The sequence below is a fragment of the Pan paniscus genome, chromosome 7 (genome assembly GCF_029289425.2).
Source record: "Pan paniscus chromosome 7, NHGRI_mPanPan1-v2.0_pri, whole genome shotgun sequence".
Classification (NCBI taxonomy): domain Eukaryota; kingdom Metazoa; phylum Chordata; class Mammalia; order Primates; family Hominidae; genus Pan; species Pan paniscus.
The window spans coordinates 136,349,425-136,421,513 of NC_073256.2; the positions used below are offsets into that span (position 1 = coordinate 136,349,425).

The 72,089-nt window shown below is 37.6% G+C and overlaps 1 protein-coding gene, 1 non-coding gene and 1 pseudogene across 2 annotated transcripts; 1 reads left to right on the forward strand and 2 right to left on the reverse strand.

Annotated features, from left to right (window-relative positions):
* Positions 1-524: 524 nt before the first annotated feature.
* On the reverse strand, positions 525-30,659 carry TNFRSF11B (TNF receptor superfamily member 11b). The gene is made up of 5 exons (XM_003823325.6): positions 28,840-30,659; positions 9,904-10,273; positions 5,718-5,909; positions 3,462-3,686; positions 525-1,729 (listed from the first exon to the last, which is right to left on the reverse strand). The coding sequence occupies exons 1-5, from the start codon at positions 28,948-28,950 to the stop codon at positions 1,341-1,343; spliced, it is 1,287 nt and encodes a 428-aa protein (XP_003823373.1). The 5' UTR covers positions 28,951-30,659; the 3' UTR covers positions 525-1,340.
* Positions 30,660-53,515: 22,856 nt separating this feature from the next.
* On the forward strand, positions 53,516-53,622 carry LOC112440815 (U6 spliceosomal RNA). The gene has a single exon (XR_003028813.1). It is a non-coding gene; the product is annotated as a U6 spliceosomal RNA (small nuclear RNA).
* Positions 53,623-59,538: 5,916 nt separating this feature from the next.
* Positions 59,539-68,309, reverse strand: LOC106635070 (gamma-aminobutyric acid receptor-associated protein-like 2; annotated as a pseudogene).
* Positions 68,310-72,089: the final 3,780 nt, after the last annotated feature.

Sequence of the window (72,089 nt, forward strand, 5' to 3'; positions counted from 1 at the left end):
TCCTAATGCTATCCCTCCACTAGCACCCCCAGCCCCCAACAGGCCCCAGTGAGCAATGTTTCCCTCCCTGTGTACAATGACACTTTTTCTAAATAAGGAAATGTTCACAGCTTCTGCGAATTATGAAAATATCTTTTGGGCGACCACCATTCAACTCAATCAATACACTACTCTTCCAATTATTATTTTTCTTAAACTTAATAGTGCTAGTTTCTCTTATTTGCTACCAAAATAGCTTACGTAGCTTGGTGTCTCAGGGTTAGTGGCAGCAGTTATAAGTGGCTTGCACTATCTGTAATCTAAGGCTGACTTCAGAAGTTCTCCAATCTTAGTGTAATACGAATTACTTTGGAACTTGTTAAAAATGCAAGTTTCTGCTCTCATTGGCAGAATTTTTCAACAAATTGGTCCAGGAATCTGCATTTTTAGCATTTCCCAGATGTCCTGGTGATAACAGGGAAATTATGAAAGCTCAGACCCTTTAATGCCCCATTCAAATAAAAGCAACAGAAAAAGCAATAAAAAATAATTTGAAAACTTTAATAATGTCATTTATATAGTTATAAAACCACAAAATCTTTTAAATAAGGTACATTCAATTTCTCAGAGCATCTAATATTCAGATAATTTATATTTCATACGTTTTCCAACATTAAACAATTGACTAAATAATGCATTTTCTATAAAATGATATTACAGCTTATACAGATAAAATTATAAAAATACTCCACACAGAAAAAAATGGCAGTACCTATTAGAAAAATGCTACAAACTTTCCATTAAAAATATATATTTTCTCTTTCATTTGTCATAATAAACAGAATATAATTTTCTTTCCAAAATTAAGTCATACTGTTTCTTTATAGGATGATAATATGTACAAATCTTATATCTGAATGAATATAAATAGCAATACTGTAATAGTGTTACAGATATATTAGTAACTTTTACAGAAAAAAAATATGGCTTTCTAACAAAAGCCTCTAGCATAGCTGAAATCTCAAAGCTATTTAAGTTAGACATTCCCATATTTAGTAAGGCACAATGGAGTCTAGTTTTTTTTTTTTTTTAATTTCCAGTTGAATTACTGCAAGCAGTAATAAGGGAAAATATAGTCAGTAGATAACGATCCAGATCTGACAGTTGGATTAACCATTTGGGGTTTATTGGAGGAGATGTTAGTTCTTTCTCCACATCATAGTTTCTTTTAGTACCCTGTGGCAAAATTAGTCACTGGTAATGAGAAAGATATCACTGAAAGCCTCAAGTGCCTGAGAAACAGTTTACTCATCCATGGGATCTCGCCAATTGTGAGGAAACAGCTCAATGGCCATTTCCAGTTATAAGCAGCTTATTTTTACTGATTGGACCTGGTTACCTATCATTTCTAAAAATAACTTCTGATACAATTTGTACATTGTGAAGCTGTGAAGGAACCTGATGGTCTTCTTTAGACTCTGAGTGACAGTTTTGGGAAAGTGGTACGTCTTCGAGTGCTTTAGTGCGTGCATTAGGCCCTTCAAGGTGTCTTGGTCGCCATTTTTTATTCGCCACAAACTGAGCAGCTTCAGGATCTGGTCACTGGGTTTGCATGCCTTTATTGTTTTTTCAATGTCTTCTGCTCCCACTTTCTTTCCCGGTAAGCTTTCCATCAAGCTACGAAGCTGCTCGAAGGTGAGGTTAGCATGTCCAATGTGCCGCTGCACGCTGTTTTCACAGAGGTCAATATCTGCATAAAGCAAAAGCCCAGATAAGTGTTCACATCATTTATATTCATCCAATGCCATCATAAAACAAGCGTGAGGCAAAAGGTTCTCGCAGAATTTCATAATTATATTTCAATGATAACCTTTTCTTTTGAGAGGGAGTTAAGTGACACCATTTATTTCTAAGAACTGAGATAAATATTTTTTGTTATAATAAGATAATATGCTATATATTTTTGGCATCCAACGAAACTTTGGAAGAAGCTCCTAATTTTGAAAATTAACAGTAGAAAATAAGACACATCACTCTCAGTTTTCTAAGAAAAAGTTTGAGAAATTAAAACCATAACATTTCAGAAAAAAAGGAAAGTGTTCAAGTTAGCTACTTTGTAATACAAAGTTTCATTAGTAGGCGCTAGTTGATAAGTTCATTGCTGTAACTAGCCTTTAAAGAATACACATAGCACCAGAGGGACTACCTCCATGAGGAGGATATCTGAAAACCCAAAGACATGAGGTTGAGGAACTAAAGGAGACACACAGCCTAGAGAATATTTCAGTAATAAGCTGGGGTACAAACCTAAGGGGGAGGAACTAATATTTCTATTAATGACATGAGTCACTTAGTATCTGTGAGCCCTAAGGCAAATCGGTTCATCTTTATGGGTTAAAATGTCCTCATTTATAAAATAGGGAATTTGGTTGCTTCCAATTCTAACGGTCTCTGATTTTCTCTTTTCTTTTGGCTTCAGGGCTAATTATACGTTCAAAGAATACTTTTTGTTTGCCCAAAACATAAAAGTTTACTCTTTGCATAAACAAAAGCATTCAGCTCTCAAAGACGTTGGTCTCCTAAAATCTGTTGCCCCGGTTTCAGATACTTGAAGTTTTTTAGGGTAGTGCAAGACTATACAGTCATTTAACTACTGGTGAGGACCTGAATGAATTTCTCACTGACCCTGTCTGCATTATGGAAACCCTTCTTCCTTTTTCTTCTAGCATGTCCTCCCAATGCTTATTGAAGTCAGAACTCTTTCCATCATGTGTCGTAAAGCTTACAGTCCACACTGGATGAAACTCCTTTTCTTCAGATTCTTTCCCACTTCTCTCCCTATCTCTCTTTGTTTCCCTCTCACACCATTTCTAAAGGAGAATCTTTATATAAACTTATAAGATGTGAGAACATTTTGCTGTAACTAGCTTTTTCCTACAAGAGGCTCAAACACTTTTCAGACTTTATCTCATTAATTCTCATAACATATGCCATTAAAATAATTTTAATGCAGGCCATATCATGAGGATTAATAAGAACATATTTGTAAGCTACGAAAAGCCTACCTGGAGAGAATTACCAAGTAAATACAACAGAGCTTCTTGGTAGAGGTGCAATGTAAGATACAAAGTGGTTATAGAGCTTCTCCTTGGTGGTCTAGAGGGGCTGCTTACAGAAGCGTTAAGGGATCTGGAAGCGACTCCCTGAGATACAGTCCTGCCTTCAAATGCATTTCTCTTCTCTTAGAGTGTTCAACATACTTTACAAGGAAACTGGGGAGCAGGGGTGAGAACAAAACCTTGTATAACTGTTTTTGGAATCACATCTACATTATCAGTTGGTGGAAACTTTTTCAGTCCAACAATAATTCCAACAGGGAAACAAGATCCACACAACTAAACAGACATGCAGTCTTGTTCCTGGTTTATGATAAATAGGTGTCTTTGATTTCTGATTGATCTTTTTATTTTAGATTATCATACCTTGGATGATCTTCTTGACTATATCTTGGTCTTTGTTTTGATGTTTCCATAACTTCAGCAGCTGGAAAGTCTGTTCTTGTGAGCTGTGTCGCCGTTTTATCCTCTCTACACTCTCTGCGTTTACTTTGGTGCCAGGCAAATTGTCTACCAAGACACTAAGCCAGTTAGGCGTAAACTTTGTAGGAACAGCAAACCTGAAGAATGCCTCCTCACACAGGGTAACATCTAAAGAAAGGTTAGAAAACCCAGAAGATTTACTCAACAATTGGATTTCTGAGAGTCTATTCAATACAAACAAAAACAAAAAACCAACACAATTGAATTTTCCAAGATAAAATATGCTAAAATGCAAAGTTTAAATAAAATCAAGCTTCTGTTGGCTGGTCTTAGTGGCAGAGACCAACTGAGCTTATGTGTCTTCTAATGTTCTTTTTTGGGCATTGTTTTCAAGAGAAAGTTTAGTAAATGTCTAATTAGAGTGAAATATTGCTGTAAATAAGTAACAGCCAAAAATTCTTATAATGAATACAAATATTAACATTCTATTAAAGGTTTACCTACTACCCACAGGGAACTTCATGATTAATGTCAAAACAAATAATTATCACTGACTTAAAGGAATTTGAACAGTAATTTGGAATAGTATGTTATTTTTTGCCCACATTTAGACACATAGTTTACCTTTGGAAACAAAGCAAGAGATAGATACAGATATATAAGTAGACATTACATAGGAAAATAACCAAACATAAAACTATGTTATTTACATAGGCATTACAAAGCCCAGAGCATCTGGGTAGAGTAAGTATGTCCCAGAAAATGGGAGTAATGGGGGTTTGGTTTTGGATTCATCAGACCTGGCTTTGAATACTAGTTCTGCCGTTCTACTACCTATATTCATCTGAAGCAACTTTCACAGTGTTTTTGTAAATGTTAAAGCCTCTATAGCACAGTACCACATAGTAAGTGCACAATAAATGAAAAAAAGTAAAATTAACAATGAATTAATTAAAGAGAATGTTAAAATTTGATCACTCCTTTTAATACCCCTTCCTTCATTTTTTTTTTTTTTTAGATAAGAAAGCAAAGGCTAAATGGCTTGTCTATGATTTTGATTACACAATGAAACAATGCTGGAACTGGGTTAGAATCTCATATATATATCAATTCACATTTCTCTGCTTCATAAACTTCTTTGTAGTACGAAAAACTGTTTGGGGAGAGTCAAGCTGGTTTATACCATTGCTTGATTAAACACAAAAAAGCAAATCATCTTTAGTGTAATGTGTCTTTGAGTGAAGGTCTGAGATTAGTCTAGTGGTGGGAGTGACAAGGTGAACACACACACTAGCCTGATGAATTGTCATCACTACCGTGGAATGCATTCGAATAACCTGAACTTAATACTAGTGACCTGTACCCAATGAAGAGCTTAACACAACCAGAGTAGCTTGGAAGTTCCATGCAATAGATGCACTAATACCATAGGTAACAAAGCCAAGTACACATTTCTAATGTGTGTGTGTGTGTGTGTGTGTGTGTGTGTGAGTGTGTGTGTGAGTGTGATGAAATCTTGCTCTGTTGCCCAGACTGGAGTGCAGTGGTACAATCTCAGCTCACTGCAACCTCCATCTCCTGGGTTCAAGCGATTCTCCTGCCTCAGCCCCGAGTAGCTGGTACTACAAGTGCCTGCTACCATGCCCAGCTAATTTTTGTATTTTTAGTAGAGACAGGGTTTCACCATGTTGGTCAGGCTGGTCTTGAAATCCTGACCTCAAGTGATCTGCCCACCTTGGCCCCCCAAAATGTTGGGATTATAGGAGTAAGCCACCATGCCTGGCCTAATTTGTCATCATGTTTATATCACTTTGCTTCTTAGTTGCCAATTTATACTTTAGTTAATAATACAGACATTCTTGAAAGTAATAACACATAACTTGAATTCTACAGTTTGGACTCTCCTAATTTCATCTCAGTGGCAAACTTGACACTGCCCTTTGCCTATGGGTAAGATTTGATTTCAGTGTGAAAGGAGAGAAAATCAAGCTTTGAGGTGTTATCTGTGAGAAGATGAGTTTTTGAGAGATTCTGAGTGGTAGCTTTAGCAGTGATGCATCGAGAGTAGCCTTAGCTGGTTAAGATTCAAGAAAGGGAAAATGTGAGTTTGACCAAGAATGTGGCTGGAGGCCTTGTGTTCAACTCAGAGAGAGATGATACTACAAAATCGTACAAAGACGTATTTTGGAATGTAATTACCTATTCCACATTTTTGAGTTGATTCACTGTTTCCGGAACATATATTGTCGTGTGTTGCATTTCCTTTCTGAGTTAGCAGGAGACCAAAGACACTGCAATTTGTGTGTTTTCTACAGGGTGCTTTAGATGACGTCTCATTTGAGAAGAACCCATCTGGACATCTTTTGCAAACTGTATTTCGCTCTGGGGTTCCTACGGAAAATACCAAGCAATTTAGTACCTTCTCCTCAAATCCTTTCCCAGCAGATGCCCTCTTAACACAGTTTTGGAAAGACTTTTCACTTGGTTTTTACTGCTACTATTACGTTGCACAAAACTCTAGCATTTTCATTTTTCACTTCATTAGACAGAACAAAACTTCCACCATCATCCCCTTTGGCAGTTTCTTCTCCTTGTAATGCAAATGCAAGTCAATTTTCTCGTTACCTACAAAACGCTCATGAAATGTGAGAGGAAAGGAAAGAAGGGTAGGGTGTTCATTAGTCCAGCCTCCGCTGAGTGGCAGTAAGGCCGTGTTGTCAGCCATATTCTTCATACAATTATTCCTAGAAAATCAAGGTAACTGCTGTGTGTCTGCTGTAATATCATTCTTTGAAATTAGTGCCCATTGAATGCTGCATCATTAAATTCCAATCAGTTCCTACTTAAGTTCTTTCTTTCCTGAATCCTAATTGTGAAGCAACTCATAAGTATGCTAACCTTGAGAAGTAAAAATTTACAACATTATAATAAACTTCTGAAGGTGGCAATAAAGTTGGCCGCTGACTCAAAAGCGTAAGCCTGCAGTTAAGCTACATAGTAAACGGAAGATGATATACCATTTGCTTAAACTGTTTAAAACAGCAGAGTCGTTAAAACTTCAGGAAGGGTGACTGCAAGGGCATTTTACTTCATGATGGAAAAATATTTGATAAATTTGAAGAAATCATTGGCAGAAAAACTTGAACCAGTCCACAACTAAAGACGCTATTAAAAATAAATACCTTCAAACACTTGACTCTATTACACATGGCTAGATCATACATTCCAGTGTATCTGAATATGAAAATATCTCCATCTAGTGTAAGCTAGTTGAACAGATTTAGACTTCAATATCCAAATGTAGATTTTACAGGCCAATTCTGGCTTATGCAAGATAACAAATATGAAAGAGAAAAATCAAAGCTACAGAAAGTTATTAAACTTCATTTATAAATCTCAACCTCCTACCTCATTGTATCTTTTACCAAAACCAGAAAATAAATAAAGGGGCAAAATGGACTGGTTCTAGTTTCATCTCCTGTCTCTTTCTACATGATTCATTGACCTGCAAAAATGACAAAGGGCTGGCAGGAAAAAAGAACAGGAGGGAAAACACAGCCTAAAACCTTCACATATTAAATATTACTTCCAGCATTGCACTGACATTATCTTAGGAACCACCTTACAAAGCAAAGACGGTTTTCTGTTTGTGTGTTTGTTTTTAGTACTTTCCTACTACATCCTACTCCTTAAATGGGATACAACTCTATATCAAATTCTACAATATCATAAGCAGAGGTATTTGGGCAGGGATTCCATGGCATTCTTTCATTGCTAATTTACTGGAAATAAGTGACTTGGACACCTGGACCCAGGTCTCCCTTTGTTGACTGCCGTATGTTCTGCATGAAGAAGAATCTTTTTTGGGGGGAAGGCGGGGGCGGTGGCAGGAACGGAGTCTCGTCTCTGTCACCCAGGCTGGAGTGCAGTAGAGGGATCTCAGCTCACCACAACCCCTGCCTCCAGGGTTCAAGCGATTCTCCTGTCTCAGCCTCCTGAGTAGCTAGGGTTACAGGCATGCACCACCATGCCCTGCTAATTTTTGTATTTTTAGTAGAGGCAGGGTTTCATCATGTTGGCCAGGCTGGTCTTGAACTCCTGGCCTCAGGTGATCTGCCCGCCTTGACCTCTCAAACTCTTGAGATTACAGATGTGAGCCACCGTGCCAGGCCTAAGAATCTTGTTCATTCTTCAGATACATATCTGTGGCTTGGGTCTTCTCATGCATCCTAATGAGAAGTTCATATGTGTCAGATATTTCTTTTAGGTAAGTTAGCTTTTAAAGTTATTTAACAAAAAGAATCTAAGAATGACAGAACTAATGTTTCATAATATATTCAGAAGCTTTATCTAATGACCTTCCTGAACATGACTTCCCTCTTTATAACTGATGGTACTTTTTATGAAAAAGATCTATCCATCTAAGTAATGATTTTACCTTATTACTATCAGTGGAAATATAAAAATTATAACCTGCCAGGCAAAATGTGAAATTATAATGATGGAGAAATTTGCCTTTACAGTTGAGAATTCACCATGCTTGCTCTAAGTAATTCCACAGGAATTAACAGAATGAAGTAAATAAAATATGGAGAGGAGACAATCTGATTTCAAAACAGCAACAGCAACAACAAAACGGTTATTAAATACTTTTTAGAGTAACACCACATAGTCTTTCCTTCTCTTTGGGCTGGAAACCTCTTATTTCCCAAGAGGAACCGCTGTGTGGGTTTTTAGGGAGGGAGAGGTAAATAAATCCCACTGTGCTGCCAGTGTACACAGAGTAAAATGTGTACTTTTGTTCTGAGTCTTCTGGCTGCCTGCTTGCTTCATTCTACAAACAGATTTTCTTACTTATTTAAGAAAGATCCTTGTGATTTCCATTATTTTTCAAAATTTTCTAGTTTCCAAGCTGCATAGCCCACGTTTCATTTTTCTACATATACAACTTACTGAATGAATTACATGGATTTGCTTTTATCTGATGGGATTCCACACCCCGCACCCTGACACACACACAACTTAGCTTAGCTTTTGAGTCTCAAAGTACCATCCAATAGAAAGTAGGAAATATCACCAATTCCTCCCTCAAATACTCATATGAAGAGGAATTTTAAGGGACTCTGATGCAATTTGCATCTTCTGTGATTAATTTTATAAGATTCACTATTTGAGAAACAGAATCGATTTTGATTTTTGAATGTTTCATTTGTATGCCTTTAAACCTAAAGTATTGGTCATCTAATAATTTAGACTTTGTATATCACAAGTTTTGAGAGTTAAAATAGTTACAGATACTTAGCATTGATGACCCTGTTCTCAACCAGGAGCGATTTTGCCACCTGACGACATTTGACAATGTCTGAAGACATTTTTGGTTGTCACATGGGGGAAGGACTGCTATTGGTATCTAGTGGCTAGAGTCCAGGGATGCTGCTAAAATTCTACAATGCACAGGACAGCTGCCCACAAAAAGGAGTCCAGCCTAGGAATCCAGATATTTCTTAAAGTATCAGTAGGGCTTAAGTTGAGAAACACTGCTTCAAACTGAGTCATCAGAATCTATACTGATTACTTCTTCCATCTAAGTAAGTGGATACTCTTAATTTTCTCAAGCTATGAAAAGTTATAGACTGCACTGAAGCTTCGCAACTGTGGCAGAAAAAAATGTGGGTTACTGGTTTAAAAGATTCAATACACATGAGCCCTAACCAATGCTGTTCAAAATGCAAAAGAGAAAGCACTTTGTTTATAGGCAAGTGCTTGCTCTTGGCTTGACAATCTGTTTTGTCTAAGATAAAGAATAAGCTCATTGAAGAGATTCTGCTATAGTCCTTACCCTCCCAGACACTCAGCTCCCATGCTAAAGGAAGAACTAGCCTTGTTTTTAATAATGAAATGCAATTCCCCTCACCATTCTCATTTTTTACATAATTAATTATAACTGCTTATTGTTAGCACTCCAGAGTCTCATTAATATCAGCATAATTACTCTCTTGGTATAAATTAACATTTCTGATGTTTGTCAAAAAGCGTTGCAGTTTGAAGGTGTCCATGCTGAAGTCAAATATAGAGGTATAGATCAACTATCAATAGTGCAACTTGAGTTTGTTTCTTAAAAAAAAAAAAAACCATCATGCATCTCATGAGAGAAGAATTTGCTGCATTTGAGATTTGTCACTAAATTGCCCTGTAGTGGCAAAGTATTCCTCTGAGCAATGGTCCTTTGGAAGCACTCCAGACACATAGTACCTACCTGGCAGGTTTCATTACCTTCGCAATTTGCTATCCTATAATGTCATCAGAACAAAAGTGTTCTCCTAAACTGTCACAATTATCTGACTTTGCATGATCCTAATTAATTTTGCTGCACGTTGACACGTACCAGCTTGCACCACTCCAAATCCAGGAGGGCAGCTCCTATGTTTCAAGCAGAACTCTATCTCAAGGTAGCGCCCTTCCTTGCATTCACACACGCGGTTGTGGGTGCGATTGCACTCCTGCTTGACGTACTGCAGCTCCTTGCACACGGGGCTGCAGTATAGACACTCGTCACTGGTGTGCCAGCTGTCTGTGTAGTAGTGGTCAGGGCAAGGGGCGCACACGGTCTTCCACTTTGCTGTACAGTGTTGTTTTAGGTAGGTACCAGGAGGACATTTGTCACACAACAGCTGATGAGAGGTTTCTTCATCATAATGAAGGTACTTTGGAGGAAATGTTTCCTGGGTGGTCCACTTAATGGAGATGTCCAGAAACTAGAAGGAGAAAGGAACACAGTGGCATCATCTTAGCATGAAAATAGGGTTGTTCTTATGTGCAACAGTATCATTTGACTCAAAGTCCTGTATTACCTTAAGCCTAATGAGATTTGCCACAAAGTAAGCTTAGAAGCCATAATTTTTGCCTCCGGGAGCTTAATCTCAAAGACCAGGAATGCAGATAGCAGTGAACATATTAACTAAAATCCAGGCTCAGAGACGACTGGAGTAGAAAGCCCATCAAAATAGAACTATAACACTTAGATGCACTGCTGAATTACCATGTGACTTGAAAGACACTTTGTCGTCTTGGGTTGCAGGATTATCTCTAGGTGAGTGAGTTGGATTAACTGGTAATTGTCAGAACAGCTACACAAATCACCTGTTAAAAATGTAGATTCCTGGGATTCATATCCTTAAGTATTCTCATTCCACCGATGTGCGGATGTGGGATTGGGCCTGGGGATTTAAAACACCTGCAGTGTTTCTGACGCCTGGGATGCATACTAAATAATTATCTCTTCATTTATTCATTTGACAAATAATTAACTGAGCCCTTAATATGTGCCAGACTTTGTTCTGGGCACTTGGGATACAACTCTGAATAAAATAGGCAAGAAATTCTGCCCTTATGGAGTTAATCCAATTAGAGGAGTAAAAATAATACATTATAATAAACTACGCAAGTATTGTTTTAAAAAAGGAGAGAGAGCAGGTAAAGAAGCCCGGAAACATGGAGGGGAAAATAGGGAGATTAACATTTCTAAGCACGGTGCTCATATTGGGGAATAAAGGATACCTCTTTCAGTTTTTCGTATTCTAAGACTTTTGGATTCCAAGAAAACACTGAAGAGTTGGTGATATGCGAAGGTATATGATTACAACAATCATTCCTATCACTCATTCATGCAACAGATATAGATTGAATGCCTACTAGGTGTCAAGCACCAGGAATATGCTGGTGAGTCAGACATGTCCCCTGTTGCCATAAGCTTGCAGTTCACCGAAAAGATTCCTCGAATGTAAGGTTCATATTTACTCTAAACATCATATTGACCAGCAGTCTTGACTCTCATAGGTGAATGACATCTAAAAACAATATTAAGTAAATTAAACGACCACATCTCTTCAGGTGTACTGGGATAAATTTCAGGGAGCAGGCAGGGATCAGAAGTTTCCATACATAATGGCAGGAAGAGGCCTGTGCAGTAGGGGAAAGAGGATTTCATGGGCAAGGGTGCCACTTGGAAGGAGAGTTTCAACTGGGTATTCTATCTTGTATTTTAGATCCCCAAAGGTCTTCCAGGGAGCACTGAAGTAGTTCTTCACACTAATTACAGGAATCACACACTCAGAAGAAACTGTGTTTTTTGTGTGTAGGGGGTGGTTTGTTTGTTTTTGGTACAGGGATCAACACTGACTATTTTCAGGCCTTGGGGAGGTGGTAAACCAAACAATAATTTTTTCCAAAGTCTCTTTGCAGAATTCAGGAAATCTCACAGGAACCCCCTGACCTGGAAAAGGCATGCCAAGCTAGGGAAACAGCACACCCTTTTGAATTAGGGGTGGCAAAGATAAAGAATGGCCTTTTTCATAAGCATTTGAACATTTTAACTGAAGTAACTTCATTCACTTCTTATGGGAACATAGCAAGTGTTTGGGCTGATTTGACCTAATATGAGCTGATAAACCAGAAGAGAAGAATGAAACATCTCATCCGGTCATTGACCTCTTCACAGAGACAATTTTCAAAGACAGTGAGTGCTGTAATGCAAGGAACTCCCAACCAACAATAAGCAAAATTCACTGCAAGCTCAGAGCTGCTTCAGTGGTCTTTTCAGGACATTCCCTTGACCTGAGAGTTTGTAGTGAAAGCATCTTCTTGAATTTTCCTGGGGCTTTTAATTGTCTCAGGTGGAGTGGGTTGACACTAGATTACAGAAATGGACCAGTAGTGAGTGGCAGCTCTGGTTTGTTCTGAATCTTTCAGAAATAGATGGAACCTATTTCTTCATTCAACACACACTCCTTGAGCATCCACTATGTACCAGGCATCATGGAGGGAACTTAGTATGTGGCATACATAAAACGCAAATGGTCCTTGCCTTCAAGTTCATACTTGAGTGAGCACGCAGACAATAATAAGTGAAGAAATAATTACAGCAAATAATTACAAATAATGATCAAAGTAATGCAAGAAAGCAAGATGACATGTCTGACTTTGTTGCTAGTTTGTCATTTGAATATATAATGGGACAACTTTCAGGGCTCCTATAATATAATTAATTATCCTATAATATATATAGGAGAATTATATATGATACATAATTCAGGGCTCCTATAGTGTAATCAATTCTCAATATTATAAAATGAGGATTTCCTGATTCAACTTGCAAATACATGTGAAAGTAATGAGAAATACTATTTTCTCTTGCTGTTCACATTCACTTTCCTGGAAAGCCACTTTTGAGAGTTGTGTTTGCTTCCAAGAGGCCTGGCTTAGTAAGATCCAGAGGGATTCCTTTATCTTGAGTGCCACTGCTAAGTGAGTCACATCCTGGTAGGTAGGAGTCCTGAAGTTTTCCCCAGCAGAACTTCCCACTGGTCTCCCTTTCCCATTTCAACATGGTTCAGGTGTGCCCATTTGTTCATCAACACGGACTCTTCTCCCTTGCCAAAAAATGATGAGAATAGGATGGGAAAACTCCACAGATGGTGCCTGTGATGAAGAAGCCGCATAAATACAGATATGACCAAGAACACTGATGCAATTTATATTTTTCTAGGTATTTGGACATGATATTGTTGGTTTCCCAAAACCATGCTTCAGAAATTTGTTGCTCTTTCTTAAAGATACAGGGAGGTTGAGGTGAAAGGAACCCACAGAGAAAATGAAGAAATAAGGTCAACTTGAGAATTAGAGAGTATGTTAATGAAGGTAATTTCTCCAAGGCTATCACGTGGAATAATCAGATATATTTTTAAAACTGAGAAAGCCTTGAGAAATTACAAACTTGTTTTCAGCAAGTTCAATTGGGCCTCTGTTTTAGTCGAAGATTTTTCCACTTTGGTAAAAAGACAGGCTCTGTGTGGCCAAAATTGGATGTTTAGGTCTCAATCTTTGGTTAGCCCCAATTCCCACACAGAATTTCTGGACTCAGTTACTGGACAGAGGATGGGCAAGATTAATAGAGCTCTTCATCTCAGTCCTTTCTCTCGGTTTCTTCTGCTTATTTCCTGGAAAAGCGATGAAAAATATGCCACAGGACAGATCACCTTAACATTGGATACAGCTCCTTTGCCACTTGATAATATTTGAAACCTAATAAAACCTTAAAAATTCGTTTCTGTGTAAAATGCAGACCCTTGATGAGCATCTGCCCAAGCTGGGACACATGCATCGGTGTGTCTGAGGAAGCATGAGGTACTGTCTGTAGAAGAAGGTACTCCGAGATCGCGCCACTGCACTCCAGCCTGGCGACAGAGCGAGACTCTGTCTCAAAACAAAAACAAAACAAAACAAAAGCCTACTCTATTTTTTGTTTTATGCTTGACTTTTAAAAAAAGAATTAAATGATTTTCTTTCTGTGTTCTTTCTTTCGTTGTCCTTCCATTCCCCGGCTACCTATCATTTTGTATAGACCACTTATGCTTTAAGAGAATCTGAAAGTCTTCTAATCTAGTGCTTCTCATCAGTCCAGAATTTCTTCCTGAAGCCTCCATTCCTTTTTTTGAAAGGAAAGTTAAGGTTTCATCTCAGCTAGCTTTATCCCTCTCCTTGCCTTCCATTTTTAATATTGAGCAATGTTAAAGAATTTTCCATTTTAAGCATAAGCATCTTTTCTCACATATCAAATGCTAGCAGATGATGGTAGAAGGTGAAGATGGTGGGTGAGTTGAATTAACTGTTCTCTAATGCCTTTTCTAGCTCTATCATTGTCTTATCCTTTGGTTTCATAGTTTAATTACCCAGTGAACTTGGAAAAAAAGTCTTGCTCTAATCCCCTTCATACTTCTTGTTCCACCTTGTTTTATTTGTGAAACCCCTCTTTATAGCAGAACTCTTTACCAACCTCCCCTCTTCAGATTCACCCATGCCTTCCATTCCCTCTGTAAAATCACCTGATGTCCCAGCTTGTCAGTTATGCTTTTCCTCTAGCAAGCCAGCTCATGTTTGATCCTACCAGTGGAGTTGCATGCTTAACAAAAGTCAGTTCTGAATCTGTTTATGCTACTTGTAACTATAATTAGGAAATTCAATTATTATGTAAACCAACAAACATGAGTGTGAAAAAAATTATTTTTCTATGAAAAGTAAATGGAATGCTTTGGAATGACTTGAAAAAAATGAAGCCTTTCCCTTACCCTCAAAATAAAACACAGAAAAAACAACCTACTGCAGAATTTGGAATAGGTGAGATAACTGTTAAAACAGGGAAAACATCTAGAAGGATCAATTAGTTTCAATCAATTAGTTTCATAAATATCTTTAAGTTCCAAAGCTGAATGGATGGGTAATACTTACAGAAAAGAGTTTTGTAAGAAAGGCAGCATGAGACTTAGCAAACACTGTCTCTAAGAAGGGGTTTAGTTGTATTTCAAAATACAGAGGAATGAATGTTTACTTAAATGTTTTAAGTCAAAATAAAATATTTAAGATATAAGTATATAATTTTTATTAAATGTGCTAACTGATTTTGCAATTAATCATTCAGCTGTTGGTCACAAATATACAAATTTCTAATAATTCCCCATATTTAAGAAGTAGGAAAGTATCATAATGGTATATGCAAGAAGAAAAAAAGGAGTATTTTGAACATGGAATTTTATTTTGTCTATTTCAATTTTATTTTTATTGAGATGGGGTCTCGCTATGTTGCCCAGGCTGGTCTTGAACTCTGGGCTCAAGTGATCTGCCTGCTTCAGCCTTCCAAAGTGCTGGGATTACAGGTGTGAGCCACCACACCTGACCTGTTTTGTCTATTTCATTCAAGCATACATGTATTAAAGCAACTCTGTGCCAGACAGTGGAAGAATAAACAATATATATAATATTTTGGTTTATACCTACTTAGAATGTTTAATCATTGTTATCATTACGTCTCCACCAACTATAAAAATGAGTCAGGGTAATTAACTTGTTTCACATCATAGTAATTAGTGCAGGCAGAATTCAAACTTAGAGCATGCGTCATATAAAACGAATTTTTTGGTCAAATCCTTTAACATTTACCAAATGCTTTCCCTTACGCTATTCCCTTCATGCATAGTCCAAAAGTAAGCCCTAAAGTGCTTAATTTTCATTCAGTCTCAAGGGCATAGAGTTAGAAGATCACCAGTGTTAGGAGATCAATCACAGCCTTCCTGAAGTCCAGATAAACTGACCTTGACTTTTCTTTGTGCTAAGACTAGCTTTTGTCCAAAGCTACTGAGTTGAAAATTTATCAGATCACAACTGATTTGACTAGAGAATTCTACTGGTGTATGCATCTTCCTAAAAAACAAAAGAATACACTTGGTCTAGCAAGTTTATTTTTGCATTATGCAATGCAGTCAATCCCATACTACTGGGCCTGCTTTCTGTATGCAGAACCATGAGTGACACAGTGGGTTTCCATTTATGGAAATTCATTAAAAGAAGCCCACACAAAGTCTGAAATAACCACTTGGTTTGGGAGTTCCTTTTGTGATCCCTCGTCATGATCTTTGCCACAAAGAACTATTTGAGGACTACCCAGAGTTAGCTAAATTCTGGTCAGTTTTAAAACCATGTCAGTTTACAGTTCGTCTTAGCCAAGAAAGGAAACATCCAGGATATATGCTATGGTGAATTTACTAAAGATCTCTCGTAGTATGAGTTATGAAAGTTATCAAAAACTGTCTTCCTGTGAAGGTCAGTTTATTTGATTTTTTATTTATATTATACCTCCTCTCCCCTTTTCCTCCATTCCTCAAATAATTCATTTATTCATTCAACAAGCACTTATTGAAACAATTGCTATGTTCTGAGAATATGACTAAGTGGAGTTGAATAAGTTACTGTAAGCATGCATCCAAAAACCCATTCTGATTTAAAATACTCACAAATCACTGCAAAACAATTGGAGGCATAAAAGGGGAGAAAGAGCAAGAAAAGACTCAACAGAGAAACAGGTTGGAAATTGTGAGGGGCACTGGTAATGGAGAATGAGAGGAAAGAATAGGTATGACATGTTGGCTGGTTGCATTGGGAGGGGGTGGTGCTAAGAAGCAATCGAAGAGCACATCCATGAACTCTAGCCAGTAGGTATGTGGTGTTGCCATTAATTACTGACAGCAGGAAGAGCCAATAATTATGAAGAAAGAGAAGGAATTTGGTTTGGAACATCTATCTGCCTTCTATATGAGACTCAAGTGATGATGTCTGGTAGACAATTAAAAGTATGTATTGGGAACTCAGGACAGAAAAGCAGCTGAAGACACAGCTTTCGTGGTTATGAGCACATAAATTGCTCTAGAAGCAGAGAGACTGGAGTGACATTACCCAAAGAAATTGTGTACAAGCCAAAAAGGACAAAAGTGTTAACCCTTGAGACTTATAAATATTTGGTGAGGTAGGATGAAAAAGCAAAGGATTAAATAAAAGAGATAGCACAGATAATTTTAAAAAGGGTGCTAAGTGCATATACACTATGGAATACTATGCAGCCATAAAAAAGGATAAGCTCATGTCCTTTGCAGGGACATGGATGAAGCTGGAAACCATCATTCTCAGCAAACTATCACAAGGACAGAAAACCAAACACCCCATGTTCTCACTCATAGGTGGGAATTGAACAATGAGATTACTTGGACACAGGGCAGGGAACATCACACACCGGGGCCTGTCGTGGGGTGGGGGGAGTGGGGAGGGATAGCATTAGGAGAAATACCTAATGTAAATGATGAGTTGATGGGTGCAGCAAACCAACATGGCACATGTATACCTATGTATCAAACCTGCACGTTGTGCACATGCACCCTAGAACTTAAAGTATTTAAAAAAGAAAAGGGTGTTAAATGGGTAAGATCTGAAAAGTGCACAGCTTGGCAATTTGGTCAATAAATTAACAAAAGCACTTTCAGCTTGGAAGCCTGCATTTAGAATATGCATACCACAATTCCAAATTGAGCTCCACCACAACTTAGTAACCATGATCCCACCCCTACAATAAGAATAAGCCTTATTTTTACCTACCTCACTGCAATTGTTATATTTCAAATCAATGAAGGGACACAAACATGGTAAGAAATAAGGGTCAGACTATCATGAGACATTATTACACAAACTAATTATACAGGAGGTAGGAAGTGGAAGACATTTCAAATCAGACTCATTTTTGGAGACATTTTAAAGGTTCTTGTTCTGTACGAAGTAAGACACCTAAATTGTGCCCTAAGTTCATTATCTACTCTGTTCTTGTCTCCAGAAAAAAAGCACCTTGGACTTGTTGATAAAATTAGTTTCAGTATCTTCCCAATTGGCATCATTTTCTTGGTGTAGAACAAATGATTCAAGGCAGTTCCATGACTTTGTTTAGAAAGCTCAGCCAGAAAATAATTTGTCTCCATATTTCTTAAATGCTTAGCATGGTGTCTTACACATGGCAAGTATTCAATATATCTTTTTTCAAATCATTAGACATATTGATTATCTACTGTGTATCATTAGGATCATTGGAATTATACAGATGCAAATAAATATTCACCATGTAAAGGATACATTTGCAAGGACAAGCACAAAGCCTGCAGTTTTCTCATCTGTAAAATGATAGTGATGACAGAATTTGCCTAAAGAAAGAGATTTTTTAAAGCATCTTTCATCTCACATGGTGTTTTGTATGTACTGTTCCATTTGTTCTTAACTTCCATTTTAAAGGTGAATGTGTGAAAAGAGCAGACAATTCATGGGAGAAGTTTATCTACTGCTGCCAGTTCCCCACCTGAGAGTCTACCACTGCTTAATAGTTTTCACAATAGCCAGTTGTTTGGCCTAGGATTGTGTCTCTAGGTAAGGCAGGAAGGGCAAATGAATTAAATCTGTTCATCTATACAGACCTGATTTGCTTCTAGCCTTTTTCCTAGGCGAACAGGGGAAAAGAAGCACAAACAATTATGATTTATTAGATGAGTCACTGGGCCAAATTCCACACAATTTTGCTTTCCTTGAGGCTGAAGAATTGTCTTCAGGTAAAATTTAACTTTCAGTGTAATTTTTGTTCCCTTCAGAAGTTTCCTTTAGTTGTCTGAAGGCTTTTAAATTAATTAGCAATACCTTGTTTGTGTTTGGAATCAATCATAAATGTTAGGTTGAATTTGCTTATGATGTTTTTTGCTTCTTCCGGGGAATTTTATAGACAATTAATATTTGACAGATTAACAAATGAAGGCAAAAAAACAAAAAACAAAAACAAAACAAGAAAATCTCTGAGAAAAGAGAACTTGTAATGCAGGCATATGCTTAAAATTTTCTGAAGAAGATATACGGAAATTGCACATATTTTGGCTCACAGATCTTAATATTTCTTCCTTTGGGCTTCTGTTAGTCATCAGATTTGAGAATTAGCATCAGGTTTGAAAGCCAATTCAACAGCAGGGATGGCCGAATTTTTCACTATAATTATCTCATTCAGGCCCACCTGACAAGCACAAGGGTAGCACCACTACCTCAGGGTCTTCCAGCTACAATCCCTGGCATTCTGGCCCAGAACTGGAAAGATGTTTTTGTATGTTGATATTTTTGAACATCAATTTTTGAATTATACTTTAAGTTCTAGGGTACATGTGCACAACATGCAGGTTTGTTGCATATGTGCACAACGTGCAGGTTTGTTACATATGTATACATGTGCCATGTTGGTGTGCTGCACCCGTTAACTTGTCATTTACGTTAGGTATATCTCCTAATGCTATCCCTTCCCCCTCCCCCCACCCCATGACAGGCCCCTGTGTGTGATATTCCTCACCCTGTGTCCAAGTTTGAACATCAATATTTAAATTCCATTTTATTTCTACAGTTGCTTTTCTTTGAAGATAATGCATTGCTCACATTACCTTATGAATCCTTTTGGTTATTAATGACCTGTATTGAAGCCCAATCAATATATGACAATGGACAGCTAGTGAAAAATAGATACAAAAAGCCATGTGGTGATGAAATGGAATAGAAACTAGAAGAAATGGACTAAAACAGAATTCAAGCTAAACCTGTAGATATTGACTGCATGTCTATGATGTGCGAAACATCATATTGGAATCCCTGAGTGATATGGCAAAAAATAATAGCTTAGTATACTATATTATTATATATGGGGCTATATACTCAGCCCTTTCTTCACATGCTATTATCATTCCATCCCCTGCAACCATCTCTAATGAGATATGATTATCCCCATTTTACATATAAAGAAACCGAATCTCAAAGAAGTTGAGTGACTTTTCAAAGGTGTCAGAGCTAGCACACATTCAAGCTGGGATTTAAATCCTATCCCATCTGAACCTAAGCCTTTAACAACTGACTTTTCCCTCTCGGAGCTTGCAGTTATGAAGAAGATTGACATATAAATGGTCAACTACAACACAAAACTCAATATGATTTACTATCTATCTATCCATCTACCTACCTACCTACCTACCTATTTGACCATCTGTCTGTCCACCTACCCACCTATTCATCCATCCATCCATCCACCTATCTACTCATACTGGTGAATAAATGCTTCTCCCTTCCTCTCTCGTCCTAAAATACTGTACTTTACACAACCTCTCTGGTAGTTATTCCTATGAGATTGAGTAATCAGTTGTAATTTATACTAAGCAGTAGCTTCTCAGTAATTTGCTCCCTTGAATTTGTTCTCCTTCCTTTTCTATGTTACTCATCATACACTTATTCCTGCATCCCCAGGATTATACTTTCTAAAAGGTACTAAAACAGAAAGTTTTTTGTTTTATGTTCTGTTACCTAGGGAATCTGGGCTCATGTCCACTAAGGCAAGAGCATTTAATTGCTAAAGAAAAGAATTATGGTAAACACCTGAAGCTGAAGGAGGAGCTGAAAAATGGATGAGAAGTATACTAAAATCACTTCACCCAAGGATTTGACCCTCATGAGCCCCATCCTGGGCATTCTTAACCCCTGTGGAAGACTCTGGGTTCAGGGTATCCACAGAGGCTTTCCTCTGATTAATGGGTATTTTTTACTGGACTCAGCTAATAGATATATACTAGTATAGAGCAGAAAAATTTCTCAGCTGGGTAACATTAGGGAAAGTTACCTAACTTCTCTGAACCTCAATTTCCTTATCTCTGAGATAGAGATACTAATCTCTGCATCATAGGCTTTTTGTGAAAATTAAGTGAAATATGGCATGTAAGGTCCAAATACAGTGCCTATTCTAAAAATGATTAGCATCTTTCTATTTTATGGCTTCCTCCTTTTGGCTTGGCTTAAATGGGTAAAAGTTGTAGATGAAGATAACTGAACTTCTACAAAGGAAGGGTCAACTGGAAGCAATGAAAAGCATGATCCCTGTTTGGTTACTGTCACATAATAGGGTGTTTGATTTGGAGTATACTGGTGCCTGTTGACCTTCCCACTCTGCAGCCCAGCTAACCCTTTATGTAATCTAAATTTTGAATTTTCGAAGTTTCAGCAGCAGAAGACAGAAGAGATCCTTCTTCATGAATCCTTCTAACAATAGCTTTGATGAAGAAGGAGTTGAAGAATCTAAAATCACAGATTTAGTCTTTTGGGGGTTGTAAATGTTCTTTGCAGTTGCTTACCTTCAATGATCAGATATAACTGGGATTTGGCTACTGAATAAGTCAAGGCTGGTTGGGTCTTATGTCATGCCAATAAACAACTTCAACCATCTCACTGGCTTAAAAACAGCACAGGTTTATTTCTCAGACATAGTCAAGTCCCTAGTTGGTCTGCTGAAGACTCTTACCATTGTCCTCTGTCCAGGACCTAGGATGATATAGCAACCAATACCTGAAATATTGCTGATTTGCTGTCAAGGAGGAAAAGGGAAAAAACAAACAACTTTGGGAGGGCTGTATACATCAACTATTAAGTGCTCTAATTTGTAAGTGACTTACATCATTTTAACTCATGAGTTACTGGCCAGAACTATTCACATTCTCCCCGACCCCATCCTCACCAGGAGGCTAGGATACACAATCCCACCAAGCTTCTGGAAGGCAGAAGAACTGGGAACAACTGGCAAAGAGCACAAACAAGTACATCACCCTCATAAACATTGCTCATGCTTTCTATTGGCATTTATTTTAGCACAATCTAGTTTTTTTTTCTTTTTTTTACATTTTTTACTGGATATTAAAAGAAGAGACAGGAAACAGAGCGTGGGTGCAGAGGTCTCTGTCTATCAGCCTGGTGTATTATTCAAGTGTAGTTGCTAATGGTCATGCCAACCTACCCATTATCATGCTTATTCTGCCTGAAGGTTTGACATGTATTCCAAATAATGGTGTGCAGTTGTCAAGTACTTCCTTGTGAATACAAATTCAAAGAAAATTCCACTCAATGCATCTAAGGAGACTGCAAGTGACCATAATTATATCTCTTCAGTAAGTCCTGAGGGGATGTCTTGAACCTGGCTTTTAACTAAATGGGATATGAAAAATATGCACATTCATAACTTCTATGCATATTGGCTAAAGACAAGAAGAATGTGTCTCAGAATGAGAAAATCTTTTTTGGCTTAAAAAAATAATTTTTGACTCCAAAATATATAAGTCATACTACCTACTATCTAAAGGTAGGTAACATTTCAAAAGCTGCTTCATCTTGTGGTCTCACTGATTTAAATAGAATTTCTTATACATGAACCAATGGGGCAGAATAAACTTTGACAAAGGCAACAAAATAGAATATTTTAAAACATTCCTATAATGTTTTTTATAGACAAGTCTGTTTGATATTTGCATGTTTTGAGCAGGAAATAATGCACAATTGTGTGTGTGTGTGTGTGTGTGTGTGTGTGTTTAATTCAGATGGCAAAATCTTTAAACTGCATCAGACCTTCCACATATGACCTATTCTAACCTCTATTTTAGAGATGCTGGAAGTAAGACCCATAGAAGTGGTGTCACCCATTGGAGCTCAGAGACTAAATACAACTGAGAACTTTGGAACCTGGCTTTTAACTAAGTGAAATATGAAAAATACACACATTCATAACTTCTATGCATGTTGGCTAAAGACAAGAAGAATGTGTCTCAGAATGAGAAACTCTTGCCTCTCACCACTGCCATTGCAAAAGTATTGTCACCATGACCCACAACTGAATTGTTAAATTACATTTTTTAGTGATGGTGGTGGTGGTGAAATTGATGCAAATTGATGGTCAGGAGAAGTTTTTAAGGAATAGAGTGCTGATATTCATATTTCTAAGAATAAAAGAAATCATTTTTTTGGAACAAGAAAGTAGTATTACATGGCAAGAGAACTGAGGTTTCTGGATCAAAGACCAGAGAAGAAAATCGGATTTACTAAAGGCAGCCACAAAGCTTAGATGAGTCACTGTCTTGTCTTGAATCTAAATCCATCTTGACACCTATTTTCCTATTTTATTCGTGATTATTGAAGAGGCTATTATAGAAAAGGTCCAGTCTGAATTGGAGTAGAAATCTTAAAGCTATTCATTTTATTTTTAAAGAAGGTGGCTTCAAGGAAATTAAATATTTTAATAGGTATTAAGACTATAAATCTAGAGAGGTGAATTTTTTAAAAAATCACAACAATAAAGAGGTAAATCAAAGCCATTATCAGCACATTACTTTTTTTGGAAGGGCTTTAGGAATTACATTTCATTTCCTCTTGCATCCTCTATCCATTTATGGTGTGGCTGATTCAGGTGCTTCTGAGAAATTGGGGTGAAAAAAAAACTACTCAAGTACCTCGGAAATTATGCCAACTTGTAGCTGGAAAGAACAATTTTAGTGTGTCTGTAGACTGTTCTAGCCTCATAACATTCATTTAGAGAGGCCAGGTAAATGTGAGAGAGAATGGGTACCACTCAGTTTCTTAGCTAATGTGTTGTAACACTATTCTTATCCCTTACAACTGTCTAAAAGGATTCTTTTTTTAGACTTTCTCTGCTAGTTACCCCAAAATATTCTGTGGTAGTGAGTTCCAAAAACTAATTACATGTCACATAAAAACACCGTCCTTGTATCTATTTCAAGTTGGCCATACCTCACTCTTTCTTCTCGCATAGATAGTTTACGGATGTTCCTAGGATTTCCGATTCACTAGTTCCTGCTATTGTGGGTTGCTAAGTTTTATTTTGATTTTTGTTTTCTTTTCTAAACATGGCTGCTACTGCTGTTCATATTTGCATTTTGTTTACCAGACTATCGATATCAGAATTGTGCTCTGGGGGCGGCTTCACACTCTTCTTTCTTGGCTTGTGAAGTCATCCATCTCTATGGCTCCAAAAATCTTCTCTAGGCTGTTGAGACACATTTTAAAAAAAAATCTCCAGCCCAGGCTTCTCCTGCACTCTAAAATATTTTATATCTAAATGCCTACTTGACATCTCTACTGAGACATGTTACAAACACATAAAATTTATCAAACCAAAAATGAACACTTGATGTCCAAACCCACCATCATTTGTTCTCCACTCAGTAGCTGTGTATACCGGTATTCTCAACTCAGTAGATAGCACACAGTCCCAACTGGATGGGAAGGCCAGAAAACTGGTACAGCCAGGCTTAGATTGCACTCCAAATATCAATATATGAATCTGGTACATTTTTGTTACTTGCTTAAGAATGGGCTTTTGTGAAGGTATTGATATGAACCTTTATAGTAGGAATATATAAATGTATTTAAAATATTGGTCAGGTGGGTAGGGTGTTATGTGTATCTTTTCAAAGAGATCAAAGTCAACATTAGAAGTGAACTATCTGGCAGCAAGCTAAATTCTGTTGGAACATCCATGGAAATTGCCAGTGGCAGTAAGCTAAATTCTGTTGGAACATCCATGGAAATTGCCAGTAGACTATCCAACACCCTAGCAAATCTCTTTATAGCTCCTTTAACTCAGGAAACACACCTTATTGTCATGCATTATGGAGACCTTGGGGCTACAAATGAACAAGATGAAAATCTGTGCTTGCAAAGAGCCCATACTTTGCCACAGAGGTGGTGCTATCCCTTAGGAGAAGTTCTAGGAATCTGTGGGGGCATTTCTCCGGTCACAATGACTGTATGCTGCTGGACATCCTGAACAATAAAGAATAATCCCACGTCCCACACACATTCATGTCCTATTGACCACTGATATAAGAAATCTAAGTAAAAAAATCTATTATCTGAGTCTAGATCAGAACTCCATTTTATATACACACACAAAGTGCTTTTTGCATAATTGTTATACATACTTAATTTTTCAGGAATTTAACAAGATAAATTTGATAGAAGATTATTAAAATTTGTTCTGTTTAAAACTCTAGCAACATTTGTTCACCATTTCAGAAAATCATAGCACCAAAGCCAATGCTAACCATGTTTTTGAGTCACCAATATTACACGTGTTCCCCAGTCTTTATTCCTAGTGGTGTGTTTATGGCAATTTTACAAAAAGATGTCAGCATATCACTACTTCTTTAAGTCTTCAAGTGAAGCCTATTTTATTATAAATTACTTTCTTTTTATTACTTCTTTATAATATAGTTATGACAGTATATTGATTTTTTAAAATTATATGTGTAGGTAAAATATATGCACTCTGAATTTCATTTCAGGAGAGCAAGGAGGTTGTTTCAAAGGATTAATTGTAAAAGTGCATGAAAGAAATCTGTTATAATTGAGAACTACTGCCCTACAGGGTAAACCATACAAATATCCTGATAATTTTGGCATCTCTGCTCCATTGTAGCAACATAAGGAGCAGCTAGACATCATCAGTCAAGGCTTTAATGCAAACAAATTTTTGTAAGATCACTGTTTCCCTTCAATATATTCCCCAGCCTTTTTTTTTTTTTTTTCTTTTTCTTTTTTGGCTGCAAAGGAGAAACTCAAACTAAAGGAAATGCTATCGGTTAATGAGATGCTAGAGAAAATAATGCTTTTTACAAAAAGCTTTCACACAAATGGAACATGCCAGCAGTGGGGGGCTGAGGGTTGCCAAGAGCAAAACCCAGCAGGCAAGTTAGTGGCTAGGAGAGCAAAAATACCTGAGTGTGTGTTTAGTTCCTTTTGATCAGCACTGCCATAGCTCTCCTTCTAGAACTAACCGGATAAACCATCTGGTGCAGAACGCTTACTTCCTCAATCAATGGAATTTCACAGCTGTAGTTTCAGCTTAAGAAGTAAAATTTGAAACTAGATCGAAATTAGAAATTGTGCTGGAGGTTGCTAGGTGACCCGGGCCAGGAACATTGCTACGGACAGGGATCAGGACTGTTTTGGATCGAGGGTATGTCAGATTTTCCTAGAAACTTCAGAGTATTCATTCTCTTAAAACAAAACAAACAAAAAAACAAACAAACAAACAAAAAAAACTTAACCACTAGGGGGAGGGAGAGGAAACCAAAATAACAATAAAACAACAAAAAGCCCCCAAAGGCATTATTCTACAGGAAAACAGACAGACCAGACATTTTTCCTGAGAAAAAAATAAATCTACCCCTCCCTGCCCACTTTTCCACCCCAACTCCTAGTATCATAACATTAATTCAGAACTTAGCTTTGAGAATTTCAATGGATGGTTCCGATACTACATGATGGGAAGTTTCAGCCATCAGTTAAAACCTAAGCCTGAGTGAAGCAGAGCAGGCCTCTGCTTAACTGCATTAAGGAACATTCCAGGAAAGCCCATGTCTATGACATTAGTACTAATGACAACATCCCATCCCTACCTCCTTCCCTGCTTGCCTACCAGCATACCCTTTGCACTCACAAAAAGAATCTAGAATTCTATTTTGCTACACAATCTTGCCTTGTCTCACTTCTTTGGTCCAAGATGCCTGATTTTAAATTTCCAACAATGAAACATCATACCCCTCCTCCAGGATGATGGTAGATGGCCATCTCTCCCTCCTCTGAGTATCATCAGCACTTCGTTTACATAATTCACTTGGCTCTAGATTGTCCTAAAGTTAGTTATCTGTGAGCATCGTGCTAGGAGCTAGTGTTGATATGAAGCAGAAACTTTATGTGGGCATCTTGGATATATGCATATCATTATTATCATTTTATAGAAGACAAAACTAAAACTCAAGAAGTAACTTGGCCACAGTCATTTCTCAGGTAAGTGGTGGTACTGGTATTTGATTTTTGGTCCACATGGTAACACTGCACTAGCAGCTTCCATTATAAGGTGCTATATGGCAGAATCTTTTATATTCCCAAGTCACCCAGTAGTTTCTTTTTTGCAACTCTATATACACAATTACTTGCCCAATATCTGCTTTCTCCATTAGACTATGGGTCCATGGTGAAAGGAATAGTGTCTATCTTGCTTTTCACACTGTCCTGATGCCTAGTGCCAGTGGAATGCCCATTATAAAGAAATAAATATCTGTGGTGCTTCTAGTTCCTACAGTGGCACCTTGGTTTTACAAAAGGGCATCTGGACTCTATGTGTAAATACAAAGTGTCCATTTGCAATCATTTTCAAAATAAAGTAAGTCTCAGAAGCTAAAGAAAGGGGAAGCAAAATTCTTCCTATATAAAGTATTTACTGTGTTCAAGACATATACGAAGTCTTCTCTTCTGATAATGCTGTATCATCTAAAATTAGTATTATCTACATGTTTGTCTATCTTCCTGTACAGACCACATATAAAAATATTTTACTATTTAAATTTATGGATACTTCTAAATAGAAACTTATATTATTTAGTGGAAACCCTGAAATTTAACTCATTGCTAGTATGTTTATTATTAATTAAATCTTTGACAAAATAAAAAGGGCTAGGAAGAATAAAAATGTCCCCATATTAACAGCAGCGTTATTTATACTAGCCCAAAACTAGGATGATTAAATCAATTGTGGTGTGTCCATACAATGGAATACCATACAGCAATGACAATGGACAAATTTTTCTATATCCTACAGTAGAGATGAATCTCACAACAGAACTTTCAGTGAAAGAAGTCAAATGCAAAAAATTGAATAAGTTCCATTTATAGGAAGTTCAAATACAAGCAAAATTCATCTATGTTGTTCAAATCAGAATACTGATTGTTCTGGCCATAGACACAGTAGTGATGGAAGCTCTCGAGGTGCCGATAATATAAATCTTGATCTGTGTGCTAGCTCACAAGTGCTCACTTAGAAAAACTGCATTAGGCACTTACCACTTGCACAATTCTCTATGTGTTATATTTTAATAAAGGTTTACCTTTTTAAAAGCACTCCATAGTATCTCTAGCGATGAAGTTATACACACACACACATACATACATATATATTTTAACATACTTATGGGTAGATTCCTATCCAACTTACCTGTTCTTTAGTGTCTTTACTATTTATTTACTTATTTATGTTTCTGTATCCTAGGAACTAAGTAGAAGACTACCTAGCCTTCTATTCATTATTTGTGGGTTGGAGGTTGAAATTCAAACATTTACTCAAACACATCCAAAACACATATGTGGCTTAAATATGGCTTTTCCTAGCCTTGCATAAATGTCTGATTCATATCTTGATGTACTCTACACTCTAGTGTCATAGAGAAAATAAGTCATTGGTCATAGAAAAACCTACATGCAAATCTTATTAACTTGATCAAAACCTAAGCTTAAAAAAAAAGCTAAGTCACAGAGATTCCTTTCTTTTCCAAATAACATTTTAAACACAATTTTTAGCCCTATTTAGTGAACTTCAATTCTTTAGATATGTTTTAGAACATAACATACTGCCAATATTCTCCACAGTATATTGAAGTTGAGAAGTGAAATAATTTTAACAATAAAATTTTATTAAAACATTACACAGTTAAGAAGTGTGTGTGAGAGATCTTTTCTCCTAATTATTCAAAATTTCCCATAATATTTGCATTAGAAAAATCTATCATGTCATATTCTAATTATAATGGTTTTAAGAAGACTAACGTCTTCTTCCAACTTACTCTGAATCTAAGGGACCACTTCTTTGCCACTAATAATAAAAGTTCAAGTTCATTAAGCAAAGATAATATGGACTACATGAGGGCGTTAATATTCTGAGATGAAGACAGAAGGTTAATGACTAAAACTTTCAAACAAGTTTCTCTCTCTCTCTCTCTCTCTCTCTCTCTCTCTCTCTCTCTCTCCCTCTCTCTCGCTGTCTGTCTCTCTCTTGCTGTCTTCCATAAAGTCAGCAAGAACTTTGCAGCGTAAAAGGACACCCTAGGGGAAGCATGGCATAACTTGAAAGCGGTTTCCTGCTCCAGCCTAACCCCAAGCCTCTCCTGGGAGGGAGCGAGTGGAGACTTCTCCCCGCCGGTCCGCTGGGAGGTTGGGAGACCAGGTGGCAGCAGCCTCCCCAGGCGCCGGGCACCCGTCGGCTGGCCCAGGGACTTACCACGAGCGCGCAGCACAGCAACTTGTTCATTGTGGTCCCCGGAAACCTCAGGGGCTTGGAGGCGGCGGCTGGGCGAGCGCTCCGGTGCGTCTCCGCAGCCCGTGCGCTCATCACGTTATATATAGCGTCCCGGCAACAGGAAGTATCGCCTGCCTTTGATCAGTCATTTTTCTATCCTGGACCAAACTTTGCACCTTTCTTTTTTAGGAAGCTTGGGCGGGAGCGGTCGGGGGGTGTGCAGAAAGCTCCAGGGTTAACGCTTTCAGGGCTGGGGCGGAAAGGATCCCCCAGGGAGGTGGGGCGTGAGGGGTGGGGCGGTGGTGTCTGGCCCCTGGGAGAGCAGGGGAAAAAAAAGCCACCGGGCTGAGGAACAAGGCGGCTGCTGTCTCCGCGGGGCTCTGAGGTTTCCCGGCCCCTTCCCGCCAGCGGCCAGCCTCCTGGCAGCCGGGACCAGCGGTGGGAGGGCTGGGCACACGCTGGGCAGCTGCTGTGCTTGTGTCTCCTCCACCCTGAGAGTCCGATTCAGCCAAGATCCGGACGCAGTTGGAGTGTGTCCCAGACCTTTGTCCTCTCGCTGGGCGAAAGCTGTGAGTTTCCGCCGTACCCGGCTGCCTGACCCCTTCACTTCGGGTTCTGAAACCTCAAATTACAGGGCCCCTCTTTATGCATGGCATTGTCTGAGCCCTTTTCGGGGAGTTCGCAATCATTCATCTTCAAGTTTACATAAACCATGTAGTAGGAATTTTTCTAACTAATGTCTGATTGGCCCTAAAGCCCGTGCTATTCTGCATTCACTCCTTGTTATCTGGGGTAGTTAGAGCCAGAGAGAATCTGCAGAGTGAAAATTGGACTGCCTGGGGCAGGGATAACCTTGCGGAGCACTGTTTCCTTCACCAACCCCACTATCATCAAAGGGCTATTGGTATCGGAGCTTCCTACGCGCTGAACTTCTGGAGTCGCCTCCTCGAGGTCTTTCCACTAGCCTCAAGCTATTGACAGAAGTTTGGCACTTTGCTCTAGGGTTCACTGTCTCCCCCATCAATTCCCTGGTCTGGAAGTTAGACTTGATGACTTGTAAAGTGTAGTCCCATTCATGGATTACAGTTCGCGGGTTGCCACTGAAATTGTTTACAGATGGCTGAAAAAGTCCCTGCAGAGCTGCTTCCCCATCAGGGCCAAGTGTTCAAGTTATATGTCTCCAGAGAAGGGCAAATACTGCCTTTCATCAGATTCAAGGGAAGGAAGGTGAAGAATCAGGAGAGGGGACCCCTGGGGAGCAAGGATGGCTTACCAGGATCAGAGCATCTGCCCCTTCCAAGGGACATCCTTCCACCACGAGTTCAAAGTGGATCCATAGACTGTTCCATGCTGCAAATTACAGAAGACGGGGTGTCATTCAGCTTTGTCCCTCAAGGGCCAGAATGTAACAGCATGCTGGTTTCTTAAGTGAACTAGTGAATAAATGTAGCTCAGTGAGTGTGGACAAAATTGTATGACTCCAAATCACTCCTTGTATTTTGAATCGTAGTTTTGACATCTGCAACCTGAGATATCAACACTTAGACTTGCCATGGGACTCAAGTCAATCCAAGTGTTAGTAGTGAAACACAATATAAATAGCAGTATTATTGTTTTTGTTAGAGTAATGTTTGTCTAGGATATTATTTGAAGGTGTTTTTCTCAGAACATAAAATGATGCCAATATGTGGGTGTCAGACCTTGGAGAAAACTAATCAATAACTGAGTCCTTCAGTGTTAACCCTGGGAAAGGTTTACGTCTCCCTAAGCCTCATCTATAAGATAAAAATACACTGATATTGCAGAAACGTAAGAGAAAGAAAATGGGAGCGTTTAAAAAACAATTATATAAATGATGGTAATCACTAATTATGAGCATTAAATAAAGTAATGCATGTAAAATAACTCAGCACGATGCCTGGCCCATAGGAAATATTTCCTATAGTTATGATTATTCTAGGGGAATACCTAAGATACTGGCCTTTGTAACCTAGATTTGAGCCCCAACTCCAATTTTTCCTAGCTCTGTGACCTCAGACTAGTTGCCTAACCTATTTTTGTTTCCATTTTTTGTTATTCCTATAATGAGGATAATAATCACATCTACCTCAAAGTATCATAACGGTTATTATAAAGATTGAATTAGATAAAAGATGTAAAACACTAAAAATAGTGTCCGGCACATAGTGCTCATTAAGTGTTATTATCATCTGAGGTTCTCATGGGGACGTTTGTATAAGCACAAGGCAAATCTAGATTGTAAGCTCCTGAGGGCAGGAACTACATATTTTTCTATGGTATTCGCTGAAGCTTTTAGCTCAAATTCTGGCTTTCCCTGTAAAGGAGCGATGGTGGTAATTTGGGGATTCAGGGGATTGGTAATTAGCTGTAAGCTGGAGACAGGTTGGGGCACCATTTATCTAGAATCACAAAATAGACTGTGTATTGATTGTGCATCTCAGGGCCTAACTGTGGGCCCTTTATTCATCACTCACTGACAGGAAACTGACAGAGACCATGAGTTATCAGTCATTTCATCTGTTATATTCTTGGAGCAATCTGGCCAATCCCCTAGGGTATTTCTAAGTAATCCACTACTGTGGGCTGCAGGCTTTGAACACTCTGAGCTGAAGTTCATTTTAAGATTTAATTGGAATGGACCCAGGGATTCCAGACTGAACCCAAAAGGGGACATTTGAACAGTAACTGGAAGATTACATTCATCTTCCTGTGACAGATCCCTCATCGGCAGAGGCCATCGGTGACATTAAGCAGAATGTTCCATAACTTTAACCTTCTGTTTCTAGGCACCAGATATATGTGATGCTAACTTTCTAGGGGACACCTCATCAGATATTCCTCATCTCTTCTTTCCTAAACTCTTCTGAATTAGGTCCCACATTGAATAGATTTTGGATTGACCCCCAGTGACTGTCTACTGCCCCCAAACCCCATTTCAGCCACTTCTAAAGCTTAGAGAAATGGTGCCTGAATATTAGGAGTTCCTACAGGGAAGACACTTTATCTCTTTAGCACAGTAGCACAGCCTCTGATCCAGATGGTCATTTATAATCATCATCATAATGGAAATACCTGAGACTCAGGAAAGCAATTGACTTAGGTGATTTGGGAGACAAGGCATGCAGCTCTAAGTTAACTGAAAAGTGTCTAAAACATCTTGTGCCTACACTTCCTCACCTGAAAATTGGAAATACCAGTTCTGGTTATGCAGAGAAAAGGATATTAACTTGAAGAACAAGAACAAATTCCTTGTTATTTCATGGTTATTAAAAAGAAGTTTTATTCTGATTTTATAAAAGGAACAGAGAAAAAGGAGGAGAAAAACAGCAGATAGCCCATTGACTTATTTTATTAATGTTTATAATTTCTTCCTTAAAAAACACAATTTTAACCATATTAATATTTGAGACACAAACTATTTGCCTTTATAGGTCATCTAGACTATGTTTTAAAATGTATATGTGTGTATGTCTTTTAAAAAATAATGTACAGAAAGGTAAAGGTAAAGTTATCTAGCTGACTCACTTTCTGATGAAGAAAGATGTCACTTTCTGATGACATCACTTGCTGATGAAGTCACCAGTTGTTTAAGGGTTTGCCTGAACGTGTTGGACTAGGGGTAAGTAGTTGCTACTTATGGTTCACTACTCACCTATAATGTGATTCTGGCATTGCTAGCCATTCATTACCATAGCCCTTTCTTTGAAAATTGGCCTTAAACACACAAATATATAAACAAGACTGTGTATCACATGAAAAGAAATAAGTGGCAATAGAAGGACCTGACCCCATGTGACTTTTAACAAGAACTCTGAAAACTGCGTATATTGACAAATGATGAACACATGGTGAAGAGGTGGGGAGGGCAAGGAGGACAGGGTGTCAGTAGGTCTCCCAGTGGGAGGAAGCAAGGTGGGATTTCAAGGAACTAGAAATATTCCAGTACGGTTGCTGCATGGAGAGCAAGGCATTGTGTGGACCAGGAGGGACTGAAGAGGTGAGTAGACAGTGGCTAGGTTGCAGGTGGAAGTGATTCCAGTCTTTCTTCAAAGAACCATACAAAGCACTAGAGAGTTTTAAGCATGGGAGTGTGTCTTAATCACTTTGGACTATTACAACAAACTATCATAAACTGGATGGCAAATTTAAGCAACAAAAATTTATTTCCCACAGTTTTGGAGGCTAGAAGTTGGAGGTCCAGAAACCAGCATGGTTGAGTTCTGATGAGGGCCTTCTTCTGGTTTGCAGACTGCCAACTTTGCCTTGCAACCTTACATGGCAGAAAGGGTTAGAGAGTTCTCTGGGGTCTCTTTTATAAGGGTACTAATCCTATTTGTTAAGACTCCACCTGCATGACCTAATCACCATCCAAAGGCCCCCTTTCCTAATAGCATCACCTTGAGGGTTAGGATTTCAACATCTGAATTTTTGAGGAACACAACATTCAGTCCATAACAAAATGACATGATCATTTAAGCTGTTGAAGTGTGTAATCCTCTGAACCTCACCCTGCTCGTGGCCATAAATACAAATAAAGACATGTAAGATAAAACTCTCTTAAACTGCAAATCACAGTCAAACTGATGACACCTCTGGGTAGGGAAGTTGGGAAATAAGGAAAAATGACCTCAGCAGTCCATAACAGGGATCTGTTGTTCTGATCAGCTCAAGGAAGAGATACAACCTCTTGCTTATAAACTTTTTCCAGTCACTCTAGTCACTTCAACTGGAGTTTCCAGAAACTCAGATAGTCATCTAGTGCCTACTCAGTCCCAAGAAATCAGTTTCTTAGTTAACTGATGCATATTTCAAATAACTACTCATCAGATGGCTTCCGAACAAATAAATGTTTATATCAACAGAGTACTAAAGAATACTGTACACCCACTCAGGGTTTCTCCTCAAAAATTATTGATGTAACTTGATCATCTCTAATATTCAGAAATGCTCCCCACTTCCCTGATGCCCATGTAATTTCATTAGATAAAAACTCTTAAAACTATTTTCTTAATAGTCAATGAGGTGCTTCTATCTGGGAAGGTCCCCATCTGGAACTAAAATAAATTTTTAGAAATAGATGAGATAGTTTTCAGAGAAACTAGCCTACAAGAGTGAATTCCTTCCTGAAACAAGGGTTTGCCTATAAATGCCTTACCCTAAAGGAACATTTTCAAATAAATATTAAACCAAAGAGGGGAGTGAAGTGCCTTAACATTTAATGAAGGGATACCATTAACAAATCAGGAAAGAAAGTATGTCTCAGCACCAAAAACATATACATTTATTCAGCAAATATTGACTTAGTATCTACTGATGCCAAGCACTGTGTTAAGTATCCTGATACAGATCAAAAGTCCCCATACTTCTGAAGCTTACAGTCAAGCTGGAGAGAAAGAGTCACCAACTAAACCTAGAAATAAACTCTTCGGATGGTGATAGGTCAATTTTAGAGTGGTGATGTCTATGACACAAGATAATGTAATGGTGACGGCTATGAAGGCCTACTTTAGCTGAGCTTTTTAGGGAAGGGCTTTCTGAAGAAGCCCCTTTTGATCAGACAATAGAGGTAGAGAAAAGAGCACATGAGGTGGCCCAAGGGAGTAAAGTCAATGAGGCTAAGGCCAAGGGAACTGGAGAGAGATACACCTTATGTTTCCAGAGAGGTGAGCAGGGCCAGTCCATGCAGTGTCTAGAGAGTCAGGGTAAGGACTTGTCAGTTGAATCTATGGACAGTAGGAAGCCACTGGCATGTCTTAAATGTGAGCGAAGTCATTTGACATTCATGCTAACAGGTAATGTGGCTAGAGTGGAAGCAGGAGGAACACTGGGTCATTGTCTCCAGGACAATCATCACTGAATGCTTAGAGTACATTAAGAATGAATTCTCTAGCCAATCCTGCACCTCACATACCCATAATCTCACCCACAGGAGCTCATTTTACCACCATTATGCTAGGTAACAAAGCCTCTGGTGTTGCTGAGAGATGGACAGGGCTGAATCCCTGGAATGGGAACCTTCTGATGAAATACTAGTTCCTCTCCTGGGAAGTGGGAATCCCAGTGAAGTCAATTGCCTGCCTAGAGAGAGTAGCTCAACCTGAAGAATGTATACATAAGGTCACACTGCCTGTGCTGAAGTATTTTGAAATAAATTACAGATAGAATAACAGCAATCCAGGGCAAGCGAGTAGGCAGAGGAAAGAGTTGTGTGCAGGGAATAGCCCAGACTACAGTGGGAGAGAAAGAATGGGACTTGGCTCCAGAGGAATATGAACAATGCATAAACAAAAAGCAGCCTACTTTCATCACCGCAGTTTCTTCTCAGGTGCATGAAATGGCCTTTAAGGGTTCATATTTCTGTAGGCTCCACATGGCATTTGGTGAGAATTAGGGGGGCGAGAGCAGTGGAACTTGAAAACAGTTGAAGTCATCCTTTTGGTTTGGGTAGGAAAGACGTTGTCTGTGCTTTAGGTTCTTCTCTCAAAAGACACACTGCTTCTGCTGGGAGGAGTTCCACTAAAGCTTAAGTCACACTTGCATTTATAAACCAGACCACTTAACAGGGTTTTGCACAGTGGCACCAGAGGCTGCATCTAGAAATGATGACTTACTTGTTCTAACTCCTGTAAGTGTATGGCAGGAATGCCTCCTTGGCAAGAAAAAGCCTCATGGCTGAAGCTTTCAAATTCATGAACACTATGGGTCTTCTGCCCAGGAAAAAAAAAGTGTATCTATGTTTACACAAATTTAGCATTCAATTTCAAAAAGTTCAAGGCCTATGGCTCCAGTGGGGAAACTGATTTGGAATACGATGAGACCTTTCGCTGCTCAGTTTCAAAGAGATGTTTGTACCTTGGTTAATAATAATATTGTTATATCATCATTTGTCATATTTCAATATTTATCTTTCCAGGGTTCTTGACCACGATGCCAATTCTGAATTTTCAATGAGGGTTATATAAATGAGGGTTTTCTCCTCACTAGTGCATCATTATACTAACCAAGTATATAAATGGGCTTGTCCTTTGAAATTATGTACCCTCAACAGCTCAGATCTCAAGGCAGCTGATTCTGCCTGGCAGGTGTGGGATGTGAGATTGAGTCATTCCAGAATCTCAAAGAGATATTTGTTGGAGGTAGCAGCAAACAGTGACTGATTCAGTAGCTCCTTGGCTTCCAAACAACCTGGTACTTACCACAGTTTACATTTGAAGGAAGCTCTGCCCCTTCTTTAGTGGTTGTTAGATGTGGGGAGATGAAAGGAAGACAAAAGCAGAAGTTCCAACAGGCAAGCACAGTGGGAAGTGTGAAAGAGGGGATTTCTTTTCATGGTCTTTTTAAAGAACAACAAAAAAAATACCAGTGTCAGATAAGGCTTAGAGAGCATAGGATGAAGATCTAGAAGTTCAGTAGCAAATGTGGTCAAGTCATTTGGGGCCTTTGTAGACTGAAAACAATAGAGCACAGTGATTAGAGCTCAGGCTCTGAGGCTAGACTCTTGTATTTGAATCCTTATTCATTTGCTAGTTTTGTCTTTTCATTGCTCTGTGCCTCGGTTTCTCTAGGCAATAAAGAACCGAATAATAGTATCCACCTCCTAGGATTGTTCTGAGTATTCAAGGAGAAAATATATACAAGGCACTTAGAGCAATGCCTGGCAAGCCATAAGCTCTCCACAAACATTAGCTCCTATTTGCAATCAAATTCACTGCTGAGTTACTTGAGAGTGATTGTACCTTGAGCTGTGTGGAGACAGCTATTAGGTCATTGCATGAGGAGATTTTATAATTTTAAAGAATGTTCATGCTACAGCTACTACCTACTTGAAACTATAAACTAGTATACAAAACTGAAAACCTGGCAGTCATGTCAGCTGGGACATGTGTCCCCAAGTTCCCACAATGTGTTCAGCCCCATGCCACACAGACACTGTGAAACCTACTGAAATTGGCTATTCATATGTCTTCCTTGACTTCTATCTAGTCTCTTGGTCAAAGCTTGTTTTATACTTTTTCACATGGATTTTAAAAAGCTTCAGTAAAGAAGTGATGCAGAAAGTCAGAAGGCATAATGATGTGAGTATGGTATGAAGTCCTTAGAAGTTTAGAGATACGAAGGATATATTTGAAAGGAGATGTAAATGGTATTTGGAAAGGCTTCTTGAAAGAGAAGGTGTTTCAAACATTAGCAGTGCTTTGAGAGGCAGATATGAGAAGGGAATGGATTCCAGGCAGGAGAAACAAGGCTACTGAAGACCCAGAGGTGGATAAGAGTTGGGGGTAGGGGGTGTTGGTGGTAGTGGTAGAACAGGTACTATAGCATGTGTGGCTCCAGCAGAGGGAATCTGGGCAGCAATGGTGAGAGAGGACCTAGTCCCAGTGCTAAAGCTGCAGAGAAGGAAAGGGCTAAGAAAAAGCATGGATAATTTTGAATTCCAGGTGCTATTGTTTTACGGGCAGTAGAGGCTAAAAAGATTATTGAGCATGATCAGACCTAAGCTTCTTTTGTACTTATTCTCTTTAAAGTACTTTTGCATACTTTATTTCACTTTGTCCTGATAGCAAGGTTATGCAATGTGTAAGGGAGCCATCGTAAGTCTCATTTTACCTAGCTGTGTCATACCCATTGCTCATAAAGCAGAATGATCAAGCGATTGTGCTGTAATCCCAGCACTTTGGGAGGCTGAGGCGGGTGGATCACGAGGTCGAGAGATCGAGACCATCCTGGCTAACACAGTGAAACCCAGTCTCTACTAAAAATACAAAAACATTAGCCTGGTGTGGTGGCATGCGCCTGTAGTCCCAGCTACTCGGGAGGCTGAGGCAGGAGAATTGCTTGAACCGGTGGGGGGTGGAGGTTGCACTGAGCCGAGATTGTGCCACTGCACTCTAGCCTGAGGGAACAGAGTGAGACTCTGTGAAAAAAAAAAAAAAAAAGATTGTGCTGTTCACATGCAGTAGAAGGATTAGGAGGAAGAGGACCAGACAATATGGATCACCTGTGAACCAGGACTTCTTCCACCCTGCAGAGCTACTTGTTTGGAAACAGAATCTGCTTCTGTTCCAAACTGTGCCAAAAGTTTAAATAAGAATAATGTCCTTAATCATAAAACATATATATTGTCATGTCATGATATCTTTAAGTAGGCATTATCAACTTATATTTTAAGCCATACAGCAAAATATAACATTTGTATGGTGCTTTTAACCAATAAAACATTATTTGATCCTTTAATTATTTGACCTTCCCAATAACTAAAATGTAGATGGACTAAAATGTGATTAATATTCCTACTATAGTGATAAGGAAACTAAAACTCAGGACTAGTGACCAGTCCAAGGTGAGACACACAGTTAGAAAGAGATAGAATCAAAATTAAAGCATGAACTTGTACTCTAGATTCTCTCAAAAATCCCATGGTTCATCATATTTTGTTAGCTGTTTCTGTTTCATGCAATTCAAACCATTATCCATTATTTATTTGACAGTAAGCTTCAGTAGGCTAACTGGTATGTTTGACTATTAGTAGAACTCTTTCTTTCCTATTCCTGATGTATTTGAAAGCTGTGGGTGGGTGCCAAGATGGAAGAATACAAGTGGCTCATCTGATTCAGGGGCTGGCCTTCTCTGCATGGTGCAGAAACTGGTCAACAACACTAAGGGACCCTGCCACGCTGATTTTGCTATGAGACATGTTGCACTTTGTTGATTTCTTGGCCTTCCTCCCTCTCCACCCATCTCTTACTCTTTTCACTCAGGCCAGAGGAGCAGGGAGAGTCTGACACTGGAGTCCTACCTTTTCTGGCCAGCTACCCATCTGCGTCAAAGTGGTGTTGGCTTTGGTGCCTGGGTGGCTGGATTGGAGACCATTCTTGGGCAGCTATTATTTCTTTCTAATGATTCTTGACCTTTAAAGTCAAGGAAGGTTATTTTTGCTTAGAAAGACCTTAAGATTTCAATGGGAATTTTGGTTTTGGATATTTTTTAATGCCCTACTCTGTTCCTAAGAAATGAAAAGAGGCTAAATCACTTTCAAAGAAGTATTTTGCAAGTTGGCATGTCAGCTAGTGGGCCTACAGCTGAGCTCATGTTCTCCAAGGCCTACTTGTCTAAATGAGTCAGGGAAACCAATCACCCCCCTGTTGTTTTGCATGACCTAAAAGCCAACACTCCCACAGGGCAGTGGTGGATGTAATTTCTGGCACCCATACAAAAATGTTGTGAAACATTTGCAGTCTCTTTAGAATCTTGTAAGGTAAACAGCATACCACGGTCTGCTGGGGCAGCACGTTGAAGTCCAACTGAGAGGAATAACTGACTGTGGTAGAGGTTTACTAGTATGATGAGGAAAGTCCAAGGCGAGTACCAACCTATGCATTCTATAGACTATTCCTGTGTATTCCAGGGAGGAATAGTGTTCTCCTCTGAAACTATTGCCAGTTAGTGTTTAAAGGAAGTTTTGTTGAGTGCACAGATAAACGTCTAGTGTATTCATCATCAAGGCTTTAATGAAAACATTCCCTTTACCTGAAAGGTCCTTTATCCAACAAATGCATTATTTTTTACAGCTTTATTGAGGTATAATTGATATTCAATGAACAATAAATATGTAAGCTGTTCAATTTGATGACTTTGGACATATGTGAACACCTGTGATACCATCACCACAATCAAGGTAATAGGCATATTGAATACCTCCCAACCATTCCTTGCATTTCTTTGTTTTTGTTTTTGTGGCAAGAACACTTAACATGAGATCTACTCTCTTAAAAAATTTTGAGCTTATTTGAATTTATAGTATTGTTAATTATAAATACTGTGTTATACAGTAAATTTCTAGAATTTATTAATCTAGCATAATGGGAACTTAAGACCAATTGAACAACACCTTCCCATTTTCCACACCCCTCAGCCCTCAGCAAACACTATTGTATTCTCTGCTTTTATGATTTTGACTATTATAGATATCTCATAAGAGTGGAATCTTCAATATTTGTTTTCCTGTGACTGGCTTACCCAAATTCATTCTCATATTCAGTTAACAAATATTGTAAGAACTTTCTAAGTGCCAGGCACTGGATATGAGTAAATCTGGGTTTTCATGTTCAAGGGATTAATAATCTAGTTGGGGAGACAGATTAGTGACAAGTTGAAACTGAGGGTGTGAAAGAAAAACACAGAGTGTTATGGAAGTATGCAGAGGGGGAAGGGAGCCGGGGTCTGGCAAGTCAAGGTGGAAAGTCTAACAGTTACAATAAACAACCAAACAAATCAGCTAAAGTTCAGTTCAGGAGTTACCAAATAAAGTGATAAAGGTAATAACAACTACCATTTATAGAATATCCATTAAGTTTAGTATTTCGCATACATTACCCATTTTCCAAATTAGGAAATGAGACTCAGTAACTTGCTCAAGTTCACTCAACAAATAATTATCAGGGCTGAGGTTAGGATATATCTGCCACTAGTGTTACTACATAACATGTGAATACAAACTTGGTTCTTGATTAATATTTCTATTCTTTATGACCAGTCACTTGTCTGATATTACACTCTCCCTCCATACCTAATTCCAGCTTCATTCAACTCAAGGAGCTCTCTCGACACAACCTGTCTACTTTTATATTTTACTTTAGCACTTGTCATCATCTAACGTGAAATATCCTATTTCATCAATTCTAAGATGCCCATTTATTCATATTTTTACATCTCTGAAGTTAGGATGCATTAAAACATCAATGGCATAGAAGAGTTCGAAATATCCTTTTCATAGTCTACACATAAAAACAACAGAGCATGCTTGAATTGATAGCTCTAAAATTCCTCAAATATGTAGTATTTTATTTATGTTATATTGCTTTTTTTTCTGTCTTTCCACAGAGTATAAGCTCCAAGAGGTTAGGGCTTTTGTCTGCCTTTTTCACCTTTGTATTCCCTGTCACTTGGAATGTTGTTGAACAAATTAATAACTGGATAGATACAGAGTGCCTACTATGTGTGGTAAGCTCTGTGAGGTGCTGGACATGGAGCGAGCAACGAAATGGATATGAGCCTTGCCCTCCTTGGGGGGATGCATGTTGAACAAACAGAAAGACAAATGAATGCATACACCGATGTGCAATTTAATGTGGGGAGATGGAAAAAGTGAAAATGTTAAAAGTGCTATGGAGCAAATAAATGGGGACTGAGGTGTTTTCCAAATTTCTATTAAAAAGTCAGGGAGGACCTCTTTAAGGAAATGACATCAAAGCTGACACCAGGGGGATAAAAGTAGTAAGTCTAGGAAGCCAGACTATTTTGTTGCCTGGCACACCTAATAGCCAATCTTGACCATCCTAATCCAAAATATTTTCTCCCTTCTTGCCACAATGTCTGACACTTGTATCTGCATGCACTTTTAATTATATTTTTGCAGATGTCCTTTCTATCCACCAAGATTACAAATACATCGATCCCTTCTCATAGAATATAGAGCACTAAATTAGGAGACAGTAGGCCTGGGTGGTAATTCCAACTTTGCCCCTCCTTTACAAATTGAGGAAGTTAGATAAACTCTCCAGTCCTCAGTATCTTGCCTGTACAATTAGGTTATATTAGAGAATCTCTAAGGTGTCAATGAGCTTTAATATTTAAATTCTGTATTATTAGTCCACTTTAACAAAGAGTTTTGAGGAACTACTATGTACTAAGCTGGTAAACTTTCTGTAGGGCACTGAAGAAATTAAGATGAAAGAAAAGGGAAAGATATGACCTGTTTATTTAAGGTGTTTATGATCTTGAGAAGGATATTGATACTTTGATGACTTCAATATAATGTAGCATAGAATCTCCTCTGCTTCTGAATTTTCAACTATTATAATTGTCTTTCCCAGGAGTGAACAAAGTCAGCCCTGTACCCTGAACTTCTAAGTAAAGACATTTAACTCTGCTTGCCACCAACAGATGGTACAAGCGGTCACATTGACTAGATACTGTTCCATAAGTTTTAGAACTAATGGATGAGAGGCAGGTCTGATAACCTAAGTTATTTGTAGCAGAATAAGTGTAAGCTGGGATACCATGGGAATTGAAAGCAAAGGGTCACCTTGTTCCACCTAGGTGAAGGTGGCAGTGCTGTAGGGAGGTCAAAGAGAGAGACTTCATAGGGCATTGATGTCTCAGCTGAATGTTGAGGGAAGAGAATGGATTAACCAGATATCTTTCTTGGGATGCTTTCAACTTCAAAATACAGACAACCCAACTAAAGGTGGATTTGATAAGAAGTGCAATGACTATTCTATTATTTAAGACTATTCTATTATTATAAGATACAGAGGCAGGGAAATTCTCTGTATTATAAGATACAGAGGCAGGGAAATTCCAAGCACAAATGAAATCCCAATAGCTCAAAATATCATAGAGAACTCAGGCTCTTTCTACCTTTCTTTTGTCACCTAAGAATGTTGGGTTTTGTTCTTACGTTTTTCCCTAGTGGTTGCAAGATGACTGTCAAATCTCTTGGCATAGTACTTTTTACACTTTATTTTTTAAAAGGCTCAAAGGTGGCAACTTTTCTCAAAATTATCTTTACCAAAAGGAGTAACCATGCTCTTCTTGCCCCATTTTCCCCATTTCTCACCCCCGTCTCAACAAGATTCCTGGTAGATTCTGGCAACCAGGGCTGAGCCACACACCTATGCTCTAAATGCAAAGGAGGTTGGGAAAGTGTGTGCCTGGCATTTCCAGTCTCCGTATGAGATGGTAGAGTCTGTCTGCTTGGAGGAAGTGTGGGTGCAAAGCAGGGAAGAAGTAAGTAGAGTGATTGCTGGGTAGGCCTCCAACACGGTCTTTCAAAACAAGAAAAGAAGAAAAGGGGAGTTATTCATGGATCTCATGTTCAGGACCTGGCACAGTGCTTTGCTTTCTGCATTGCAGGCATTCAATTGATATTTTTTGATTGTGGAATCATTATCATGGAAATAGAAAATCAATATCAGGTCAGGCGAGTGAGTAGTGAAATTAATTATTCTTTCCAGGCCATGACTAGATTACAAAAAAATTAATTCTGTTATTTGAATGGGTGGCTGTTGATATTTCTAGTGAGGGGTTAAACTGAAATACTAATTTAACATCAAGAGAGGTAGTGGTGGCATTTTTTTAAACCATGTCTAATTTGGCAATGGTTTTATAAACTAAAAGCAAATCGGGGAAAAATCTAAGTTAAATGGAAAAAGACCAGATCTTAGGAGATGAAAGTTTACTGAAAATACCATGTGGAGGGTTTTAATGGAAACAATAGAGTTTAAAATGGTCCCAAGAATATGGAAAAAAATTTAGTAGATCCTTATAAAGCACTTACTGTTTGTTGATTATACATGGAAACTCACAAGAAGGAAGCAAAAGAGGATACCACATTAGTTCATTTTTTAAAAAATCAACTATATACAAACCAGACATTAACATTTTTTGGAAAAATTTCCTTTGCCTTTTCCACAACTACAAACAAAACAGAAAGCTGTGAAGTTTTTTTCCTACTGTAACAACAACGAAAAGAATATTACATTCAGAAAGAAGAAACGAGTCATTCTTTCAGAAGGGGTGAATTATTTTAAATAATTTTGTATGAAGTAATGCAAGGAGATTTCAGTAACAGTATGAACTTGTCATAGCACACTGATCCTTTGAAATATCTTTTCTCCATGTCTTTTAAGCCTGTCAAATCCTTTTGCAGAACTATGAGAGCTTGCCTAAAGAATTGAAAACAATACAGATGAATAAAAGTTGTAGATTAATTCCCACTGCTCTTTCTTGGATGAAAATGTTCCATGTTTTTTTTTTTTTAAATGACTGGGACTATTTAACTCCAACCATAATGTATTTTCTGTGGTTTCTTAATTTGGAATTTTACTCTTCAGCTCCACTTCATCCTGTCTTTCTTCTTATTGAATGCCAAGGCATACCATAACACAGGAAAAGGGGCCACAAAGGATCACAGGAGGCTGGCTTACGTTTAAGCCTTTCTAATTTCATAGCATCTGCTATGATGTGTCAAGCCAGGTACCATATTTCTATTGTAAATCAGTCTTTCCTCCTGGACTAGATTCACAATCTTTTTGGAGTTCTTATATACTTTTGTTGATCAACTTTTTAAACACCACTTGGAGTTCCTAGATTGCTCCAATTCCTTAAAGGTAATAATGCAGTTTCTGCACTTCTTTCAGTATTTATTAAGACACAGGGAAATGGTTTTACCTCAGGAATCCATATTAGAGTAACACAGGGCAATTTTATATCTATACAGGGTCTACTTGGCTTGGCATGCCAAATTAAAATCTCTAGGGTAGGGGTCTGGCAAAAGTGTTTGGAAACACTTGATTTATTCTGATGTACAAGTCTGGTTCAGAACCATTGGCATATTTGAAATCATGAATTTACCATCAGAAAAGAAAAGAAATGGAAAGAAAAAAATGGAAAGAAAACCAAAGTCTGCATAGGCAGCTCTTGCCTCTAATATGCCACCTTCATAGTATGGTAATACTGAAAATTGACACAGTATAATGCTTAGGATACAAATGCCCTGGATTAATTTCTGCTCTGCTATGTCACCTGAATCAAAGTAAACTTATAGCTGTTCTATGCCTTAGTTTACTTACTTGTATAATAAGTACAATAATAATGTCTGAAGTAATTTTGGAATTAAGTTATATATTATGTATAAGATCAAATACTTATAAAGTATCTTTTGACTGGCATAAATTAATTGCTCAAACAATATCAATTGTTATTTCAGGCTGCTCAGAGGCTCAGATTGAAAGTTAAATAATATGTTTTATTAGAAAATAACAAAAATAATTATAAACAAAGAAATTTTGTTTAGTAGTTGGAACATTTAGAAACCTAAGATCCATATGGGATTTTGTTTCAAGGTCCTTGCTATTATAAATGTTAAATCCATATTTTCATTAATCATATTAGCATTGAGAATGCCACAGCAGTCCCCTTTAATGGCATTAATAAAACCCTAAAGTATCACAACATGACAGAAATTACTGGGGTGGATAATTAAGGATGGTGTTATTTCCTGCAACCTAGGGGTATATTGGACTGGATTATCCAATAAGAAGATTAAGAACGCATTTCGTGCAAGAAGAGGACATGACAAGAAAATGACAGTTCTTTAAATGAAATTATTCAATATAGATATTTCAAAAATGCATTTAATTCATCATCAAAATAAAATTAGATATTTGTTTTAGCTATTTATATTTTGTTTAGAGGTTTTTTTTAAATACAAGTAAGAGTAGGACACAAAATTTTTTTTCAGTTCTTGGGGGTCTCTGATGGTTTTTAGTCTGGGCCTGATTCAGATTCACTTCTAGGAACTCTGAGTGGGAATTCCATGTAAGGAATTTCTTTAGACAGTGTTTTCTTGCAGTGATGTCATTTGGGTGTGGAGTTAGTAGAAACTCTGTAACTAAAATCTTTGCTCTTATCCCTAAATGTATGGCATATATGCTAAACCATCTGGTTATGCAATAGACAGGAGTCACCTGACAAAATTTCTCTTTCAGCAACTCTGATTTGCCATAGAACTCCTTTACTAAGTTTATAATAGATTGTAAGCTCCACAGCAACAGGACCAGGCACTTTCCATAGTCTCTAGGCTCCACATCAGCAGTGGGAGCATCCCAGAATTTCAGAATCAAAGGAGTCTTTATATATATACATATATATGTGTGTGTATATATATACGTATATGTATGTATATGTATATGTATATATACACACACATTAAATTCTGGTACATGTGCAGAACGTGCAGGTTTGTTACATAGGTATACATGTGCCATGGTGGTTTACTGCACCCATCAACCCGTCATCTGCATTAGGTATTACTCCTAATGCTATCCCTCCCTGGCCCCCTACCCCCAACAGGCCCCAGTGTGTCATGTTCCCCTCCCTGTGTCCATGTGTTCTCATTGTTCAACTCCCACTTGTGAGCGAGAACATGTGGTGTTTGGTTTTCTGCTCTTGTTAGTTTCCTGAGAATGATGGTTTTGAACAAATACTGTTCCCTCAAAGATGTCCACAATCAATACCCAGAAACCGTGAGTGTGTTAACTTACATAGCAAAAGAGGTTTCACATAATTGATTACATTAAGGATCTTGAGTTAGAGGCATTATCCTGAATTATCTGGCAGGCTCGATTCAATTACAAGGATCTCTATAAGAGGAAGGCAAGAGGATCAGTCACTAGAAGGAATTGTGACAATGGAAGTAGAGTTTGGAGATATGGGGTCAAGAGCCAAGAAACGCCAACAACCTCTGGAAGCGAATAAAGGAGGGAACAGATTTTCCCCTGAAGTCTCCAGAAGGAACCAGCACTGACAGTACTTTGTAGCCCCATAAGACTTATTTTGAACTTGTGGCTTCCAGAATGATAGTAAATTCATGTTTCTTTAAGCCACTAGATGTGTGATAATATTGCAGCAAACATAGGCAACTAATGGAGACTCATGGATCATCAAATTCAATCTCCTCATTTTTGATTAAGTGATAAAAGGCCCAGAGAGTTTGGGTGTGCATTTATTCACTCATTCAACAATTTATTCAGTTGCTGACATCTGCCAGGCACTGTTAGCAGTAAACATCTGATCTATACTACGCCTTTTTCTGAATCTGTCCTTCAGGACCCTGGGAATTAGAATCTGGAATGGAGAGTCCCCCATAAGCGAGATGTTTGGAGCCGGTGAATTCTAATGGTGGTACACCCAATACCCAGAGCTGTACTCTTTCCATTCCTTCCAGATGCTGGATAATTGGCTTGTTTCTTTCTTTTTTTTTTTTAAATTCAGCTCCTTATAATAAATTCCTTCATTTATGCAAGTTGGATAGAGTGGGTTTCTGTATTTATTACACCCACTGTAGCAAATTATCTAAATAATCAGTTAATGGTGTCCTCTGATCACTTCAAAGGTTTATGAGAGTTTTAGATCAATGATTTCTTTTTACAAAGGGCATTTTATTCCACAGAAATAATTGGCAGGTCACTAACCAACTGATGTTGTCATCCCCAACAAACCAAGTCCACACCCTCATTTCAGCATTTGGGAAATATTTTTCTCTGTCTATGTGGAAAGAAGAATGTGAGCTGCAGACTGCATTTGCAATCCTCTGATGTCTGAGCTGCTAAAATGTGTTATGGATGGAATCATTTTGTTATAAATAGGAATTTCTTAATAATTTCAATGAGCATTACTATCATCTACAAATAAGAAGATTGTTTTTATTGGATAACTTTTAAAAATAGCTAAGGAAGGGGTGATGGCAGATGTATCTTGAGTTTAATAAGTAGCCATAATCCTATTTAAGGAGTAGCAAATTATTGTAAGAAAGAGGAAGGACAAATCAGAGAGCAGAGACACTGCCTGTATGGACACAGGTCTGTGGGGGTACATTCAATGACTCCACAAATAGGCTCTCGATGACTGTAGTTCCAGACACACTTGAGACTTTACTCTGTCTCTCCCTTTCTGACTTTGACAGTCTCTGATAGTAGCAAGAGTCAACAGGTTGGTTAAAAGATTAAAACTGAATCCAGGTTCCACTATTTGATTTCCTTGATCAACTTAACTGTAAATGGTACTATTAACATCTGTTTTCTAGGTGGTGTTCAAAGAATCAAATGAGATCATATCTGTCAAGTATTTAGCAGTGTCTGATGCATAGTGGAATCTCGATATATGTTTATGCCTTTTCTTTCTCTTTTTTTTTTCAAATGCAAGTGTGACTAAGTACATGCTTTTGCTTTTGTATCTCTGGGAGATCATTAGAAAGCTTTGTGGCTGTTTGAATGATATAATATCCTTTCATACACTTCATACTTTTTTGTCATACCAATAATGTAATGAGTAAGTACTATAATTATGTCCATTTTATAGATAAGGAACATGAGGCTCAAAGAGATTAGGCAACTTGATCAATGAGCACAAGCATAATACTTGTCACAAATATGACTTGCACTCAAATCATTAGAATCAGAACCCCTTCATTTTACAGTCCATGCTTTTTCTTTGAAATTTGCAAGGAGCCTGACTTTGTAATGGCCAAAGATCAAGCCAGGTTAGGACTAACTCTGTCTACTAGTCTTCCTATTTTCACTGTCAGTAAAAACACATGACTTAAGGTCAACCCCTAGGTATACTGAATCTTCACCAAGGAAGGGGGAGTTGGGTTAGTGTTAATTTGAGTGTGGCCTCCTCATTATGTAGGAGTGGGAAACCATATTTTAATCTTGGTAGGGTTTCAGACAAGCAACCAAAAGGAGAAGAAAAAAACTGTGCTTGCTATCTTACCATCCTTCACTCCCAAACTCCAACCCCATCCTTGGCATGCTAGTTGGCATAGACTACACTCTTCCTTGCAAGGTCACCTCTGGATGATTGAGTTTCTATGCTGAAAGTCATAGGTTGATTTAAGGCATGACTCTCCTTTTCTGGGTTCCAGTAACCATATCATCTTAGTTTTTGGAAGGTGGCAGGGGGAATTAGGAGTAGTAACACACTCAGGGTACCACACATCATTGTAAACAATAGCTTATTAAATCTTCCTCAATTTAGCCTAATTTTTTAATGGGAACATGAGTGATAAAATAGGTAGCTCCAAATAGTTCTAGGAAGACCTACCCTAGGTAGGTAATGGCTGTTTATATCCGTTTCTTTCCTTGTCTCCAAATCAAATTGCACAGTGTCCTTTTATGACTGTTTTCTCTTTCAATGGTATGCTATGCAGCCATTTTAATTTGGTTTTCTTTATACATAAAAAATGTTGAAGTCTGGTTATGTGGACATTGTAAGGAATATTTAATACACAACCTCATAAAGGAGTCTAGTTGGATTTCAGAGGTAGCAGAAGATAATATAGTGAGAGTAGTGTAGTGGTGTCAGATCACTTGGCTAAAAATTTCAGTTTTACCACCTGCTAACTATTTGATCCCAGTTTGCTTAAACTGTTTTTACTTCAGTAGAATCAGCAGCATTGTATCGGGAGCTTTTGACAGCTCTGTGCCACACTCGCACCTGCAACCAGACTTCTAACCTCTATCATTTTAAGATTAATTCGTACTTTACTGCTTCCCTCTCCTACTCCAAGCTCATCCCCTTATTAGTTTGAGTCAAACTGAATGAATTTGTTTGCTGCTAACATCTATGTGGCTTCTTCCTAAACTTTTTCTTAAAAACTAGCACCTAGTGTGATTTGAAACTTCTAACTTTTCTCTTGATGGTCATATGTGCCTTGAGTAAAAAAAAGTTATGTTGGGCTTGTAACCAAATTTCTGATCCTGCAATTCATTTATTCGTGTAACTTCATTTCCACCAGCCCAGGTCTCTAGAAGGAAGCAGAGACCCTGAGCAATGGAATTTAAGGGCTTACTTGTAGCAACTTCTGGTTTTACTCCATTCTTGGCTCCGAGAGCTACTTCCATGTTCTTCTTTCTCCTTTGTCCTCTAGTGCTGTGGGTACCTGCTCTTACCATCTCCCAGGGAGAATGTGAGAGTAAGTCATGTGATTTCCAAATTTGTATACCCAACCTGGGCTTTCCACCTGAACTCTAAATGTAATGACTACTTGGGAATGCCTGATAGGAGTCTCAAACTTGTCAATCCAAGGTAGACCTCCAATTTCCAACCTGTACCCTCACCTCCCCCTAAAAAGTAAAACAAACACAAAATTATCTCCTAGTCTTCCCCAGTAACCTGAGATGCTCTGGCTAAGAAGCTCAGAACTACCCTTGACTTCTTACTTTCTCCCATAGTTCATATTCAATACATCTGCAAAACTATGAGCTCTGCCTTTAATATCCATCTACCTTCTAGCATAATCATTACTGTACCCCTACTCCAGGTGTATTAGTTCATTCTCACACTGCTGATAAAGACATACCTGAGACTGGGTAATTTATAAAGGAAAGAGGCTTAATTGACTCACAGTTCAGCATGGCTAGAGAGGCCTCAAGAAACTTACAATTATGGCAGAAAGAGAAGCTAACATATTTTTCTTCACATGACAGCAGCAAGAAGTGCTGAGCAAAAGAGAAAAGCCCCTTTTAAAACCATCAGATCTCATGAGAACTCACTATCAGAACAGCAGCATGGGGGTAACCACCCCCATGATTCAATTACCTCCCATTGGGTCCCTCCCATGACATATGGGGACTATGGGAACTTCAATTCAAGATGAGATTTGGGTGAGGACACAGCAAAACCATATCACCAGGTAACTGATACTTCTCACCAGAATCATGGCTTGAGCTTCCTAACTGTTCTCTCAGCTTCTGCCTTTATTCCGTTTTAGTTATGTATTAATGCATAATAGTTCACCACAATATTAGCAGCTTAAAACAGCATACATTTATCATCTTGTAACTTCTATGGGTCAGGAGTCTTGGCACAGCTTCTCTCAGGGTCTTCTATAAGACAGCAATCAAAGTGCGACGTGGGGCTAAGGTTTTATCTGAAGGCATGACTGGGGAAAGATTTACTTCTAAGCTCACAAGATTCACTTCCTCAAAGGCTGTGGGCCCAAAAGGGTCTCAGTTCCTTTTTGGCTGTTGGTCAGAGGCTACCCTCACTTCTTTACCATGTACATTTCTCCACTGTGGCTTCTTGCTTCATCAAAGTACACAAGTCAAAAAGACAAGAGAATCTACTAGCAAGAAAGAATTTACAGTCTTATGCAACCTAATCACAGAAGCGACATCCCATTACATTTACCACATTTTATTGGTTATAAGCAAGTCATAAATCTTGCTCACACTCAAGTGGAAGGCATTAAACAAGAGCATGAGTAGCAAGAGACAGGAATCATTGAGAAGTTGCCTATTACATTCTCATACTCTTTTTTGTTCATGTAGCAGTTGGAGAAATCCTTTAAAGCATGAGTCAGGTCATGCCATACGTATAGTCCAAACCTTCCAGCTATTACATATTTAACTCACAATAGACTCCAAATTTTTCACAATATCCTTGCACCATCCCCATCTCAACTTAAATTACTCTTCCAATACTCACTTTGGTCTGGAAGTACTGACTTTCTTCTTATTCCTCAAACCCACCTGGCCCTGTCCCATTTCAGGACCTTTGCACTGTAATTCACTCTGCTTGGAGCCCTCTTGCCCCATGTACATTTATGGTCGGCCTTTCATTTAATTCAGGCTTTTGCTCCAATGTCACCTTTCTAAAAGGCCTTTCTAGACTATGCTATCTAAAACAGCAATTCCTTCCTTGCTTTCTGCCTCCTTACTCTTCTCTCTTTTTATTTTTAGTATTATTTTAACGCATAAAATATTATATACCATATTTAATTGTCTGGGTTTTTTTTCACCACTAAAAGGAAAGCTGGAGCAAAGACTGACTATTTTATTCATGCAATACATGAAGACCTATTTGTTAAAATACAGAGGAAGTATGATAAGAGAAATGTAAGCACTTAAGAAGTAGAAAAAGGGGAGTGCTGATTTCTTCTAATAATTATACTGTAATCATTCAAAAGGGTATACCTAAGTACTGTGCTCTTACCCCAAGGAAGAGGTGTGTTTTCCCTTAATTAAGACAAGAATTCCTTCAAGGACATTCAGTTACATTTACTGCTGTCTTACCAAGCAACTTTGTGTCCCTAACTCAGTTTTGTAATTGTCTTGTTCTGGGAACAACTGTAAATGAAGGGGTATTGGCATGAGGGTTTTGATGACTACAGTTATTCATTCTCACTGTTCTCAATATCTCCCATGGTAATTAATAAAGTGGCATTTCTCCTTAAATTTACGTAAACTTATAAAGTCAAGATTCCAAATCTGAAAAGCCAAAGACTCAACTCTGCACTATGATGTTTTATCGAAGAAGTGGCAGCCATAATAAAACACATCTGAAAAAGTTATCCAACCTTATCCATTACTATCATCTGGTATTCCAAGGAGGTCATATTAGTTTAAACGCAATAATTGCAGCTCTTTCAAAGTAATCAAAATAAACTTAAAGTTTATGGTTTGTTGCTGGGGGAAAAAGGGAGACATTTATGTGGCACTGGCCAGGAAGGTTACTTTTAAAGGACAGATTTTCATTTGATAAACTGCACAAAACAAAACAAAAATGCTGCAGAAATTTGTCTCTCGGTAGCTACTTAATAAAGCCTAAACTGGACAACTTCCATGCCCTTCAGGGTTTCAGAAATACAAACAGGAAGTTAACATTTCCATAGCAATAATGATTCAGTAATAAAAGCCGAGGAGAAACAATAAAACAGAAGGTCAGGATGAAAGCGATTTACATTTTATTAACATCCTAACACTACATCAGAATAGATATTAAATATTTAAATGGAGTCAGAGTGAAATTAGAAAAGCATCTGTAATCAAATAACTTTTTGTTGTTTGTTTTCAGGCATGGCTTTGCTCTGGTCTTGTGTTAAAGTGCAAACTTACACAGCATTTCTAAATTCCCTCAACTTGTAAATTCTGCTATGTTATCTTATGGACAATTTTTGCGACTAAGTTTCTTGTGTAAATGTTCTTTTCAGGGAAAAGGCATATAACTCATTGTGTCATTCACTTCATTATTGTCAGATACTGTATATTTTAATGAATGTGATGAAATTCAGTTATTGGAAATGAGTCAAATGAATTATTTTGACACTCTTTTAGGCCAATAGGGAGACAGATTGTCCTTTAGGCATGGACAGATCCTATAACTGGTAAGGTCTCCTGGGTTTTCCAGTGGCTTGGATTCTTCTTTTCCAAACTATTAATCTTGCCTTCTCTCTATTAGAGGAGAGAGGTGATTTTCTAAGAGAGTGATAAGATACTTCAACATTTTATAAGGAAGGAAGAACTGAATGTCAAGGAGAGAGAAAAGTGAACGTTCCACCCCTGAAGTAAAGGAAGAATGACCAGGTGATGGTGAACCACTGTTAAGAATAGAAGGAAAGAAGGTAGTGTTAATTCTGTAAACCACGAATTTCTTACCGTGACCTTGAGCTGACCAGGCTTCTGGGTCCTTCTATCTTTGTCAGGTGTTGAGCTTATAAGGTAGATAAAGTAGCTAAGAATTGGGAAACTGATTTAAAAAATTTGGACTCCCTCTCATTGTAAGGAGAATCTATCTTTCATCAATTATCTTTTGTTGTTTCAAAAATACATACCCAGTTTCTTTAAATGTTTGAAATACCTTAATGACAGTTTCTAAGCCTTTCACTCCTTTAAAAATGTGCTGATAGCCAGATAGTATCCAAATAAATTCTTGTTCAATTATAATAGCTACTTATCCTCTTTTATTTTCCCACTTCACCTCTAGCTATTGAAATATGGTTTTGATGTGGGAAATAACACTGGTTTTGAACATTTAGTTGCAATCACGTACTTGTAGTTTACACACAATACATAAAAAGTAACTCTTTCTAAGCCTGCATCCTAGTCCTAGAGTGTCCTCACTTAGTTGGTTTGACATATGTGTCTTCATATGCCACAGTACTGATGGGATTAAAGAGTAGTCTCCTTGTTTTAAATAAATGCAAGCCTGACAGCCAGAGAAATTGTAATGTGACTTTCCTTTGACTATAGTTGAGATAAATTTATATACTTGTACTTAAAATATACAAATTACTGTGCTCGCTTTGGCAGCACATATACTAAAATTGGAATGATACAGAGAAGATTAGCATGGCCCCTGCGCAAGGATGACATGCAAATTCGTGAAGCGTTCCATATTTTTACGTTAGACCTAAAACCATAAAAACCCTAGAAGAAAACCTAGGCATTACCATTCAGGACATAGGCATGGGCAAGGACTTCATGTCTAAAACACCAAAAGCAATGGCAACAAAAGCCAAAATTGACAAATGGGATCTAATTAAACTAAAGAGCTTCTGCACAGCAAAAGAAACTGCCATCAGAGTGAACAGGCAACCTACAAAATGGGAGAAAATTTTTACAACCTACTCATCTGACAAAGGGCTAATATCCAGAATCTACAATGAACTCAAACAAATTTACAAGAAAAAAACAAACAACCCCATCAAAAAGTGGGCGAAGGACATGAACAGACACTTCTCAAAAGAAGACATTTATGCAGCCAAAAAACACATGAAAAAATGCTCACCATCACTGGCCATCAGAGAAATGCAAATCAAAACCACAATGAGATACCATCTCACACCAGTTAGAATGGCGATCATTAAAAAGTCAGGAAACAACAAGTGCTGGAGAGGATGTGGAGAAATAGGAACACTTTTACACTATTGGTGGGACTGTAAACTAGTTCAACCATTGTAGAAGTCAGTATGGCGATTCCTCAGGGATCTAGAACTAGAAATACCATTTGACCCAGCCATCCCATTACTGGGTATATACCCAAAGGACTATAAATCATGCTGCTTTAAAGACACATGCACAAGTATATTTATTGCAGCATTATTCACAATAGCAAAGACTTGGAACCAACCCAAATGTCCAACAATGATAGTCTGGATTAAGAAAATGTGGCACATATACACCAGGGAATACTATGCAGCCATAAAAAATGATGAGTTCATGTCCTTTGTAGGGACATGGATGAAATTGGAAATCATCATTCTCAGTAAACTATCGCAAGAACAAAAAACCAAACACTGCATATTCTCACTCATAGGTGGGAACTGAACAATGAGAACACATGGACACAGGAAGGGGAACATCACACTCTGTGGACTGTTGTGGTGTGGAGGGAGGGGGGAGGGATAGCATTGGGAGATATACCTAGTGCTAGATGAGGAGTTAGTGGGTGCAGCACACCAGCATGGCACATGTATACATATGTAACTAACCTGCACATTGTGCACATGTACCCTAAAACTTAAAGTATAATAATAATAAATAAATAAACAAAAAATCAACTAAAAAATATATATATATACAAATTACTTTTCCTAACGTAGCCCTTAGGTTGTTAATACTAGCAAGTGCTGTACCAGTCTCACACTCCTGTGATTTTATTGTACTGAGCATCTACAGGAAATTGTGTAAGATATTGTGTAAATGGAATGCTGCCCTCTTATGGTTGCACAAATCCTTCCAGGGTCAAACATAAAGCCCCAGTCGCTAGTTAGGGTACTTAATAGAAAGATGTAAGAACTAGGAAGACATAAAAAAATTAACCCACACTGATTTTACAAATTACAAAATGGATTGAATGGAGGAGACTCATACCAATTTCATATAAGTTGACAGGATAGAGCCAAAGATAAAATCAAGTTCATTGTTTCTTTCCTTCTAATGCACATTTGAATATGATTTTTAACTTCTGGTTTCATAATTCAAGTATTTCAAGGGAAGTCACAAAACATCAATTTTATCAAAATAAGTTATAATAGGGTAATTACAGTAAGTCAATGTGGTGTCACATTTCCTCAACCACTGAAGGACCTCTTCATTTTGTCAAATTAGAAGTCTCAAATATCCAACCAAAATTTGAAAAGGTCCCAAATATCAAACTCAAAAATTTTCAATTTCCAGGACATTTTTGATTATATTTTCCTAAGATCATTCTTATTCTTGTTTACCATCTGGGGAGTCACAGTTGAATGCTTATCCAATGTATGACAGCCTGTCAAACATTGGATAAAAGCTGTTTTTTTTTTTCCTTAAAAAACCTCTTCCAAGATAACTATTTGCATTTTTATTTGTTCTCTATGCAGTTTTAAAAATATATCTATAAGTTCATATTACTGTTATTTATTTATTGAACATAAATCACCTTGCATTATATATATACACATATATGTATATGATTCTATATATATAGTTTTATATGTTCTGATTGCTGAGGCAAAAGGTACGTATTTGCATATAAAATTTAGATAGACAGTGTTAAATTGCTTCTGAAATAGCTATACCAATTTACCCTCCCACCAAGAGTATACAAAAGCCCATTTTGCCATATGCTTTTAAATACCAGATAAACCTCTCATCCATGCCTTTTAACTTTTCTGCCATATTTTCTATCACTTAGGCATTTTTAAAACTATGAATTTGGAAAATCATTTTATCATTCATATTTTACAAATCTAATTTCTCAGTTTGTTGCTTATCTTCTGAGTTTATTTATGGTGTTATTTGACACAGAGATGTTTTAAATTTAAGTAGTTTTCATGCCTTTGTTAAAGTAATTTACAAGATTTGCTCACAAAGTTTATATAAAATACTCAAATTTTCCTTTAGTGGCTTTGTGATTTATTTTATTGCCTTTATATTTAAATCTTTAATCTATTTGAAATGCATTTTATTATATGATGTAAAGTAAGATAATTTGATATTTTTTCCAAATGGTTATTTTTTTAAGCATTTATGAAGCAGCTCATTGAAACTCCACCATTTAGAGCTGTCACTTTAAATCAAGTACCAAACCCTTAAGTAAACTCAGACCTTTATTTGTTCTCTCTACTTTTTGGACATTTGTTTTATTATTTTAACTTTATTACATGCAATGACATCCAATATTCCATAAATTCCTCTTTTAGTAAATAGAAAGTGACTATTATAGATGTACAAATTTTTGACATTATTAAAATACAGTAAGGTAAACAATAATAATAATAATAATAATAATAATAACTTTCCACCTAGAATTAGCTGCTAACATTGTGGCATATTTGTTTTCAGTTTTTTTTCAAATTACTCTGATATGTTTGTAAACATAAAACTAATATTTTGTAAATATGCTTGTTATAAAGAATTTAATCATTCCACAAATTACAAATAGGCGACCACCATCCCAATGTTCAAGAGCTAGAAATTGTCATCATTAACATTAGTTAAATGTCATTTCAAGTATTGTTCATGTCTATATAAATATACAAGAATGGATGCATGAACAGACAGACAGAAATGCATTTATTAGAAATAAATATGTCTGGAATAGCTTTCTAGCTTGAATTATGTGAGGTTGCAGTCAAGCTGACAGCCAGACCATGCCATCAGACATCTCAAAATTTGATCAAGTTGAAGAGTCCAATTTCAAGCTCACTCACATGAGTGATGGCAGACTTCTGTTCCTCATGGGTTGTTGGACTGATGGCCTAGTTTCTTGTCTTTCATAAGGCTGCTCAGAACTTGGCAGCTTGCTTCCCCGGTGTGAGTAATCTGAGAGAGAGAGAGAACCCAAGACAAAAGCCACAGTCTTCTTACAACCTAATTTCAGAAGTCATATAATTTCTGCCATGTTTTATTAATTAGAAATGAGTCAATAAGTTTAGACAACCATTAAGGATTACTCAAAGGCATAAATACCAGGAAATAAAGATCATCGGGAGATCTTTTTAGTACCATAAAACATTCTTTTTTTTTTTTTTTTTTTTTTGAGACAGTTTTTCTCTGTCGCCCAGGGTGGATTGCAACGGGGCCATCTCAGCTCGCTGCAACCTCCACCTCCTGGAGATTCTCATGCCTCAGCTTCCCAAGTAGCGGGAATTACAGGCGAACACCACCATGGCTGGCTAATTTTTGTATTTTTAGCAGAGATGAGGTTTCACCATGTTGGCCAGGGTGGTCTCGAACTCCTGATCTCAGGTGATCTGCCGGTCTCTGCCTCCCAAAGGGCTAGGATTACAGGCGTGAACCAACATGCCCAACCCCATTAAACATTCTTTAAGCTGTAGTCTTATTTTTTTTTATACCTGTCATCAAGTTAAGGACGTTCCATTATATTTGTAGTTTATTAAGAGTTGTTATAAGTAGCAATTGATTTTTTTTAAAATAAAATTTTGCTTCTACTCAGGTGATTTTATGTATTGTCTTAGCTTTCTTGAAGTATGTTGTTCAAGATAGTACCATTTTCCATATACTTAGAAATGAAATCTTTATTTATGACAAACTTTAAAAATACTTATAGACACGTTCAAAAAATTCAGTTGACATATTGATTGTAGAAGTTTCATTTGTAGTTTAATATGTGAAAAAAGATTGTCTTCCCATTATGTAAATTGTATATTTTCCTATGGCTCAAGTGTGTGTTTTTTTGTTTTTGTTTTTGTTTTTGCAGGGGGGTGGATTGTTTGTTTTTCACATCTAGGGCAAACTTTGTTACTTCTTCATATTGACCCTGTGCATTTTTTTGTCTAACTTATTTCAAGGTACCATATATTTCTTTGCAATGTTTATAGTGGTAGTTTTCCTATATATATTTCCTAGCAGTGTTTGCCTACAGGGTCTTGTTAGTTGGAGTAAAAGTGTAAATCAGGTGGTTATAAGACAATAGGGAGTGGTGGGGCCTGGCTGAGCTCTTCTGTGGGTTCCGCCTCAAAGTGACAAATTCAACTAAAGCAAGCAATGAAACCAACACTGCAACAAACAAAACATATCTATACTCTTGGTTTAAAACAAACAAGAAAACAAACACCATGCTTTTTAAAACTATCTGCAGAATCATGGGCACCAAACTGAGCTCTGTGATATCCTTTACATTACTGCAATTTAATTTTGAGTTATGTTGCTTCCCTATGTCTATTTCTCAATTTTTATTTTGTTTAAAAAAATTTATCAATTTATCTAGTTATTTTACACTTTTAATGCTTTTAGGGATACTATACCCATTTTTATCTCCCAATGGTTATACTTAAATTTAATAAAATGTATATTTTATCCTAGATTTTTTAAAAATAAATTGTGTGGTATATTTTCTAACCTTGGGTAAAAATGAGATATTCAGATATTCTATAAAATTATCTTCTGTTTGCTGTAGTAATTCTATTTCTTCAGGGGGCATTTCCATCAAGTCATTGAATTGTTTTCCCTATTTGAAACTAAAGTTACTTTATATATCCAAAGATTAGTGTTTTGCTTATCCTGATGGAATAGAGAAAACAAATTTTGTTCAGCAATTGAATCTGATATGATCAGAGATGTTTGAATCCTGCTATTGATGTATTTTAGGCCCAGGTGATGGGATAAGAAAACACTTAAGATTGATTAAACCCCGTTTTCTCAGTTCTCTGGTGAGTTGCGAAGGATGCGTGAAACAATGACTTCCTGGAGGTCCTCCTAGTGTGATGAAGGGTTTGTGCCAGCTGAAGTTAGCTATGTGTTTCCTGACACATCTATTCTCCGTACGACTCTGCCATGGCATCACCCCTACTTTTTTTTTTGACTTTATAAAAGATAGTTTTATTGTTAATTATTTACTTTAATAATTTCAGGAAGAAGAACAGACTAGCTCAGTCCGACATGATTGGCAGTTGGCAAAATCTGGGGAAGCAAGTGTTCTGATTGCTAAGTATTTAATTAGATTCTTTTAATACTTACCTATCTAATGCTTCACATATAATCTAGAATAAATGTATCATCTCCTTCCCTTTCACTTTAATGCTACACCTACCTCCCTTCAATCTGGAAATAATTTCCTTAAATATGGTTTTCAGAAGAACAAGTTCCCTCAAGAATAAAGCCATGAGGACAGTGCACAAAAAGAAAAACTCAAAATGAAACTCTACATGATAATTTGTCTAAAGAAACAAATCTTTCAAAATATTATGAAATAAATCCAGGTACAAATGCACTTGTTCATCTATGTGAATAGGTTCTGGTATAATAACTGAAAATGGCTGGCTGTTTACAAGATACACAAGCAGGAATGGGGCACCTACACCTCTAATGGCCCTCAGAAGCCCAAAATGTTCCAAGTGCTGTAGGCCAGAACATACAAGAATCAATCTTCATCTTTTTCCTTCTGAAAAGCTGTCCCATAGTTAGGCTGGACTATGGGACTGTCTTGTTCACAAACAGAAAGATCTCCTTTTCAGAAGGAAGCTGAATCCTTTTCCTGGTGATTCATATTAACTGAGCTACAGTGGCATCAACTGGACCCAACTTCCTCTGGTTGTCAGTGTTAACAACCTGAGAGCCTGAGACCTTTTCCACAATTACCAGAACATGGTCAGGATATTTTGCTCAGATCTTTGCGGATTCTGTACATCTATGTTCCAGTGAGTGTTCTTCCTTGAATATCTACTTGATGATGGTGGTGAGTAAGAGGTGGAGCTAGCTCTTGGAGCTGTGGATCTCAGTGCACCAACCACACCATCCTCTGATTTATTTAGCCAGCTAGCCATGCGGTTACAGCTTGTGTTGAACATTGCAGTCCACGATGCTTCTTGTGTCATCACGGTGCTCTTTGCATGAAATGCTGGTAGAATGGAGATGTGTTCTACAATGGATGTCCTACATCTTTGCTGTTGCTCTGAGCCCTTGCTCTGAACTTATCAGTATTTTGGTGTTCCACAGAGTTAGAGTGAGATCCTTTTGATTTTTTCTCCTAATGAGCTTTTCCTTTGTTGACACCTCAACTGATCAGTTATTTCAATCCACTCTTGTGTCTACTGGAATGCATAAAATCCTTCCCCAATTTCAAAGGCTAGTATAGATTTTTACTCCTTTTGTTTATATTTCTTTGATTCTTATATGAGACTTTGAAGGTTAGTGAAGATAGGGAGGAGTTACATTTACAGTGTCAGTGTGATATGTTAAAGCAGATATCACATGACATACTCTTCATGAACCCAGTCTGCTTCCCAGCAACCACATGGGCTTATTTTACGGAGGCTCATAGATACCTCTTAACAAAATCATCCAGAATAATTATTATGTGTTGAACTGTGTTCCTTCAAAAGACACATTGAAGTCCTAACCCCTGGAACTTGTGAATAGGACCTTATTTGGAAATAGGGCTCTTAAAGCTGTAATCAATCCAGAATCTATAAAGAATTTAAACAATTTTACAGGCAAAAAACAATCCCATTAAAAAGTGGGCAAAGGATATGAACAGATACTTTTCAAAAGAAGACTTACATGCAGCCAACAAGCATATGAAAAAATGCTCAACAACACTAATCATTAGGTAAATGCAAATCAAAACCGTGATGAGATACCATCTGACACCAGTCAGAATGGCTATTATTAAAAAATAAAAAAATAACAGATGCTGGTGAGGTTGCAGAGAAAAGGGAATGCTTAAACACTGCTGGTGGGAATGCAAATTAGTTCAGCCATTGTGGAAAGCAGTTTGATGATTCCTCAAAGACCTTAAAACAGAATTACCATTCAATCTGGTAATCCCATTACTGGGTATATATTCAAAGGAATATAAATTGTTCTACTATAAAGACATGCATAATGTATTAATTGCAACACTATTCACAATAGCAAAGACATAGAATCAACCTAAATGTCCATCAGTGGTAGACTGGACGAAGAAAATGTGGCACATATACATCATGGAATACCATATAGTCATTAAAAAAGAATGAGATCATGTCCTTTGCAGCAACATGGATGGAGCTGGAGGCCATATCCTAAGCAAACTAACACAGGAACAGAAAACCAAATACTATATGTTCTTACCTATAAGTGGGAGCTAAATAATGAGAACACGTGGACACTAAGAAGGGAAAAACAGACCCTGAGGCCTACTTGAGGGTACAGGGTGGGAGAAGGGAGAGGATCATAAAAAACAACTATTGCATACTAGGCTTAGTACCTGGGTGATGAAATAATCTGTATAACACACCCCCATGACATGAGTTTACCTACGTAACAAATCTGCCCATGTACCCCTGAACCTAAAATAAAAGTTAAATAAATAAAGATGTAATCAAAAGAAGAAGAGGCCATTCTGGATTAGGGTCATACTGGATTATGTAGATCCTAATCCTGTGGCTCGTGTTTTGATATGAGGGAAATTTGGACACAGAGTCACAGAGGGAAAGCACCGTGTGATGATAGAGTCAGAGATTGGACTGATGTGTCCATAAGCCAAGGAACACAAAGAATTGCCAAAAACCACCAGAGCCTAGGAAAAGGAAAGGGAGGTATATTAGTTTGTTTTCATGCTGCTGATAAAGACATACCCAAGACTGGGCAATTTACAGAGAAAAGAGGTTTAATAGAGAACTCACAGTTCCATGTGGCTGAAGAAGCCTCATAATCATGGCGGAAGGCAAGGAGGAGCAAGTCACATCTTAACGTAGATGGTGGCAGGATAAGAGAGCTTGTGCAGGGCAACTCCCATTTTTTAAAACCATCATATCTCGTGAGACCCATTCACTATCACGAGAACAGCATGGGAATGACCCACCCTCATAATTCAATCATTTTCCACGGAGTCCCTCACACAACACATGAAATTATGGGAGCTACAAGATGAGATTTGGGGTGGGGGGACACAGAGCCAAACCATGTCAGGAGGATAGTTCCCTGTACCCTCAGAGAGAGCATGGCCCTTCCAAAACCTTGATTTTGGATGTCTAGCTCCCAGAATGGTGAGAGAATATTCTGTTGTTTGAAGCCACCAAGTTCATGGAACTTTGCTATAGCAGCCCTAGGAAATGAATATGGTAGTCATTTGATAATTTGAAGAATTCAGGTCCTCCTTAAAAAAAAATTGGTAAGGAGTATTTGATTGCCCACCATTCTGCAAAACCTCTTTCTTCATGATTCTGCGATGATCACTAATTTTGTAAGAAGGTCTGAGAAATTTCATAATTTTTCCTTCTGGTTTCTATCGTGCAGGAGTATGAGAGAAAAAAGCGGCTTCTGAGCCTGGTGTAAATTTTACCTAGGGCAGTTGTTGAGTAAATGTGTTATTTTTTTAAAAAAAGGTGATTTAAATGGGGATTTATGAGGATGTACTCTCCTTTCCACATATGTTACAAGATATACATTCACTCGGTCCAAAGGGCAGATTGAACATGTGCTCAAGCCTCCTTCTCCCTCTCTTGGTCCCCAGATATACAGTTCTAGAAAATAAAGGGGTCTAGAAATTATTAGAAAATCCTGAAGAAAGAGATAAAGAAAATCAGTGGTCTAGAAATTATTAGGAAATCCTGAAGGAAGAGAAACCTAGAGTCAAAAGCATAGCTCCAAACACATTCCAGGTGGAAGAGGACTCATAGTTACTCCAAGCTGGGTGGTGGTAAATAAGATTGTCAGGTAAGGGCCCTGAAGTGCATATCAGGGGTTTGACTAGAGACCTATAGCAGTCCTGATCTGAAGTTTTTACCCTCTTTCAACAATCAGTTATGCCAAGCAGTGACCAGAAGAGGCAACTGCTCCACTACCATCTTTGGAGCCAGAGTGCAGTAAACAAACTTATAGAAAGGCTCCATGACAGACTCTCTAGTCATGATGATCCCATGGTCAAGAATCACCAAAACTTGGGGAAATCTAATTTAATGATGAATATCAATATTAATACAATGAAAACTCCAAACAAAACCAAAGCAAATACAAACATACCATGAAGTTACTAGAAATGACAAATTAAGACTTTAACAAAAGTTTATAACTAGTAAAGATATGGAGCAATATTATATCTATAGAAAAGAAACAGATGTAGAGATTGGAAATTCAAAATCTGGCCCTTGAAATTTAAGAATGCATCTGATGCTCTGAGTAGCAGAATAAACATAAAAGTTCTTTCACTGAAGAGTTATAAATTGAGTTGAGACATTTTCTGTACTCAGGAAAAGAGAACAATGTGATTGAAAATGCAGAAGAAAACCAACATCCAACTGTTCTACATAAACCTGTTAGAATTCCAGAAGAACATAAAGAGCATGGATGGAATAAAATATTCAAAGAAACAATAAAAATTAGTTTACAGTGCTAAGGAAAATAGATTATAAAATTGAAAGTAATGTTTGGATGCCAAAAAGATGAACGAAAAGAAGACCCACATCTAAGCCAAAATGTAGAAACAACTCAAATGTCCATAAACAGATGAATGGATAAACAAAATATATTTATGTACACTCAATAAAATAGTATTTCTCCATTAAAGTGAATGAAGTACTGATGCATTCTACATTGTGGATAAACCTTCCAAGCCTTATGATAAGTGAAAGAAGCCAGTAACAAAAGGCCATACATATTGTATGATTCAATGTACATGAAATACCTAAAATAGGTAAATTTATAGACACAGAAAATTTGTAGTTTTCAGGTATAGGATGTGGAAGGAATGGGGACAGATGTTTTAATGGGTAAGGGGATTTCTTTTAGGGTGTTGAAATGTTTTAAAACTAAATGGAGGGTATGGTTGCACAGTATAGTATGCTAAGTACCATTGAACTACGCAATTTTAAAAGATTAATTTTATGTTATGTGAATTTCACCTTTAAAAAAAGAAAAAGCAACAGGGGAAGAGAGGCGAATACTTTGTCTCGTCTCTGAGAGACACTTGGGAATGCTTGTGGAACTGTTCCTGGAGAGTGAAAACAAAAAAAACAAACCCACACCTCGATATATTGTAAGTGGAGCTTTAGAACTTCACCTGTGAAGAGAAAATTCTAGAAGTTTCTGGAGAGAAAAGCAGACAACTTACAAAGGAGCAAGAATGATTGATAACCAGGCTGGGTGCAGTGGCTCACAGCTGTAATCCCAGAACTTTGAGAGGCTGAGGTGGGCAGATCACTTGAGGCCAGGGGTTTGAGACCAGCCTGGCCAACAGGGCAAAACCCTGTCTCTACTGAAAACACAAACTTTAGCCAGACATGGTTGTACAGGGCTGTAATCCCAGCTATTTGGGAGGCTGAGGCATGAAAATCTCTTGAACCCAGGAGGCTGAGGTTGCAATGAGCCGAGATCGCACCACTGCAGTTCAGCCTGGGAGACGGGGTGATAATCTGTCTCAAAAAATAAAAAAGAAAGACTGATTACATACTCCTCATTAAAAACACTGAGTTCAAGAAAACATTTAAACAATATCTTCAAAGTGTTGAGAAAAAAAAATCTGAGCCTTGAATTTTATGTCTAGACCACTATCATTCATGTGAATGGCAGAAAAAAGGTAGATGTAGACATTCCTGGACTTAGGATATTTGTCACCCATAATCCTATCTGAAAAGCTTATTAAAGTTATATTTCACCAAAATATTTAAAAATCTTCGATGTGTTTTATCAGGAGCATGATAAGCAAAGAAACTGATAAAACTTTTTTATAAAAATAATAAATAGTCTTTGGTTTCAGCACTAACAGGTAGAGTGTGGAAGTCATCACTCCTGTCCTTAGAACAATAAAAGCTGGACAAACTAAAAATCAACACATGTTTGGTTCCACCAGAGAACCAGGGGCTCATGGCAAACCACCCCAAAATCTGGAGAGACAGGTGCATCCAGAGAGATCAAGCTGAGATCTGTTCACCTGGAAAAGAAGCTGCTGGAGCCATAGACTGGTGGAACCATTAAATGGTAAATTTGATAAGTTGTTGAAGGCTGACTGTGAACTAGCATGAGTAAGAAACTATTAGGGACCCCAATCTTAGGGGTTTCCTAAAAGTTTGTGGGTTTTGCTTCCAGGAATATTATCAGATTCTCATCATGAGGATCTGGGAAAGATCCCCTTAGGGTTCTGGCGGTGGAGACAGGGGTAGGGGAGAGTAAGTATTGAGAAATGTGTCCAACTCCTCTCTCTAACAAAGATGTAGTCTCCGTGTGAAAGTCTTTAGCAGAGAGCAATTCTGAAATCTGATCACAGCCAGAAATAGGGAATTATTCCCACTCTAGTCCCTTCCAACCCTCTTGTTTCACCTAAGAGGGGAAAGACATCATCAACAGGAGTTAAGGCTTCAAGGAAATAGACTGGGAATGAGGCAGCCAGGGAAAGGAGTAGGAGATGAGAGAAAAAGTGGCATCACTGGCGAAACATCTGTGAAGGTCACTGCCCTGAGTCACAGACTGACTAAAGATCCAAGATCTAATTGGAAGATTATAGAAGGCTCCTTGTTCACCACACCTTACCATCACACTGGCAAGTATAATAACAGTGGATTATAGCTGGAAAAGCTGCATGACACGGACTCTCTGAGGACTGCATAAAAAATGCCCAAGTCAACAGGGGAGCCAACAACAGAAACTCTAGAGGAATTAGAAACCTCTGACACCTATAGCTACAACAAATATTAAACATAATCTAACTCCTAGCCAGATTAACATAAATCCTCACACTACAGGCCATTTAGCTCAGTTTTTATTACCCAATACAATATGCCTGCCTTTCAACAAAATCATAAGGCATGCCAAAAGGCAAAACAAAACAAAACAAACCAACCAACTAACAAAAACATTCTGAAGAGACAAAGCAGTCATCAGAATGCGACTCAGATATGACACAGATATAGAATTATCAGGCAAATGATTTAAAAGAACTATAATTAATGTGCTAAAGGCACTAATGGAAAAATAAGATAGCAGACAAGAACAGATGAGTAATGTAAGCAGAGAGATATTCTAAGAAAGAATCAAATGTAAATGCTAGAAATCAAAAAGCAACAGAAATAATGAATGCCTCTGATGGGCTCATTAGTAGCGTGGACATAGCTGAGAACAGGATCAGTGAACTTGAACATAGATAATAGAAATTTTCTAAACTGAAATGCAAAGAGAATAAAGAATGAACCAAACAGATGAGAAAATCCAAACTATGTGACAATATCAAAAGGTGTAACGCCTATAGTTGGAATACCAGAAAGAAAGAATGGAGCAGAAGAAATACTTGCAAAAACCATGCTCAAGTGTTTCCCAAAATTAATGTTATACACCAAATTATGGATTGAGTAAGCTTAGAGAACACCAAGCAGGATTAAAAAAAAAGACAGACAAAATACACACACACACACACACACCTACCCATAACCTACTCAAACTGCAGAATACCAAAGACAAAATCTTGGAAGAACAAATAAAATTATAGTCTTGAAAATTTTAAGATTATATCAATGTGTTAGTAGCTTGTGGTGAAAGGATGAAGGCAACTAAAAATTTGTATGTGTGTGTGTGTGTGTAGGAAGGCTGTATACACAGATTAGCTCTAGATAGTAATAAATGTCACATATAGGTTGAGTATCCCTTATCCAAAATGCTTGAGACCAGAAATGTTTTAGATTTCAGATTTGGAAATATTTTATTATCATACTTACCAGTTTAACATCCCAAATCCAAATATCTGAAATGTTTCAGTGAGCATTTCCTTTGAGCATCAGGTTGGTTCTCAAAAAGTTTTGGATTTTGGAGCATTTCAAATTTTGGATTTTGGGGTTTGGGATGCTCAACCTGTACTACATATATAGATACTGTGGAACTGTAACAATAACAACTTGGGGCTTTGAAATAGAGTATGTAATTTCCAAATCACTAGAGGAAAAAAGATAGATAAAAACTGAAGTCTTATCAACCAACTGTATTACATCTCTACCGAAGAATCTGAGGTCATTAAAAAGAACAAGATAGATTGTATGGTCACTGAGCTCAAAATATTTTATCTAATATTATCCAATAAAAACAACATATTTTCTTACATATGTATATGCATATAAATATATTTTAAAAGCTGAGAAGAATATACCTTTAGGAAGAGAAAGGAAATCGAAATGGAAAAGGGAGAAAGATATAATTTTTACTTATATTGTTTGAATATATGTAAACATTCATGTGTAGCTGATACAATTTGGAAAATGACTTCTAAAAACTAAAAGCCTCTAAACAGATTCTGTCTTAATGCTGAAGAAAGGAAGATGGACCTGAATTTTCCATTCTTCACTGTAAATGGAAGGACCAAGTTAACACACAGTAATATGTAAAATTACAAATTATTTCTCTCCACAAAACCTTCAAATATCATGTGAGAGGATAGAGCTTCAAAGGGAAATAATTTGTTCCTGGAACACAATTTTTCATTTAAACACCATCTTCATTTTGAAGAGAAAACAAATGGGTGCAATATGACCCTGCTGGCCTTAGGCCTACTCCTGTACCACAAGTGCCATATGAAACCATGAAAGGAACCACATCAAGGCAGATGAGACCACTGAGAACTTCAAGGAAATCATGTCAGCCACGTATGATTTATCTGTGGACCTTTGTTGGGCAAAGCAAACTGAGAGGCCCAGAGCTAATGGGAAAAGTCATCAAGTTAAAAGTCATCCTTGGAAAGAGCATGAAGGAGCAGGAATCTAAAAAGTTTGGAAATGCTGTCAATTCCATATACTTAGTACTCTTTCTTTTAGGGAATTAAAGAAAAAAAAAAAAACACCATAATGCTGTTCATTGTACTCAAAGGCAGTATTATTCTCACAATTTGGAAAATCTTTTATTATTTCATTTAAGCCTAGGAAACAGTTTTTAGTTAATTTTATTTTGACAAATTATTAATCATATAATAAATACACTATTTGGGGCATTTTTAATATTTTTGGAATTTCACATATATCATTTATGATCTGGAGGTCAGTGTTGTGCAGTTAAGAGACTGGGCTTAAGGCCACACTGCCTGAGATAGCATCCTACCTGCAACACTTACTAGCTATGTGACATTTGTCAATATGTACCTCCCTGTGTCTTAACTACCTCAATAATGAAATGAACTAGTACCCATTTCATCAAGTTGCTGTGAAGATCGAATGAGATACGACAAGGAAATTTCTCACAATCCTCCCTGGTACAAATGAATACTTATGGAAAATATCTATTAAAATCTTCATTCAACCCCAAGAGGTAGATTCCCCTTCTGAAGATAAAGTCACTGAAACCTAGAGAGGGAAAGTAATTGGTTTGAGTTTGCAAATGGTGGATGGAAGTGGTGGAGACAGAATGAAAACCAGTGGAGTCTGGCTCCGAAACCCCTGGTCTATGCACTCACCATAATACATTGTTTTGAAAACTTTTCATACCCTTATCTTTTGCTTTTCCACTTGAACATAAACTCTGGGAAGACAGAGGCAGCTGTATCTTCTACTTCTGGATTTTCTTGTGTGGCCCAATTCAGTATCCTGAGTCTGTGTGGCTAATATTGCTGAAAGGAGAAAATTGATATTAATAAAGCACTTAGGAAACAACTGCCAAGAATTATGGCCAGGTACTGAGATAAATTATGTTTATATTCAATCCTTACTAAAAAACATTTCAAGAGACAGGTATTATTATTCTTGTTTTACAGATGGTTTACAGTTGTTGCCTAGAGGACAAATCTTTCTTTCCTTGGACTGTACATTCTTCTTGTAGGAGGCACACAGTAATTGACAGCATGATTTTAAAGCTAGAGTTGATAAGAAATTTGATTCTGCTACTTACATAAGAGTGTGATTTTTGAGTCATTAAACTTCTCTGAGTCTCATTTGTAAAATGCAAATAGAAAATACAGCCTACATCAATTAATAATTATAGTAAATGAGGAAATACATGTAAAGGTCTATATTGGAATCACAGCAGTCTATAAATATTAGCTTTCACTATTATTATTTTTAATATGAATTTCAATAGAGTCAGTTGAAGTGAAAGGATCTTTTTAAAAATTTTAACCTGTCAGTGTGCTCTTCAGTGTGAGAAACATCCTCTCTTCAATGGAAAAGCTTTAGGGGTCATTTATACAGGTAATTGAATCAGTTTAAACAACTCCACTAGACAGTGCCTGTCCAAAATAATCATTATTTCAGTAAAATGGTTGGCAGGACATGGTAGAAGATATTTTTAAAATCTTACTTCCTAACAGAAGTGTTGCCTATAAGTTTATAGGAATAGGAAGCTTGTGATGGGCAGACAGAAATCTGTATGCAACAAATATTACTTCTCCAGATAAAGAACTCGACCTTAAAAAGGACAGGGAAGCCAAATCTATTAAGATTTTATCATCATTTGGTGTTTATACCTCAGAAGTTCAAAATCCCTGGGTGAAGAAAACACCATAGATATTTTTATCTCATTCTACCTTTAGAAACTACGATAAACTACCCTTTAACCAGAAAGATCAGTAAATTGAATATTCTGGTTATAATCACACAATATTTATCATACATCCCAAATTAATTAAAAGGTAGAATATTCATATCAAACATTATACCATAAACAATATACATAATATTAAGCTTTCAGTGTGTAAAATGTTTACTTTGATTATTCTGGAAGCACTCTAGGTTTTCAGAATGTCCCAGTATTATCATTATGAACCTTAATTGTTAGGATAATATAAATTTCAGCACAAGGTAAGGAATATCTTCTCACAGAGAAACAGCAGCTCTACAATGGAATGGGCCATAATGGAATTTCATGAGTTCCCTTTGCAGGGAGGTTTAAACAAAAGCTGTAGGATTGCTTGCTTAAAAGTTTGCAAAACAGATGTTAGTATAAGATGAGGAGTACTAGAATTATTTATAAGAGCTGGTTACATTAGTTTCCTAGGGTGTCCTTAACAAAGTACCACAGATTGGGTGGCTTAAACAACAGATATTTATTTTCTCACAGTTCTGGGGGCTGGAAGTACAAGAGCAAGATGTCAGCAGGATTTTTTTTCCCAAGGCCTTTCTCTTTGGCTTGTACATAGATGTCTTTTCTGTTTTCTCACATGATCTTTCTTCTTCTTGTTTTTTGTTTGTTAGTTTTTGTTTTGTTTTGTTTTATTTTGAGCCAGAGTTTCACTCTTGTTGCCCAGGCTGGAGTGTGATAGCTCAATCTCGGCTCACTGCAATGTCCACCTCCCAGGTTCAAGTGATTCTCCTGCCTCAGCCTCCTGAGTAGCTGGGACTACAGGTGCCCACCATCACACCCGGCTAATTTTTGTATTTTTAGTAGAGATGGAGTTTCTATATGGTGGCCAGGCTGATCTCACACTCCTGACCTAAGGTGATCCACCCACCTTGGCCTCCCAAAGTGATGAGATTACAGGTGTGAGCCACCATACCCAGCCATGGTCTTTCTTCTATGTGTGTCTGTGTCCTAATTGTCTCTTCCTATAAAGACATCGGTCATATTAAATGAGGGCGCATGTTAGTGATCTCATTTAGCCTTAAATACCTATTTAAAAACCCCATCTCCAAATATAGTCACATTCTGAGATACTGGGGGTTGGGACTTCAACATATGAATTTTGGGGAACTTAATTCACACTATAATAGGGGTTTATAGGAGAAGCACTGGGGCTCTGGTTAAAGATGAAGAATTCCTCAGGTTCACTCCTGAATATTGATTCAGTAGACCAAGGGAGTTGCATTTTTAATGTGTCTAATAGCTAGGACTTGCTTTTAGCCAGTGTCAGGTGATCATCATCTTAAGCTAGCTCGATCAAAATGGAGAACATATTGTCCCACATGAATAAACATTTCAAGAATAGGGTTTTAGGGGTACCTTGATTAAGGTCTGAATACAATAGCTTGGATTCTCTTTTTACATTCCTCCCATCTGCTTTCTAAGTGTGGCCTCCACTTTTCAGTCCTCTTGTAGCTGGAAGATGCCTTGACCAAGCCCCTACGTTTACAAAGGTTCACATTTAGTGGAGGTGGAGGCAAATCATGTAACAGTTTACCTGTGAAGTGGCAAGATAGCTCTTAAATGGCAAAAATGGATCTTAAGTGGCAAAACAAATGAGAGATGGGTAAATTTCTACACTGTGGAACCTGAAAAAGCCAATTTACATATACATAGAGATACCAAATATACAATTACACAAAACTGTAATTCAAAGTTTATTTTAGTAATAAGTAAATAATACTAATAGTGTTTACTTAGTGCTATGTGTCAGCCACTAGCTTGAATGCTTCACATGTATGTTTAATACTCACATTAGGTGCAGTTATGATCACCATTGTTCAGACAAGGAAACAAAGTCGGCCAGAGGGTATATCCCTTGTCCAAGGTAGAGCCAGTGAGAGCCATGAGGAGGCAGAACTGGGATTCGAGTCTTTGTCTTTGGAGTCCTTATTTGTTGATGCTACTTTTTGCTGCCTCCTCAACACACACACAGAGGGTCTCAGAGTTATCCATCTCTAGTAGAGCTGAACTCACTCAAATTTCAGTAGTTTTGATGTGACAGTAACATCGGGGATGAAATAAAAGTTATGTATTTATTTTAATTATGCACATACACTAGAAAGACCCACTGATCTGACGTTAGTTTGAAAAGTTGTTTTCCAAATTCAATATACATGAGTTCATTTTATCTCACAGCACTGACAAAGGGACCCTTCACAAGATAACTATTAATACTTACTAAGGATGTGTTAATTCAATTCAGTGTGGGCAAAAGGGGAAAAAAAGGAGTTAAATAATGCTGCTTTAGCCCCTCCTTAAGCTACAAGTCTTATCTAATAATTAGGTCACTTGAAAACCTTACCAATCAGCAAACTTAGAAGCCTAACATAAATACTACCCAGCCAGTATTCAGTGTGTATT

Excerpts from the sequence above, each read along its gene's own strand:
- TNFRSF11B (XM_003823325.6), bottom strand. The coding sequence starts at position 28,950 with ATGAGCGCACGGGCTGCGGAGACGCACCGGAGCGCTCGCCCAGCCGCC. Across the intron at positions 10,274-28,839 it reads TGCTGTGCTGCGCGCTCGTG|TTTCTGGACATCTCCATTAA; the intron begins GTAAGTCCCTGG and ends TTCTCCTTCTAG. Across the intron at positions 5,910-9,903 it reads ATTTGGAGTGGTGCAAGCTG|GAACCCCAGAGCGAAATACA; the intron begins GTACGTGTCAAC and ends TATTTTCCGTAG.